The sequence below is a fragment of the Cibotium barometz genome, chromosome 1 (genome assembly GCF_041138505.1).
Source record: "Cibotium barometz isolate CiBa-2024 chromosome 1, ASM4113850v1, whole genome shotgun sequence".
Lineage (NCBI taxonomy): Eukaryota > Viridiplantae > Streptophyta > Polypodiopsida > Cyatheales > Cibotiaceae > Cibotium > Cibotium barometz.
In genome coordinates this window covers 1992223-2064311 of record NC_141046.1, presented here as the reverse complement: position 1 = coordinate 2064311, position 72089 = coordinate 1992223, and the positions used below count along the sequence as shown (strand labels likewise).

General features: G+C 37.1%; 2 protein-coding genes across 2 annotated transcripts; both read left to right on the top strand.

Moving 5' to 3' along the window:
- Nucleotides 1-30018: 30018 nt before the first annotated feature.
- Nucleotides 30019-41690, top strand: LOC147641513 (uncharacterized). Its single transcript, XM_086807465.1, has 3 exons — nucleotides 30019-30082; nucleotides 36754-37040; nucleotides 41648-41690. The coding sequence occupies exons 2-3, from the start codon at nucleotides 36757-36759 to the stop codon at nucleotides 41688-41690; spliced, it is 327 nt and encodes a 108-aa protein (XP_086663591.1). The 5' UTR covers nucleotides 30019-30082; nucleotides 36754-36756.
- A 28381-nt stretch (nucleotides 41691-70071) lies between these two features.
- Nucleotides 70072-71913, top strand: LOC147641512 (3-dehydrosphinganine reductase TSC10A-like). Its single transcript, XM_086784703.1, has 4 exons — nucleotides 70072-70419; nucleotides 70526-70789; nucleotides 70875-71025; nucleotides 71317-71913. The coding sequence occupies exons 1-4, from the start codon at nucleotides 70141-70143 to the stop codon at nucleotides 71664-71666; spliced, it is 1044 nt and encodes a 347-aa protein (XP_086640829.1). The 5' UTR covers nucleotides 70072-70140; the 3' UTR covers nucleotides 71667-71913.
- Nucleotides 71914-72089: the final 176 nt, after the last annotated feature.

The following is a 72089-nucleotide window of genomic DNA, read 5'->3' as shown; positions in this document are numbered from 1 at the left end:
GGATTGTCGATTTTTTTCACGGGCGGCGCCCGTGGTGGGACCCACGTCGGTCGCCCGCCGTCATCCGGGGGGTCAAAAAATATTTTTTGACGGAAATGTCCGGCCTTGCCCCGTGACCATGGGGGCGTATTCCGTTCGTTGATTAGACGCATGGATAGTTACTATTTTTGGTCGGAAGTTCGCAGATTAAAGGCTTAAAAGCTTAATTAAACCCATTCCGGGTGCCCGTTTTTAGTTCAAAAAAAACTATTTTAAGCGTAAAATTACGCGTAGATTTCAAATTTGGATTCAAAATTACAAATTTCTAAGCAAAAATGGCTCATTTTCCAAAAATAAAAGTTTTTTGATCGTAAAAATGACAAACTAAGTTATATTTTTCAACTCTGAAGCAAGTACATTGTTATTTACAATGGGTATGTTACATTAAGTCAGCATTGATTTAGTCAGAATTGATTTAGTCAGCATTGATTTAGTCAGCATTGATTAAGTCAGAATTTTGATTAAGTCAGAATTCTAATTTAGTCAGCATTGATTTAGTCAGCATTGATTAAGTCAGCATTGATTTAGTCAGTATTGATTTAGTCAAAATTGATTTATAGTCAGAATTGATTTAGTCAGAATTGATTCACCACTGATTGGTTCTGAATTGATTCAGAATTGATTCAGCACTGGTTCAGAATCGATTCAGCACTGATTGGTTCAGAATTAATTCAGCACTGATTGGTTCAGAATTGATTCAGCTGATTGGTTCAGAATTGATTCAGCACTGATTGGTTCAAAATTGATTCAGCTGATTGGTTCAAAATTGATTCAGCACTGGCTCAGAATTGATTCAGCATTGATTGGTTCAGAATTGATTCAGCACTGATTGGTTCAAAATTGAATCTGATTGGTTCAGAATTGATTCAGCACTGATTCAGAATTGATTCAGCACTGATTGGTTCAAAATTGATTCAGCACTTGGTTCAGAATTGATTCAGCACTGATTGGTTCAGAATTGATTCAGTACTGATTGGATCAGAATTGATTCTGATTGGTTCAGAATTGATTCAACACTGGTTTAGAATTGATTCAGCACTGGTTCAGAATTGATTCAGCACTTGGTTCAGAATTGATTCAGTACTGATTGGTTTAGAATTGATTCTGATTGGTTCAGAATTGATTTAGCACTGGTTCAGAATTGATTCAGCACTAGTTCAGAATTAATTCAGCACTTGGTTCAGAATTGATTCAACACTGATTGGTTCAGAATTGATTGAGCACTGATTGGTTCAGAATTGATTCAGCACTGATTGGTTCAGAATTGATTGAGCACTGATTGGTTCAGAATTGATTCAGTACTGGTTCAGAATTGATTATGCACTGATCGGTTCAGAATTGATTCAGCACTGATTGGTTCAGAATTGATTCAACACTTGATTTAGCACTGATTGGTTCAGAATTGATTCAACACTGATTGGTTTAGAATTGATTCAACACTTGATTCAGCACTGACTGGTTCAAAATTGATTCAGCACTGGTTCAGAAATGATTCAACACTGATTAGTTAGTTCAGAATTGATTCAGCACTGATTGGTTCAGAATTGATTCAGCACTGATTGGTTTAGAATTGATTGGTTCAGAATTGATTCAGCACTGATTGGTTCAGAATTGATTCAGCACTGATTGGTTCAAAATTGATTCAGCACTGATTGGTTCAGAATTGATTCCGCACTGATTGGTTGGTTCAAGAGTTAGAATTGATTAAATCAAAATTCATATTTAGTCAGAATTGATTTAGTCAGCATTGATTAAGTCATAATTGATTAAGTTAGAATTGATTAAGTCAGAAATGATTAAGTTAAAATTATGATTTAATCAGAATTGATTAAGTCAAAAATTGATTAAGTCAAAATTCTGATTGATTTAGTCAGCATTGATTAAGTCAGAATTCTAATTTAGTTCGAATTAATTTAGTCAGAATTCTGATTGATTTAGTCAGCATTGATTAAGTCAGAATTCTAATTTAGTCAGAATTAATTTAGTCAACATTGATTAAATCAAAATTGATTTAGTCGAAATTGATTAGAATTGATTTAGTCGGAATGATTAAGTTAGAATTGATTTAGTCGGAATTGATTAAGTTAAAATTCTGATTAAGTCAAAATTTTGATTTAGTCAGAAAGTCAGAATTCTGATTTAGTCAGAATTGATTTAGTCAGAATTCAGAATTCTGATTTAGTCAGAATTGTCAGAATTCTAATTTAGTCAGAATTAATTAAGTCAAAATTCTGATTTAGTCAGAATTGATTGTCAGAATTGATTTAGTCAGAATTGATTAAGTCATAATTGTCAGAATTGATTTAGTTAGCATTGAGTTAGTTAGAATTGATTTAGTCAGCATTGATTTAGTTAGAATTGCTGTAGTCAGTATTGAGTCAGAATTTTGATTTAGTCAGAATTTTGATTTAGTCAGAATTGATTTATAGTCAAAATTAATTTAGTCAGCATTGATTAAGTCAGCATTGATTTAGTCAGAATTGATTTAGTCAGCATTGATTTAGTTAGCATTGATTAAGTCAGAATTCTGATTAAGTCAAAATTTTGATTTAGTCAGCATTGATTTAGTCAGCATTGATTAAGTTAGAATTGATTTAGTCAGAATTGATTTAGTCAAAATTGATTTAGTCAGCATTGATTAAGTCAGAATTGATTAAGTCAGCATTGATTAAGTCAGAATTGATTAAGTCAACATTAAGTCAGAATTGATTTAGTCAGCATTGACTTAGTCAGAATTGATTAAGTCAGCATTGATTAAGTCAGCATTGATTAAGTCAGCATTGATTAAGTCTGAATTTTGATCTAGTCAGAATTGATTAAGTCAGAATTGATTAAGTCAAAATTTTGATTTAGTCAGAATTGATTTAGTCAGCATTGATTAAGTCAGCATTGATTAAGTCATAATTGATTAAATCAGAATTGATTAAGTCAGAATTATGATTTAGTCAAAATTTTGATTTAGTTAGAATTCTGATTTAGTCAGAATTGATTAAGTCAGAATTCTGATTTAGTCAAAATTGATTTAGTCAGCATTGATTAAGTCATAATTGATTAAGTCAGAATTATGATTTAGTCAGAATTCTGATTTTGTCAGAATTGATTAAGTCAGAAATTGATTAAGTCAGAATTCTGATTGATTTAGTCAGCATTGATTAAGTCAGAATTCTAATTTAGTCAGAATTGATTTAGTCAGCATTGATTTAGTCAGAATTGATTTAGTCAGCATTGAGTCAGATTTTCGATTTAGTCAGAATTTTGATTTAGTCAGCATTGATTTAGTCAGAATTGATTTATAGTCAGAATTGATTTAGTCAGCATTGATTAAGTCAACATTGATTTAGTTAGAATTGATTTAGTCAGCATTGATTAAGTCAGAATTCTGACCAGAATTCAGTAAGAATTCTGATTTAGTCAGCATTGATTTGGCCAGCATTGATTTAGTCAGCATTGATTTAGTCAGAAGTGATTTATAGTCAGAATTGATTTAGTCAGAATTGATTTAGTCAGCATTGATTAAGTCAGCATTGATTTAGTCAGAATTGATTTAGTCAGCATTGATTTAGTCAGCATTGATTAAGTCAAAATTCTGATTAAGTGAGAATTCTCATTTAGTCAGCATTGATTTAGTCAGCATTGATTAAGTCAGAATTGATTTAGTCAGAATTGATTTAGTTAGCATTGATTAAGTAGCATTGATTAAGTCAAAATTGATTAAGTCAGAATTGATTAAGTCACCATTGATTAAGTTAGAATTGATTAAGTCAGCATTGTTTAAGTCAAAATTGATTAAGTCAGCATTAAGTCAGAATTGATTTAGTCAGCATTGATTTAGTCTGAATTGATTAAGTCAGCATTGATTAAGTCAGCATTGATTAAGTCAGCATTGATTAAGTCAGAATTTTGATTTAGTCAGCATTGATTAAGTCCTAATTTTGATTTAGTCAGAATTGATTAAGTCAGAATTGATTAAGTCACAATTGATTAAGTAAGAATTGATTAAGTTAGAATTGATTAAGTCAAAATTTTGATTTAGTCAGAATTAATTTAGTCAGCATTGATTAAGTCATAATTGATTAAGTCAAAATTAATTAAGTCAAAAATAATTAAGTCAAAATTATGATTTAGTCAGAATTGATTAAGTCAAAAATTGATTAAGTCAAAATTTTGATTGATTTAGTCAGCATTGATTAAGTCAGAATTCTAATTTAGTCCGAATTAATTTAGTCAGAATTTTGATTGATTTAGTCAGCATTGATTAAGTCAGAATTCTAATTTAGTCAGAATTAATTTAGTCAGCATTGATTAAATCGAAATTGATTTAGTCGAAATTGATTAGAATTGATTTAGTCGGAATTGATTAAGTCAGAATTGATTTAGTTAGAATTGATTAAGTTAGAATTCTGATTAAGTCAAAATTCTGATTTAGTCAGAAAGTCAGAATTTTGATTTAGTCAGAATTGATTTAGTCAGAATTGTCAAAATTCTGATTTAGTCAGAATTAATTAAGTCAGAATTCTGATTTAGTTAAAATTGATTAAGTCATAATTGTCAGAATTCTGATTTAGTCAGCATTAAGTCAGAATTTTGATTTAGTCAGCAATGATTAAGTCAAAATTCTGATTTAGTCAACATTGTCAGAATTCTGATTAAGTCAGCAGTTAGAATTCTGATTTACTCAGAATTCATTCAATTCAGATTGGATCAGAATTGATTCAGTTGGGTCAGAACTGGGTTAGAATTGATTCAGCACTTTAGAATTGATTGGGTCAGAATTGATTCAGCACTGATTCAGCATTGATTTGGTCAGGTCAGAATTGATTCAGCACTGATTCAGCATTGATTGGGTCAGAATTCATTCAACATTGAATGGGTCAAAATTGATTCAGTACTGGGTCAGAATTGATTCAGCACTGATTGGGTCAGAATTGATTCAGCTGATTGGATCAGAATTGATCTGATTGGATCAGAATTGATTCAGTACTGAATTGATTCAGCACTGATTGGGTAAGAATTGATTCAGCACATCAAAATTGATGAGATCATAATTGATTCAGCACGGATCAGAATTAATTGGATCAGAATTGATTCAGCACGGATTAGAATTGATTGGATCAGAATTGATTTAGCACTGATTGGATGAGAATTGATTCAGCACTGATTGGGTTAGAATTGATTCAGCACTGATTGGGTCAGAATTGATTCAGCACTGATTGGGTCAAAATTAATTCAGCACTGATTGGGTCAGAATTGATTTAGCACTGATTGGGTCAGAATTGATTCAACACTGATTCGGTCAGAATTGAATCAGCACTAATTGGGTCAGAATTGATTCAGCACTGAGGTCAGAATTGATTCAGCACGTCAGAATTGATTGGGTCAGAATTGACTGGATCAGAATTGATTGGATCAGAATTCTGATTGGATCAGATTCTCAGAATTGATTGGATCAAAATTGATTCAGCACTGATTGGGTCAGAATTGATTCAGCACTGATTGGGTCAGCATTGATTCAGCAATGATTGGGTCAGAATTGATTCAGCACTGATTGGGTCAGAATTGATTCAGCACTGACCCAATCAATTCTGATTGGATCAAAATTGATTCAGCACTGAGACTGGGTCAGAATTGATTCAGCACTGGGTCAGAATTAATTCAGCACTGATTCAACACTGATTGGGTCAGCACTGATTCAGCACTTATTCAGCACTGATTGGGTCAGAATTGATTCAGCACTGATTGGGTTAGAATTGATTCAGCAATGATTGGTTGGGTTAAAATTGCACTGATTGGGTCAGAAATAATTCAGCACTGATTGGTTGGGTCAGAATTTTGATTGGATCAGAATTGATTCAGCATTGATTGGTTGGGTCAGAATTGCACTGATTGGATCAGAATTGATTGGATCAGAATTCTGATTGGATCAGAATTGATTGGATCAGAATTGATTCAGCACTACATAATTCTGATTGGATCAGAATTGATTCAGCACTGATTGGATCAGAATTGATTCAGCACTGATTGATTTACTGATTGGATCAGAATTGATCAGAACTGGGTCAGAATTGATTCAGCACGTTAGAATTGATAGGGTCAGAATTGATTCAGCACCACACTGATTGGATCAGAATTGAATCAGCACTGATTGGATCGGAATTGATTCAGCACTGATTAGATCGGAATTGATTCAGCACTGATTGGATCAGAATTGATTCAATTGTGATTGGATCAGAATTGATTCAGCACTGATTGGATCAGAATTCTGATTAGATCAGAATTGAATCAGCACTGATTGGGTCAGAATTGATTCAGCACTGATTGGGTCAGAATTGAGTCAGCACTGATTGATTGGGTCAGAATTGATTCAGCACTGATTGGGTCAGAGTTGATTCAGCACTGATTGATTGGGTTAGAATTGATTCAGCACGTCAGAATTGATTGGGTCAGAATTGATTTAGCACTGATTGGGTCAGAATTGATTCAGCACTGATTGGGTCAGAATTGATCTGATTGGGTCTGAATTGATTCAGCACTGATTGGATCAGAATTGATTCAGCACTGATTGGATCAGAATTGATTCAGCACTGATTGGATCAGAATTGATCTGATTGGGTTAGAATTGATTCAGCACTGATTCGGTCAGAATTGATCTGATTGGGTCAGAATTGATTCAGCACTCATTGGGTCAGAACTGATCTGATTGGGTCTGAATTGATTCAGCACTGATTGGATCAGAATTGATTCAGCACTGATTGGATCAGAATTGATTCAGTACTGAATTGATTCAGCACTGATTGGGTAAGAATTGATTCAACACATCAGAATTGATGAGATCATAATTGATTTAGCACGGATCAGAATTGATTGGATCAGAATTGATTCAGCACGGATCAGAATTGATTCAGCACTGATTGGATCAGAATTGATTCAGCGATTGGATGAGAATTGATTCAGCACTGATTGGGTTAGAATTGATTCAACACTGATTGGGTCAGAATTGATTCAGCACTTATTGGGTCAGAATTGATTCAGCACTGATTGGGTCAGAATTAATTCAACACTGATTGGGTCAGAATTGATTCAACACTGATTGGGTCAGAATTGATTCAGCACTGATTGGGTCAGAATTGATTCAGCACTGAGATCAGAATTGATTCAGCACGTCAGAATTGATTGGGTCAGAATTGATTGGATCAAAATTGATTGGATCAGAATTCTGATTGGATTAGAATTGATTGGATCAGATTCTCAGAATTGATTGGATCAAAATTGATTCAGCACTGATTGGGTCAAAATTGATTGAGCACTGATTGGGTCAGAATTGATTCAACACTGATTGGGTTAGAATTGATTCAGCACTGATTGGGTCAGAATTGATTCAGTACTGATTGGATCAGAATTGATTCAGCACTGACCCAATCAATTTTGATTGGATCAGAATTGATTCAGTACTGAGATTGGGTCAGAATTGATTCAACACTGATTGGGTTAGAATTGATTCAGCACTGATTGGGTTAGAATTGATCCAGCACTGATTGGGTTAGAATTGATTCAGCACTGATTGGGTCAGAATTGATTCAGCCCTGAATGGTTGGGTCAAAATTGCACTGATTGGGTCAGAAATTATTCAGCACTGATTGGTTGGATCAGAATTCTGATTGGATCAGAATTGATTCAGCACTGATTGGTTGGGTCAGAATTGCACTGATTGGATCAGTATTGATTGGATCAGAATTCTGATTGGATCAGAATTGATTTAGTCAGAATTGATTGGATCAGAATTGATTCAGCACTACATAATTCTGATTGGATCAGAATTGATTCAGCATTGATTGGATCAGTGTTGATTCAGCACTGATTGATTTACTGATTGGATCAGAATTGATCAGAACTGGGTCAGAATTGATTCAGCACGTTAGAATTAATAGGGTCAGAATTGATTCAGCAGCACTGATTGGATCAAAATTGAATCAGCACTGATTGGATCGAAATTGATTTAGCACTGATTGGATCGAAATTGATTCAGCACTCATTGGATCGGAATTGATTCAGCACTGATTGGATCAAAATTGATTCAATTCTGATTGGATGAGAATTGATTCAGCACTGATTGGATCAAAATTCTGATTAGATCAGAACTGATTGGGTCAGAATTGATTCAGCACTAATTGGGTCAGAATTGATTCAGCACTGATTGGGTCAGAATTGATTCAACACTGATTGATTGGGTTAGAATTGATTCAGCACGTGAGAATTGATTGGGTCAGAATTGATTTAGTACTGATTGGATCAGAATTGATTCAGCACTGATTGGATCAGAATAAATTCAGCACTGATTGGGTCACAAATGATTCAGCACTGATTAGGTCAGAATTGATTCAACACTGATTGGGTTAGAACTGATCTGATTGAGTCTAAATTGATTCAGCACTGATTGGATCAGAATTGATTCAGCACTGATTGGATCAAAATTGATCTGATTGGGTTAGAATTGATTCAGCACTGATTGGGTAACAAATGATTCAGCACTGATTGGGTCAGAACTGATCTGATTGGGTCTGAATTGATTCAGCACTGATTGGATCAGAATTGATTCAGCACTGATTGGATCAGAATTGATCTGATTGGGTTAGAATTGATTCAGCACTGATTCGGTCAGACTTGATTTGATTGGGTCAAAATTGATTCAGCACTGATTGGGTCAAAATTGATCTAATTGGGTCAGAATTGATTCAGCACTGATTGGGTTAGAATTGATTCAGCACTGTTTAGGTTAGAATTGATTCAGCACTAATTGGGTCAGAATTGATCTGATTGGGTCAGAATTGATTCAGCACTGATTGGGTCAGAATTGATCTGATTGGGTCAGAATTGATTCAGCACTGATTGGGTTAGAATTGATCTGATTGGGTCAGAATTGATTCAGCACTGATTGGGTCAGAATTGATTCAGCACTGATTGGGTCACAATTGATTCAGTACTGATTGGGTTAGAATTGATTCAGCAATGATTGGTTGGGTCCAAATTGCACTGATTAGGTCAGAAATTATTCAGCACTGATTGGTTGGGTCAGAAATCTGATTGGGTCTGAATTGATTCAGCACTGATTGGACCAGAATTGATTCAGCACTGATTGGATTAGAATTGACCTGATTGGGTTATAATTAATTCAGCACTAATTCGGTCAGAATTGATCTGATTGGGTCAGAATTGATTCAGCACTGATTCGGTCAGAATTGATCTGATTGGGTCAGAATTGATTTGATTGGGTCAGAATTGATCTAATTGGGTCAGAATTAATTCAGCACTGATTGGGTTAGAATTGATTCAGCACTGATTAGGTTAGAATTGATTCAGCACTGATTGGGTGTGAGAATTGATCTGATTGGGTCAGAATTGATTCAGCACTGATTGGGTCAGAATTGATCTGATTGGGTCAGAATTGATTCATTACTGATTGGGTCAGAATTGATCTGATTGGGTTAGAATTGATTCAGCACTGTGTGGGTCAGAATTGATCAGCACTGATTGGGTCAGAATTGATTCAGTACTGATTGGGTCAAAATTGATTCAGCACTGATTGGGTCAGAATTGATTCAGCACTGATTGGGTCAGAATTGATTCAATACTGATTGGGTCAAAATTGATTCAGCATTGATTGGGTCACAATTGATTTAGCACTGATTTGGTCAGAACTGATTCAGCACTGATTGGATTAGAATTGATTCAGCACTGATTGGATCAGAATTGATTCATCACTGATTGGATCATTTTTGATTCAGCACTGATTGGGTTAGAACTAATTCAGCACTGATTGGATCAGAATTGATTCACTGATTAGATCAGAATTGATTCAGCACTGATTGGATCAGAATTGATTCAGCACTGATTGGATCAGAATTGATTCAGCACTGATTAGATCAGAATTGATTCAGCACTGATTAGATCAGAATTGATTCAGCACTGATTGGATCAGAATTGATTCAGCATTGATTGGGTCAGAATTGATCTGATTGGGTCAGAATTGATTCAACACTTATTGGATCAGAATTGATTCAGCACTGATTCGGTCAGAATTGATCTGATTGGGTCAGAATTGATTCAGCACTGATTGGGTCAGAATTGATTCAGCACTGAGTGGGTCAAAATTGCACTGATTTGGTCAGAATTCATTTAGCATTGTTTGGGTTAGAATTCATTCAGCACTGATTGGGTCAGAAAGCACTGATTGGGTCAGAATTGATTCAGCACTGATTGGGTCAGAATTGATTCAGCGCTGATTGGGTTAGAATTGATTCAGCACTGAGATTGGGTCAATTGATTCAGCACTGATTGGGTCAGAATTGATTCAGCACTGATTGGGTCAGAATTGATTCAGCACTGATTGGGTCAAAATTGATTTAGCACTGATTGGGTCAGAATTGATTCAGCACTGTTTGGGTCAGAATTGATTCAACACTGATTGGGTCAATTGATTCAGCACTGATTGGGTCAGAATTGATTCAGCACTGATTGGGTCAAAATTGATTCAGCACTGATTGGGTCAGAATTGATTCAGCACTGATTGGGTCAGAATTCATTCAGCACTGATTGGGTCAGAATTGATTCAGCATTGGGTCAAAATTGATTCAGCACTGATTGGGTCAGAATTGATTCAGCACTAATTGGGTCAGAATTCATTCAGCACTGATTGGGTCAGAATTGATTCAACACTGATTGGGTCAGAATTGATTCAGCACTAATTGGGTCAGAATTAATTTAGCACTAATTGGGTCAGAATTGATTCAGCACTGATTGGGTCAAAATTGATTCAGCACTGATTGGGTCAGAATTGATTTCCATCTGACCTTAGGCACTTTACATATTTCCCTATTTGCTTTTCAACCAAAACTCTGAAATTCTAAAAGTGATTGAACACTTATTCACAATTGATTCAGTCAGAATTGATTCAACACTTATTCAGAATTGATTCAGTCAGAATTGATTCAACACTTATTCAGTCAGAATTGATTCAACACTTATTCAATACTTATTCAGTTAGAATTGATTCAACACTTATTCAATACTTATTCAGTTAGAATTGATTCAACACTTATTCAGTCAGAATTGATTCAACACTTATTCAATACTTATTCAGTTAGAATTGATTCAACACTTATTCAATACTTATTCAGTTAGAATTGATTCAACACTTATTCAGTCAGAATTGATTCAACACTTATTCAATACTTATTCAGTTAGAATTGATTCAACACTTATTCAATACTTATTCAGTTAGAATTGATTCAACACTTATTCAATCAGAATTGATTCAACACTTATTCAGTCAAAATTGATTCAATACTTATTCAGTCAGAATTGATTCAACACTTATTCAGTCAGAATGTCAGAATTAATTCAACACATTCAGTTAGAATTGATTCAATCAGAATTGATTCAGTCAGAATTGATTCAGCACTCAATCAGAATTGATTCAGTCAGAATTGATTCAGTCAGAATTGATTCAATCAAAATTGATTCAGCACTCAATCAGAATTGATTCAGTCAGAATTGATTCAGTACTCAATCAGAATTGATTCAGCACTCAATCAGAATTGATTCAGCACTCAAGCAGAATTGATCGGAATTGATTCAGCACTGATTCAATCAGCAGCAGCATTGATATAGCATTGATTCAATCAGCAGCAGAATTGATTCAGCACTGATTCAATCAGCATTGATTCAATCAGCATTGATTCAATCAGAATTGATTCAGCACTGATTCAATTTAAATTGATTCAATCAGAATTGATTCAGCACTGATTCAATCAGAATTGACTCGCAGCACTGATTCAATCAGAATTGATTCAGCACTGATTCGATTTGATTCAATTTAAATTGATTCAATCAGAATTGATTCAGCACTAATTTAATTTAAATTGATTCAGCAGTGATTCAATCAGAATTGATTCAGCAGCACTGATTCTCAAAATTGATTCAGCAGCACTGATTCAATTAGAATTGATTCAGCATCACTGATTTAATCAGAATTGCATCAATTCTGATTCAATCAGAATTGATTCAGCAGCATTGATTCTTAGAATTGATTCAGCAGCACTGATTGGGTCAGAATTGATTCAGCAGTGATTGGGTTAGAATTGATTCAGCACTGATTGGGTCAGAATTGATTCAGCACTGACCCAATCAATTCTGATTGGATCAGAATTGATTCAGCACTGAGATTGGGTCAGAATTGATTCAGCACTGGGTCAGAATTGATTCAGCACTGATTGGGTCAGCACTGATTCAGCACTTATTCAGCACTGATTGGGTCAGAATTGATTCAGCACTGATTGGGTTAGAATTGATTCAGCACTGATTGGGTTAGAATTGATTCAGCACTGATTGGGTTAGAATTGATTCAGCACTGATTGGGGTAGAATTGATTCAGCACTAATTGGTTGGGTCAAAATTGCACTGATTGGGTCAGAAATTATTCAGCACTGATTGGTTGGGTCAGAATTCTGATTGGATCAGAATTGATTTAGCACTGATTGGTTGGGTCAGAATTGCACTGATTGGATCAGAATTGATTCGATCAGAATTGATTGGATCAAAATTCTGATTGGATCAGAATTGATTAGATCAGAATTGATTGGATCAGAATTGATTCAGCACTACATAATTCTGATTGGATCAGAATTGATTCAGCACTGATTGGATAAGAGTTGATTCAACACTGATGGATTTACTGATTGGATCAGAATTGATCAGAACTGGGTCAGAATTGATTCAGCACGTTAGAATTGATAGGGTCAGAATTGATTCAGTAGCACTGATTGGATCAAAATTAAATCAGCACTGATTGGATCGGAATTGATTCAGCACTGATTGGATCGGAATTGATTCAGCACTGATTGGATCGGAATTGATTCAGCACCGATTGGATCAAAATTTTGATTAGATCAGAATTGAATCAGCACTGATTGGGTCAGAATTGATTCAGCACTGATTGGGTCAAAATTGGTTCAGCACTGATTGGGTCAGAATTGATTCAACACTGATTGATTGGGTTAGAATTGATTCAGCACGTCAGAATTGATTGGGTCAGAATTGATTTAGTACTGATTGGGTCAGAATTGATTCAGCATTGATTGGGTCGGAATAAATTCAGCACTGATTGGGTCACAAATGATTCAGCACTGATTGGGTCAGCATTGATTCAACACTGATTGGGTCAGAAGTGATCTGATTGGGTCTAAATTGATTCAGCACTGATTGGATCAGAATTGATTCAGCACTGATTGGATCAGAATTGATCTGATTAAGTTAGAATTGATTCAGCACTGATTGGGTCACAAATGATTCAGCACTGATTGGGTCAGAATTGATTCAGCACTGATTGGGTCAGAACTGATCTGATTGGGTCTGAATTGATTCAGCACTGATTGGATCAGAATTGATTCTGCACTGATTGGATCAGAATTGATCTGATTGGGTTAGAATTGATTCAGCACTGATTTGGTCAGAATTGATCTGATTGGGTCAGAATTGATTCAGCACTGATTGGGTCAGAATTGATCTAATTGGGTCAGAATTGATTCAGCACTGATTGGGTCAGAATTGATCTAATTGGGTCAGAATTAATTCAGCACTGATTGGGTTAGAATTGATTCAGCACTGATTAGGTTAGAATTGATTTAGCACTGATTGGGTCAGAATTGATCTGATTGGGTCAGAATTGATTCAGCACTGATTGGGTCAGAATTGATCTGATTGGGTCAGAGTTGATTCAGCACTGATTGGGTCAGAACTGATCTGATTGGGTCAGAATTGATTCAGCACTGATTGGGTCAGCATTGATCTGATTGGGTCAGAATTGATTCAGCACTGATTGGGTCAGAATTGATTCAGCACTGATTGGGTCAGAATTGATTCAGTTTTGATTGGGTTAGAATTGATTCAGCAATGATTGGTTGGGTCCAAATTGCACTGGTTAGGTCAGAAATTATTCAGCACTGATTGGTTGGGTCAGAATTCTGATTGGATCAGAATTGATCCAGCACTGATTGGTTGGGTCAGAATTGCGCTGATTGGATCAGAATTGATCCAGCACTGATTGGTTGGGTCAGAATTGCGCTGATTGGATCAGAATTGATTGGATCAGAATTCTGATTGGATCAGAATTGATTCAGCACTACACAATTCTGATTGGATCAGAATTGATTCAGCACTGATTGGATCAGAATTGATTCAGCACTGATTGATTTACTGATTGGATCAGAATTGATCAGAACTGGGTCAAAATTGATTCAGCACGTTAGAATTGATAGGGTCAGAATTGATTCAGCAGCACTGATTGGATCAGAATTGAATCAGCACTGATTGGATCGGAATTGATTCAGCACTGATTGGATTGGAATTGATTCAGCACTGATTGGATCAAAATTGATTCAATTGTGATTGGATCAGAATTGATTCAGCACTGATTGGATCAAAATTCTGATTAGATCAGAATTGAATCAGCACTGATTGGGTCAGAATTGATTCAGCACTGATTGGATCGGAATTGATTCAGCACTGATTGGGTTAGAATTGATTCAGCACTGATTGATTGGGTTAGAATTGATTCAGCACGTCAGAATTGATTGGGTCAGAATTGATTTAGCACTGATTGGGCCTGAATTGATTCAGCACTGATGATTGGGTCAGAATTGATTCAGCACTGATTGGGTCATAAATGATTCAGCACTGATTGGGTCAGCATTGATTTAGCACTGATTGGGTCAGAACTGATCTGATTGGGTCTGAATTGATTCAGCACTGATTGGATCAGAATTGATTCAGCACTGATTGGATCAGAATTGATCTGATTGGGTTAGAATTGATTCAGCACTGATTCGGTCAGAATTGATTTGATTGGGTCAGAATTGATTCAGCACTGATTGGGTCAGAATTGATCTAATTGGGACAGAATTGATTCAACACTGATTGGATCAGAATTGATTCAGCACTGATTGGATCAGAATTGATCTGATTGGGTTAGAATTGATTCAGCACTGATTCGGTGAGAATTGATCTGATTGGGTCAGAATTGATTCAGCACTGATTGGGTCAGAATTGATCTAATTGGGTCAGAATTGATTCAGCACTGATTGGGTTAGAACTGATTCAGCACTGATTAGGTTAGAATTGATTCAGCACTGATTGGGTCAGAATTGATCTCATTGGGTCAGAATTGATTCAGCACTGATTGGGTCAGAATTGATCTGATTGGGTCAGAATTGATTCAGCACTGATTGGGTCAGAATTGATTCAGTACTGATTAGGTCAGAATTGATTCAGCACTGATTGGGTCAGAATTGATTCAGCATTGATTAGGTCAGAATTAATTAAGTACTGATTGGGTCAAAATTGATTCAGCACTGATTAGGTCAGAATTGATTCAGCACTGATTGGGTCAGAACTGATTGAGCACTGATTGGATCAGAATTGATTCAGCACTGATTGGATCAGAATTGATTCAGCACTGATTGGGTCAGAACTGATTCAGCACTGATTGGATCAGAATTGATTCAGCAGTGATTGGGTTAGAACTGATTCAGCACTGATTGGATCAGAATTGATTCAACACAGATTGGGTCATAACAGATTCAGCACTGATTGGATCAGAATTGATTCAGCACTGATTAGATCAGAATTGATTCAGCACTGATTGGATCAGAATTGATTCAGCACTGATTGGATCAAAATTGACTCAGCACTGATTGGATCAGAATTGATTCAGCATTGATTGGATCAGAATTGATTCAGCATTGATTGGGTCAGAATTGATCTGGTTGGGTCAGAATTGATTCAACACTGATTGGTTCAGGATTGATTCACCACTGATTGGTTCAGAATTGATTCAGCACTGATTGGTTCAGAATTGATTGAGCACTGATTGGTTCAGAATTGATTCAGCACTGGTTCAGAATTGATTCAGCACTGATTGGTTCAGAATTGATTCAGCACTGATTGGTTGAGAATTGATTCAACACTTGATTCAGCACTGATTGGTTCAGAATTAATTCAACACAGATTGGTTCAAAAATTATTCAACCCTTGATTCAGCACTGATTGGTTCAGAATTGATTGAGCACTGGTTCAGAAATGATTCAGCACTGATTGGTTAGTTCAGAATTGATTCAGCACTGATTGGTTCAGAATTGATTCAGCACTGATTGGTTTAGAATTGATTAGTTCAGAATTGATTCAGCACTGATTGGGTCAGAATTGATTTCCGTCTGACCTTAGGCACTTTACATATTTCCCTATTTGCTTTTCAACCAAAACTCTGAAATTCTAAAAGTGATTCAACACTTATTCACAATTGATTCAGTCAGAATTGATTCAACACTTATTCAGAAAAAGATTCAGTCAGAATTGATTCAACACTTATTCAGTCAGAATTGATTCAACACTTATTCAATACTTATTCAGTTAGAATTGATTCAACACTTATTCAATCAGAATTGATTCAACACTTATTCAGTCAAAATTGATTCAATATTTATTCAGTCAGAATTGATTCAACACTTATTCAGTCAGAATGTCAGAATTAATTCAACACATTCAGTCAGAATTGATTCAATCAGAATTGATTCAGTCAGAATTGATTCAGCACTCAATCAGAATTGATTCAGTCAGAATTGATTCAATCAAAATTGATTCAGCACTCAATCAGAATTGATTCAGCACTCAAGCAGAATTGATCGGAATTTATTCAGCACTGATTCAATCAGCAGGCAGCATTGATATAGCATTGATTCAATCAGCAGCAGAATTGATTCAGTACTGATTCAATCAGCATTGATTCAATCAGAATTGATTCAGCACTAATTCAATTTAAATTGATTCAGCACTGATTCAATCAGCATTGATTCAATCAGCATTGATTCAATCAGAATTGATTCAGCACTGATTCAATTTAAATTGATTCAATCAGAATTGATTCAGCACTGATTCAATCAGAATTGATTCAGCAACACTGATTCAATCAGAATTGACTCAGCAGCACTGATTCAATCAGAATTGATTCAGCACTGATCCGATTTGATTCAATTTAAATTGATTCAATCAGAATTGATTCAGTACTAATTTAATTTAAATTGATTCAGCAGTGATTCAATCAGAATTGATTCAGCAGCACTGATTCTCAGAATTGATTCAGCAGCACTGATTCAATCAGAATTGATTCAGCATCACTGATTTAATCAGAATTGCATCAATTTTGATTCAATCAGAATTGATTCAGCAGCATTGATTCTTAGAATTGATTCAGCAGCACTGATTGGGTCAGAATTGATTCAGCAGTGATTGGGTCAGAATTGATTCAGCACTGATTGGGTCAGAATTGATTCAGCACTGACCCAATCAATTCTGATTGGATCAGAATTGATTCAGCACTGAGATTGGGTCAGAATTGATTCAGCACTGGGTCAGAATTGATTCAGCACTGATTGGGTCAGAATTGATTCAGCACTGATTGGGTTAGAATTGATTCAGCACTGATTGGGTTAGAATTGATTCAGCACTGATTGGGTTAGAATTGATTCAGCACTGATTGGGGTAGAATTGATTCAGCACTAATTGGTTGGGTCAAAATTGCACTGATTGGGTCAGAAATTATTCAGCACTGATTGGTTGGGTCAGAATTCTGATTGGATCAGAATTGATTTAGCATTGATTGGTTGGGTCAGAATTGCTCTGATTGGATCAGAATTGATTCGATCAGAATTGATTGGATCAAAATTCTGATTGGATCAGAATTGATTAGATAAAAATTGATTGGATCGGAATTGATTCAGCACTACATAATTCTGATTGGATCAGAATTGATTCAGCACTGATTGGATAAGAGTTGATTCAACACTGATGGATTTACTGATTGGATCAGAATTGATCAGAACTGGGTCAGAATTGATTCAGCACGTTAGAATTGATAGGGTCAGAATTGATTCAGTAGCACTGATTGGATCAAAATTGAATCAGCACTGATTGGATCGGAATTGATTCAGCACTGATTGGATCGGAATTGATTCAGCACTGATTGGATCGGAATTGATTCAGCACTGATTGGATCAAAATTTTGATTAGATCAGAATTGAATCAGCACTGATTGGGTCAGAATTGATTCAGCACTGATTGGGTCAAAATTGGTTCAGCACTGATTGGGTCAGAATTGATTCAACACTGATTGATTGGGTTAGAATTGATTCAGCACGTCAGAATTGATTGGGTCAGAATTGATTTAGTACTGATTGGGTCAGAATTGATTCAGCATTGATTGGGTCGGAATAAATTCAGCACTGATTGGGTCACAAATGATTCAGCACTGATTGGGTCAGCATTGATTCAACACTGATTGGGTCAGAAGTGATCTGATTGGGTCTAAATTGATTCAGCACTGATTGGATCAGAATTGATTCAGCACTGATTGGATCAGAATTGATCTGATTAAGTTAGAATTGATTCAGCACTGATTGGGTCACAAATGATTCAGCACTGATTGGGTCAGAATTGATTCAGCACTGATTGGGTCAGAACTGATCTGATTGGGTCTGAATTGATTCAGCACTGATTGGATCAGAATTGATTCTGCACTGATTGGATCAGAATTGATCTGATTGGGTTAGAATTGATTCAGCACTGATTTGGTCAGAATTGATCTGATTGGGTCAGAATTGATTCAGCACTGATTGGGTCAGAATTGATCTAATTGGGTCAGAATTGATTCAGTACTGATTGGGTCAGAATTGATCTAATTGGGTCAGAATTAATTCAGCACTGATTGGGTTAGAATTGATTCAGCACTGATTAGGTTAGAATTGATTTAGCACTGATTGGGTCAGAATTGATCTGATTGGGTCAGAATTGATTCAGCACTGATTGGGTCAGAATTGATCTGATTGGGTCAGAGTTGATTCAGCACTGATTGGGTCAGAACTGATCTGATTGGGTCAGAATTGATTCAGCACTGATTGGGTCAGCATTGATGTGATTGGGTCAGAATTGATTCAGCACTGATTGGGTCAGAATTGATTCAGTACTGATTGGGTTAGAATTGATTCAGCAATGATTGGTTGGGTCCAAATTGCACTGGTTAGGTCAGAAATTATTCAGCACTGATTGGTTGGGTCAGAATTCTGATTGGATCAGAATTGATCCAGCACTGATTGGTTGGGTCAGAATTGCGCTGATTGGATCAGAATTGATCCAGCACTGATGGGTTGGGTCAGAATTGCGCTGATTGGATCAGAATTGATTGGATCAGAATTCTGATTGGATCAGAATTTATTGGATCAGAATTGATTCAGCACTACACAATTCTGATTGGATCAGAATTGATTCAGCACTGATTGGATCAGAATTGATTCAGCACTGATTGATTTACTGATTGGATCAAAATTGATCAGAACTGGGTCAAAATTGATTCAGCACGTTAGAATTGATAGGGTCAGAATTGATTCAGCAGCACTGATTGGATCAGAATTGAATCAGCACTGATTGGATCGGAATTGATTCAGCACTGATTGGATTGGAATTGATTCAGCACTGATTGGATCAAAATTGATTCAATTGTGATTGGATCAGAATTGATTCAGCACTGATTGGATCAGAATTCTGATTAGATCAGAATTGAATCAGCACTGATTGGGTCAGAATTGATTCAGCACTGATTGGGTCAGAATTGATTCAGCACTGATTGGATCGGAATTGATTCAGCACTGATTGGGTCAGAATTGATTCAGCACTGATTGATTGGGTTAGAATTGATTCAGCACGTCAGAATTGATTGGGTCAGAATTGATTTAGCACTGATTGGGTCTGAATTGATTCAGCACTGATGATTGGGTCAGAATTGATTCAGCACTGATTGGGTCATAAATGATTCAGCACTGATTGGGTCAGCATTGATTCAGCACTGATTGGGTCAGAACTGATCTGATTGGGTCTGAATTGATTCAGCACTAATTGGATCAGAATTGATTCAGCACTGATTGGATCAGAATTGATCTGATTGGGTTAGAATTGATTCAGCACTGATTCGGTCAGAATTGATCTGATTGGGTCAGAATTGATTCAGCACTGATTGGGTCAGAATTGATCTAATTGGGACAGAATTGATTCAACACTGATTGGATCAGAATTGATTCAGCACTGATTGGATCAGAATTGATCTGATTGAAGTAGAATTGATTCAGCACTGATTCGGTGAGAATTGATCTGATTGGGTCATAATTGATTCAGCACTGATTGGGTCAGAATTGATCTAATTGGGTCAGAATTGATTCAGCACTGATTGGGTTAGAACTGATTCAGCACTGATTTTGTTAGAATTGATTCAGCACTGATTGGGTCAGAATTGATCTGATTGGGTCAGAATTGATTCAGCACTGATTGGGTCAGAATTGATCTGATTGGGTCAGAATTGATTCAGCACTGATTGGGTCAGAATTGATTCAGTACTGATTAGGTCAGAATTGATTCAGCACTGATTGGGTCAGAATTGATTCAGCACTGATTAGGTCAGAATTAATTAAGTACTGATTGGGTCAAAATTGATTAAGCACTGATTGGGTCAGAATTGATTCAGCACTGATTGGGTCAGAACTGATTGAGCACTGATTGGATCAGAATTGATTCAGCACTGATTGGATCAGAATTGATTCAGCACTGATTGGGTCAGAACTGATTCAGCACTGATTGGGTCAGAACTGATTCAGCACTGATTGGGTTAGAACTGATTCAGCACTGATTGGATCAGAATTGATTCAACACAGATTGGGTCATAACAGATTCAGCACTGATTGGATCAGAATTGATTCAGCAGTGATTAGATCAGAATTGATTCAGCACTGATTGGATCAGAATTGATTCAGCACTGATTGGATCAGAATTGACTCAGCACTGATTGGATCAGAATTGATTCAGCATTGATTGGATCAGAATTGATTCAGCATTGATTGGGTCAGAATTGATTCAACACTGATTGGTTCAGGATTGATTCACCACTGATTGGTTCAGAATTGATTCAGCACTGATTGGTTCAGAATTGATTGAGCACTGATTGGTTCAGAATTGATTCAGCACTGGTTCAGAATTGATTCAGCACTGATTGGTTGAGAATTGATTCAACACTTGATTCAGCACTGATTGGTTCAGAATTAATTCAACACAGACTGGTTGAGAAATTATTCAACCCTTGATTCAGCACTGATTGGTTCAGAATTGATTGAGCACTGGTTCAGAAATGATTCAGCACTGATTGGTTAGTTCAGAATTGATTCAGCACTGATTGGTTCAGAATTGATTCAGCACTGATTGGTTTAGAATTGATTAGTTCAGAATTGATTCAGCACTGATTGGGTCAGAATTGATTTCCATCTGACCTTAGGCACTTTACATATTTTCCTATTTGCTTTTCAACCAAAACTCTGAAATTCTAAAAGTGATTCAACACTTATTCACAATTGATTCAGTCAGAATTGATTCAACACTTATTCAGAAAAAGATTCAGTCAGAATTGATTCAACACTTATTCAGTCAGAATTGATTCAACACTTATTCAATACTTATTCAGTTAGAATTGATTCAACACTTATTCAATCAGAATTGATTCAACACTTATTCAGTCAAAATTGATTCAATACTTATTCAGTCAGAATTGATTCAACACTTATTCAGTCAGAATGTCAGAATTAATTCAACACATTCAGTCAGAATTGATTCAATCAGAATTGATTCAGTCAGAATTGATTCAATCAGAATTGATTCAGCACTCAATCAGAATTGATTCAGTCAGAATTGATTCAATCAAAATTGATTCAGCACTCAATCAGAATTGATTCAGTCAGAATTGATTCAATCAGAATTGATTCAGCACTCAATCAGAATTGATTCAGCACTCAATCAGAATTGATTCAGCACTCAAGCAGAATTGATCGGAATTTATTCAGCACTGATTCAATCAGCAGGCAGCATTGATATAGCATTGATTCAATCAGCAGCAGAATTGATTCAGCACTGATTCAATCAGCATTGATTCAATCAGAATTGATTCAGCACTAATTCAATTTAAATTGATTCAGCACTGATTCAATCAGCATTGATTCAATCAGCATTGATTCAATCAGAATTGATTCAGCACTGATTCAATTTAAATTGATTCAATCAGAATTGATTCAGCACTGATTCAATCAGAATTGATTCAGCAGCACTGATTCAATCAGAATTGACTCAGCAGCACTGATTCAATCAGAATTGATTCAGCACTGATTCGATTTGATTCAATTTAAATTGATTCGATCAGAATTGATTCAGTACTAATTTAATTTAAATTGATTCAGCAGTGATTCAATCAGAATTGATTCAGCAGCACTGATTCTCAGAATTGATTCAGCAGCACTGATTCAATCAGAATTGATTCAGCATCACTGATTTAATCAGAATTGCATCAATTTTGATTCAATCAGAATTGATTCAGCAGCATTGATTCTTAGAATTGATTCAGCAGCACTGATTGGGTCAGAATTGATTCAGCAGTGATTGGGTCAGAATTGATTCAGCACTGATTGGGTCAGAATTGATTCAGCACTGACCCAATCAATTCTGATTGGATCAGAATTGATTCAGCACTGAGATTGGGTCAGAATTGATTCAGCACTGGGTCAGAATTGATTCAGCACTGATTCAGCACTTATTCAGCACTGATTGGGTCAGAATTGATTCAGCACTGATTGGGTTAGAATTGATTCAGCACTGATTGGGTTAGAATTGATTCAGCACTGATTGGGTTAGAATTGATTCAGCACTGATTGGGGTAGAATTGATTCAGCACTAATTGGTTGGGTCAAAATTGCACTGATTGGGTCAGAAATTATTCAGCACTGATTGGTTGGGTCAGAATTCTGATTGGATCAAAATTGATTTAGCACTGATTGGTTGGGTCAGAATTGCATTGATTGGATCAGAATTGATTCGATCAGAATTGATTGGATCGAAATTCTGATTGGATCAGAATTGATTAGATCAGAATTGATTGGATCAGAATTGATTCAGCACTACATAATTCTGATTGGATCAGAATTGATTCAGCACTGATTGGATAAGAGTTGATTCAGCACTGATGGATTTACTGATTGGATCAGAATTGATCAGAACTGGGTCAGAATTGATTCAGCACGTTAGAATTGATAGGGTCAGAATTGATTCAGCAGCACTGATTGGATCAAAATTGAATCAGCACTGATTGGATCGGAATTGATTCAGCACTGATTGGATCGGAATTGATTCAGCACTGATTGGATCGGAATTGATTCAGCACTGATTGGATCGGAATTGATTCAGCACTGATTGGATCGGAATTGATTCAGCACTGATTGGATCAAAATTCTGATTAGATCAGAATTGAATCAGCACTGATTGGGTCAAAATTGATTTAGCACTGATTGGGTCAGAATTGATTCAACACTGATTGATTGGGTTAGAATTGATTCAGCACGTCAGAATTGATTGGGTCAGAATTGATTTAGTACTGATTGGGTCAGAATTGATTCAGCACTGATTGGGTCGGAATAAATTCACAACTGATTGGGTCATAAATGATTCAGCACTGATTGGGTCAGCATTAATTCAACACTGATTGGGTCAAAACTGATCTGATTGGGTCTAAATTGATTCAGCACTGATTGGATCAGAATTGATTCAGCACTGATAGGATCAGAATTGATCTGATTAGGTTAGAATTGATTCAGCACTGATTGGGTCACAAATGATTCAGCACTTATTGGGTCAGAATTGATTCAGCACTGATGGGGTCAGAACTGATCTGATTGGGTCTGAATTGATTCAGCACTGATTGGATCAGAATTGATTCAGCACTGATTGGATCAGAATTGATCTGATTGGGTTAGAATTGATTCAGCACTGATTTGGTGAGAATTGATATTGGGTCAGAATTGATTCAGCACTGATTGGGTCAGAATTGATCTAATTGGGTCAGAATTGATTCAGCACTGATTGGGTCAGAATTGATCTAATTGGGTCAGAATTGATTCAGCACTGATTGGGTTAGAATTGATTCAGCACTGATTAGGTTAGAATTGATTTAGCACTGATTGGGTCAGAATTGATCTGATTGGGTCAGAATTGATTCAGCACTGATTGGGTCAGAATTGATCTGATTGGGTCAGAGTTGATTCAGCACTGATTGGGTCAGAATTGATTCAGCACTGATTGGGTCAGCATTGATCTGATTGGGTCAGAATTGATTCAGCACTGATTGGGTCAGAATTGATTCAGCACTGATTGGGTCAGAATTGATTCAGCACTGATTTGGTCAGAATTGATTCAGTACTGATTGGGTTAGAATTGATTCAGCAATGATTGGTTGGATCCAAATTGCACTGATTAGGTCAGAAATTATTCAGCACTGATTGGTTGGGTCAGAATTTTGATTGGATCAGAATTGATTCAGCACTGATTGGTTGGGTCAAAATTACGCTGATTGGATCAGAATTGATTGGATCAAAATTCTGATTGGATCAGAATTGATTGGATCAAAATTCTGATTGGATCAGAATTGATTGGATCAGAATTGATTCAGCACTACACAATTCTGATTGGATCAGAATTGATTCAGCACTGATTGGATCAGAATTGATTCAGCACTGATTGATTTATTGATTGGATCAGAATTGATCAGAACTGGGTCAAAATTGATTCAGCACGTTAGAATTAATAGGGTCAGAATTGATTCAGCAGCACTGATTGGATCAGAATTGAATCAGCACTGATTGGATCGGAATTGATTCAGCACTGATTGGATTGGAATTGATTCAGCACTGATTGGATCAAAATTGATTCAATTGTGATTGGATCAGAATTGATTCAGCACTGATTGGATCAGAATTCTGATTAGGTCAGAATTGAATCAGCACTGATTGGGTCAGAATTGATTTAGCACTGATTGGATCGGAATTGATTCAGCACTGATTGGGTCAGAATTGATTCAGCACTGATTGATTGGGTTAGGATTGATTCAGCACGTTAGAATTGATTGGGTCAGAATTGATTTAGCACTGATTGGGTCTGAATTGATTCAGCACTGATGATTGGGTCAGAATTGATTCAGCACTGATTGGGTCATAAATGATTCAGCACTGATTGGGTCAGCATTGATTGGGCACTGATTGGGTCAGCATTGATTGGGTCAGCATTGATTGGGTCAAAACTGATCTGATTGGGTCTGAATTGATTCAGCACTGATTGGATCAGAATTGATTCAGCACTGATTGGATCAGAATTGATCTGATTGGGTTAGAATTGATTCAGCACTGATTCGGTCAGAATTGATCTGATTGGGTCAGAATTGATTCAGCACTGATTGGGTCAGAATTGATCTAATTGGGACAGAATTGATTCAACACTGATTGGATCAGAATTGATTCAGCACTGATTGGATCAGAATTGATCTGATTGGGTTAGAATTGATTCAGCACTGATTCGGTGAGAATTGATCTGATTGGGTCAGAATTGATTCAGCACTGATTGGGTCAGAATTGATCTAATTGGGTCAGAATTGATTCAGCACTGATTGGGTTAGAACTGATTCAGCACTGATTGGGTTAGAATTGATTCAGCACTGATTGGGTCAGAATTGATCTGATTGGGTCAGAATTGATTCAGCACTGATTGGGTCAGAATTGATCTGATTGGGTCAAAATTGATTCAGCACTGATTGGGTCAGAATTGATTCAGTACTGATTAGGTCAGAATTGATTCAGCACTGATTGGGTCAGAATTGATTCAGCACTGATTAGGTCAGAATTAATTAAGTACTGATTGGGTTAAAATTGATTAAGCACTGATTGGGTCAGAATCGATTCAGCACTGATTGGGTCAGAACTGATTGAGCACTGATTGGATCAGAATTGATTCAGCACTGATTGGATCAGAATTGATTCAGCACTGATTGGGTCAGAACTGATTCAGCACTGATTGGATCAGAATTGATTCAGCACTGATTGGGTTAGAACTGATTCAGCACTGATTGGATCAGAATTGATTCAACACAGATTGGGTCATAACGGATTCAGCACTGATTGGATCAGAATTGATTCAGCACTGATTAGATCAGAATTGATTCAGCACTGATTGGATTAGAATTGATTCAGCACTAATTGGATCAGAATTGACTCAGCACTGATTGGATCAGAATTGATTCAGCATTGATTGGATCAGAATTGATTCAGCATTGATTGGGTCAGAATTGATCTGGTTGGGTCAGAATTGATTCAACACTGATTGGTTCAGAATTGATTCACCACTGATTGGTTCAGAATTGATTCAGCACTGATTGGTTCAGAATTGATTGAGCGCAGATTGGTTAAGAATTGATTCAGCACTGGTTCAGAATTGATTCAGCACTGATTGGTTCAGAATTGATTCAGCACTGATTGGTTGAGAATTGATTCAACACTTGATTCAGCACTGATTGGTTGAGAATTAATTCAACACTGATTGGTTTAGAAATTATTCAACCCTTGATTCAGCACTGATTAGTTCAGAATTGATTCAGCACTGGTTCAGAAATGATTCAGCACTGATTGGTTAGTTGAGAATTGATTCAGCATTGATTGGTTCAGAATTGATTCAGCACTGATTGGTTCAAAATTGATTCAGCACTGATTGGTTCAGAATTGATTCCACACTGATTGGTTGGTTCAGAATTGATTCAGCACTGATTGGTTTAGAATTCATTCAGCACTTATTGGATCAGAATTGATTCATCACTGATTGGGTTAGAATTGATTCAGCAACTGATTGGGTCAGAATTGATTCAGCTTTGATTGGGTCAGAATTGATTCAACACTGATTGGGTCAGAATTGATTAAGTCAGCACTGATTGGGTCAGATTTGATTTAGCACTGATTGGGTTAAAATTGATTCAGCACTGATTGGGTCAGAATCGATTAAGTTAGTACTGATTAAGTCAGCATTTTGATTAAGTCAGCACTGATTAAGTCAGCATTCTTATTTAGCATTGATTTAGTCAGAATTGATTTACTCAGCATTGATTTAGTCAGAATTGATTTAGTCAGCATTGATTTAGTCAGAATTGATTTACTCAGCATTGATTTAGTCAGAATTGATTTACTCAGCATTGATTTAGTCAAAATTGATTTAGTCAGCATTGATTTAGTCAGCATTGATTTAGTCAGCGTTGATTTAGTCAGCGTTGATTTAGTCAGCGTTGATTTAGTCAGAATTGATTTAGTCAGCATTGAGTCAGAGTTTTGATTTAGTCAGAATTGATTTATAGTCAGAATTGATTTAGTTAGCATGGATTAAGTCAGCATTGATTTAGTCAAATTTGATTTAGTCAGCATTGATTAAGTCAGCATTGATTTAGTCAAATTTGATTTAGTCAGCATTGATTAAGTCAGAATTCTGATTAAGTTAGAATTCTGATTTAGTCAGCATTGATTAAGTCAGCATTGATTTAGTCAGCATTGATTTAGTCAGAATTGATTTATAGTCAGAATTAATTTATTCAGCATTGATTAAGTCAGCATTGATTTAGTCAGAATTGATTTAGTCAGCATTGATTTAGTCAGCATTGATTAAGTCAAAATTTTGATTAAGTCAAAATTTTGATTTAGTCAGCATTGATTTAGTCAGCATTGATTAAGTCAGAATTGATTTAGTCAGAATTGATTTAGTCAGAATCGATTTAGTCAGCATTGATTAAGTCAGCATTGATTAAGTCAGAATTGATTAAGTCAGCTGATTAAGTCAGAATTGATTAAGTCAGCATTGATTAAGTCAGAATTGATGAAGCCAACATTAAGTCAGAATTGATTTAGTCAGCATTGATTAAGTCAGCATTGATTAAGTCAAAATTCTGATTTAGTCAGCATTGATTAAGTCCGAATTTTGATTTAGTCAGAATTGATTAAGTTAGAATTGATTAAGTCAGAATTTTGATTTAGTCAGAATTGATTTAGTCAGCATTGATTAAGTCAGCATTGATTAAGTCATAATTGATTAAGTCAGAATTGATTAAGTCAGAATTATGATTTAGTTAGAATTTTGATTTAGTCAGAATTCTGATTTAGTCAGAATTCTGATTTAGTCAGAATTCTGATTTAGTCAGAATTGATTAAGTCAGAATTCTGATTTAGTCAGAATTGATTTAGTCAGCATTGATTAAGTCATAATTGATTAAGTCAGAATTGATTAAGTCAGAATTGATTAAGTCAGAATTATGATTTAGTGAGAATTGATTAAGTCAAAAATTGATTAAGTCAGAATTCTGATTGATTTAGTCAGCATTGATTAAGTCAGAATTCTAATTTAGTCAGAATTGATTTAGTCAGCATTGATTTAGTCAGCATTGATTTAGTCAGAATTCTAATTTAGTGAGAATTGATTAAGTCAAAAATTGATTAAGTCAGAATTCTGATTGATTTAGTCAGCATTGATTAAGTCAGAATTCTGATTGATTTAGTCAGCATTGATTAAGTCAGAATTCTAATTTAGTCAGAATTGATTTAGTCAGCATTGATTTAGTCAGCATTGATTTAGTCAGAATTGATTTAGTCAAGTATTGAGTCAGAATTTTGATTTAGTCAGCATTGATTTAGTCAGAATTGATTTATAGTCAGAATTGATTTAGTCAGCATTGATTAAGTCAACATTGATTTAGTCAGAATTGATTTAGTCAGCATTGATTAAGTCAGAATTCTGACCAAAATTCAGTAAGAATTCTGATTTAGTCAGCATTGATTTGGTCAGAATTGATTTAGTCAGCATTGATTTAGTCAGAATTGATTTATAGTCAGAATTGATTTAGTCAGCATTGATTAAGTCAGCATTGATTTAGTCAGAATTGATTTAGTCAGCATTGATTAAGTCAGAATTCGGATTAAGTGAGAATTCTGATTTAGTCAGCATTGATTAAGTCAAAATTGATTTAGTCAGAATTGATTTAGTTAGCATTGATTAAGTCAGCATTGATTAAGTCAGAATTGATTAAGTCAGCTGATTAAGTCAGAATTGATTAAGTCAGTATTGATTAAGTCAGAATTGATTAAGTCAGCATTAAGTCAGAATTGATTTAGTCAGCATTGATTTAGTCAAAATTGATTAAGTCAGCATTGATTAAGTCAAAATTCTGATTTAGTCAGCATTGATTAAGTCCGAATTTTGATTTAGTTAGAATTGATTAAGTTAGATTTGATTAAGTCAGAATTAATTAAGTCACAATTGATTAAGTCAGAATTGATTAAGTTAGAATTGATTAAGTCAAAATTCTGATTTAGTCAGAATTGATTTAGTCAGCATTGATTAAGTCACTACAAGAGCTTGAGGGCATACCGACGCTAAAATACCGACGCAAATGTCGAACGTCGGTATGTCCGTCGTAATGTTGGAGGAGACAAGCATGGCGGGGTTTTTTTAAATTTTCGTGTCCCGTCGCGTATACCGACGCCTATATCGATGCACATTCCGACGTTTATACCGGCGCACATTCCGTAGTATATACCGACGTATATTCCGACGTATATTCCGTAGCATATACCGGCGCTCGTAAGTTTTTCACAGCCAAGAGCCTATTTTCTGGTTTTTTCGCAGAGGAAGCGCAAGAACAAGCCAAGAAGGTCTCTTTCTCTCCCTCTTCTCTTTCTCTCTCTCTCCTCTTTTTTCCTCTCTCCTCTTTTCTCCTTCTTTCTTCTTTTCTCCTCTTCTCCTTCTCCTAATATGTTCTTGCAATTGCTTTTACTTTTTAATTTAAGAATTAGAACGTTTAGGGTTTTGTGTTTTTTTGGCTCTCTATGCATGTTGAGAGCTCTCTATGTATGCATAGATCTCCTAATGCATGCATAGAGATTTTAGGGTTTTGTATTAGTTCTTTTTCTTGTGTTTAATTTACTAATTAGTTTGTTTAATATTTTGTTTTGCAGCTCTTTCACCTCACCAATCTTTCACCAATCCTCTCCTTCAGCTTTGCAAAAAAGAGGTAGATCCTCTTTCGATTTTTCTTGTTTATGCTATTTTCTATGAATTATTGCATTCCTGTTTTGTGGTTTAGGGTTAGTTTTGGGTTCTTGTAAGCTTACACATAGGATTAATTTAATATCTATGCATAAAACCTATAATAAGCTTGCAATCTCTATGCATAGCCTTCTTGCAAGCGTTATGCATAAGCTCTATTCATAGAGCTTGTGAGCTTGTGAAATCTCTATGCATAGGCTTTATGCATAGAGTTTGCAAGCTTATAAAATCTCTATGCATAGGTTTCTTACAAGCTTATAAAATCTCTATGCATAGGTTTCTTGAAAGCTTGCATGGACATTGTACGTAGAGCTTGCGTAGCCTTCTTGTTGAAAGCTTTTTGAATGTTTTTACTCTCTTATACATATAACATATAAGTCTTATGCTCTGTTTTTCTATGCATAAGGTATTCTCTTTATTCATAGAGTTTATATATGTTATCAAGGTAAGATCTATTATCCATGTAAAACAAGATCATGTTTATTACACCATTGGGTGATGGGATTAAGGGTTAGCATAGTGCATAAGGCATATAGCATAGAGCTTATGCATAGAGCTTATGCATAAGTCTTGCATAGAGCGTATGCATAAGACTTATGCATAGAGCGTATGCATAAGACTTATGCATATGGCTTTTGCATAGAGCTTATGCATATGGCTTATGCATAGAGCGTACGCATAAGACTTATGCATATGGCTTATGCATAAGACTTATGCATATGGCTTATGCATAGAGCTTATGCATAAGGCTTATGCATAGAGCGGTGCATATGGCTTATGCATAGAGCGTGTGCATAAGGCTTATGCATAGAGCGTAATTGCATAGAGCGTGTGCATAAGGCTTATGTGAAAGGGATTGTTGGAATGCAATTGCAAATGCTTTGATTGTGGTTAACAAATGCTTATGCAAATGCCATGGTGAGGGCATTGTGAATTGTTGGTTTGTGTTGGAGCTTTTGGATGATGGATTGAGGCATGAGTCCATGCTTTATTGATGAGTTCTAAATTGTAAAAGGGCATGAGTCATGCTCAATACTTGTAAGCCAACAAACTTGTTCTATCATTTGATATTATCCACATCATTTTGTACCTACACTCACCATTGCTACCACTTCAAGTTTCTATAGAATCTAGCAATGTGTGAGGGTACCTTGGCATTGGTTGGAGAGGCCAAGGGGAGAATGGCTTGAACTCTTTGTGCCGTGATTGCTTGGTAAAGTGGTACAAAGGGGGATTAGGTACACCGGTGTGAAGAAATGGCCTCAACCTTCACCTTGGAGGAAAACTCGATGAAGGGGTGAGAAGAGCTTGGCCGGGAGATCGGCAAGCTTCAACGCACGTCCTCAACAATTCTCACCATCGACTTTGTGGATGCATTTGGGCAATGGGGCCCCTTTTCCGTCATATTGTGTGGATATTGCAAATGCTTTGATGGACAAAGAGTGCATATGATCTTTCATGACATTGTGGGATACAAAGAGTATTGCATTGTGATTTGAGAAGTTGCATTTTCATTTGAGATTTGGTTCCAATTACAAAGGAGACTCTGGCGGAATTTACAAAACCCTAATTCAGTCCTAGGGTTTTTGGGATTAGGTCCGAGTGATTACACGACTCTATTCTACTCCTTGAGAGTTTTCAAATGAGCCATAGAACCCCTTAATCGGATATCACAATCTCGGTCAAAGTAGTCATGTTGACTTTTTGGTCAAAATAAAACAGAATATACTTCCACTTTGACTGAATCAAAATGCTTTTAGGGGTAGGTTCTATCTTCCGTTAGCTTTCTATAGAGCCGTCAAAATCCTAATTCCGACATATATTTTGCGTTTTAGAGCCAAATTACTACTTTCAGCTGTCCTGCACAAACCCTAAAACAGAGAGTACTTGCCCACACCTAATTCTTACTGTGTTCATTTGGGAGGATAGTAGACACCATTACCTACCCATAGAACCTTCTTTTGTCCAATTCCAACATCATTTGGGCATTCTACCAACATCTTGCATTTCTTCACTATGCCGAAGGGAAGACCACGCAGCAAGGGTGGGGATGTTGTGCAAGAAATGATCATTGGTGATGAGGACATGGAAGGTAATATGGATGCAAGGCATCTTGAATGAGGGTTTAGGGTTTATGCATAGAGCTTATGGCTTATGCATAAGACTTGTGCATAGAGCGTGTGCATATGGCTTATGCATAAGACTTATGCATAGAGTGTGTGCATAAGACTTATGCATATGGCTTATGCATAAGACTTATGCATAAGGCTTATGCATAGAGCTTATGCATAAGTCTTGCAGCCTTATTATGCAAGCTTATACTTATACTATGCATTTAGATTATTGCATAAGGCCTTTATAAACAGCTATTTATGAATAGAGATAGCTTCTCTCTCCATCCTTGTTCAAATTCTATTTAATTTTGTATGGAGAGGAGATAAGCTGATTTGTGTTTAATGAGCTGCATATACATGTTATCCTGCTAGATGGAGCCTCTCAATCTTGAAGAGAGAATAGCGTGTCCATGCATGCGATGTAAGTACCAAATCTTTCGAAAACGAAGGATTTGCAACAAGCATGTTCATGACGCTGGCATATTTCCAATGGAGCGCTTGCAAAATTTACGGTTTCAATCGTACAACCAAGCAAGTGTGCAGCCGCATCTTGATAACATTGCGCCTGTGAATACTCGTCCCCAACAAAGGATGAGGATATCGCAGGAGGGAGTGACAGATGGAGCTCAATTAATAGCACCCGAGGGAATGGAAGAAGGTGAGGAAATGGAAGAAGGTCCAATGGAAGAAATGTTGGATGCCTTCATCGAGCAACAAGAAGCTCTCTTCGAGGAGCATGAACATGAAGATCATCAACCACGACATTCTCAACGGTCAAATTATGAACCAGAGGAAGAGGCCATGCGTAAACTTGCACGCCTTCCATTATACAATGGTGCCAACATATCTGTATTGCGTGCATCTCTTACGATGCTAAATTTGCAGTCAATTTTTGGATGGTCTAATACAAGTGTCACTGAACTATTCAAGTAAGGTCTTTTTTTGGAGATTACACCTACTGTTGAAATGATAAATTATCAACTTGTATTTGAGAAAATCTTAATAGTAACGATCAGATATTGCCATACTTGCAGGCTTTTGAAAGATCAGATATTGCCCCCTGGCAACGAGATGCCTCCATCTCGTGCAGATGCGAAGAAGTTATTGAAATCCATAGGCATGGATTACAATAATATTCATACCAAGCAAGTGATTTTGTCATATGCCAAAGAGAATTAGCATGTGAATGAATCCATGGTGATGGCTGGAGGAAAGAGTATGTCGTCCTAACCGTTAGGTCAGAAAGAATAACAGGACGAGAATTTGAGCCCACCGGGTGTAACTGCCAATCCTGTAATCTGTCCCTGCTAGATGAAGGAGGGATGGGAAGAAAAGGCTGTAGCAAGTCAGCAATTTTCCTCCAAATGAACCTGTGATGCATGGCTAGTGGATAGGAAGCCATAGCCTGAGGGAAGGAAAGCATGCTTGTCGCAATGATTGTTGCCTCTTCCGCCATGAATATGAGCATTTGCAAGAATGTCCCCATTGTGGCTCTAACAGATATAGAGAAGATGTTCAGGGGGAAGCTGTCCCGGTAAAGGTTCTCAGGCACTTTCCAATCATCCCAAGGATAAAAAGCATGTTCAGATGCAAATCAATAGCAAGCTTGATGACATGGCATGCCACAACTCGATCCACAGATGAAGTGATGCGTGTGCCTGCTGACTCACCCGCATGGAGACACATTGAAGAGAAATGGCCGGCTTTTAAGGAAGAACCTAGAAACCTCCGTCTTGGCCTAGAAATGGATGGTGTAAACCCTTTTGGTTTAAGGAGCTCTTCATGGAGCACATGGCCTGTTTGCCTTGTGAATTATAATCTTCCGCCATGGTTAGCAATAAAGAAAGGTCATCTGTTGCTCTCATTAATAGTTCCAGGAAAGTACAAGGTGAAGAACATGGATGTATATTTGGCACCACTTATTGATGAGTTACGCACCTTGTGGAACGGAATTGAAGTGAAGGACATGTCAAATCAGCAGAGTGGCCAAAGACTTACAACTGTGCAAGGTATTCTCATGTGGACAATGCATGATTGGCCTGGCTATGGAGAATGCTCAGGTTTGTCTATATCGGGTTACAATGCATGTCCTGTATGTGGTCCTCGACTTGATTCAAGATACTCAAAAGCATTACGAAAGAATGTCTACAAAGGACATGTTAGGTATCTTCCAGAAAATCATGAATTGCGGGATGGTAATCTAGGAAGACCTCCTCCAAGTGCATTGAAGGCATGCGATTGGAAGATCAAATGGGAGGAATGTGGCAACTTGGCATGTCCTGGGATGAAGAGGCTCTCTATCTTTCACCAACTCCCCTATTGGGGTGATCTCCTTATAAACCATTTGCTTGACCCGATGCATATTTTCGAGAATGTAGCTGACATTCTGTGGAAGACCATGACAGGAAAAAAGGATACTAAAGGCCAAAGGGATGACTTGGAAGAGATTGGTTGCATGCAAGAGTTGTGGGCTCGCACTAGACCCAATGGAAAGGTGCTACTTCCAAGAGCCCCATGGGTTTTTAGCAAGATGGAGGAACAACAAGTCAAGAGGACAATTTCAGAGTTTCGGACTCCTACAGGTTGTATGCATTGCTTGAAAAGTGCATTTACAAAGGATGATGATCTTAGTGGTCTCAAGAGTCATGATTGGCACAAGTTTCTACAATTTGTGCTACCCATAGCAATAAAAGATTGCCTCACTGAAGACATTAGAGCTACTATCTATAAGATTGGCACATTGGTGCGCTGGATTTCTTCAAAAGAGATAAAGAGAGACACTTTGGAGACAGCGCGTTTAAACTCCATAGAGGCAGTCTGCATGGTAGAGAAGTTTTTCCCTACAAGTTTATTAACAATCCAGATGCATCTGCTAGTTCATGTTGTAGATGAGGTTGCAGTGTTGCTGGAACAGTCCATTCAAGATGGATGTTCTTTTTGGAGAGGTTTATGAAGACATTAAAGGGATTTGTTCGCCAAATGGCTCGCCCAGAGGGTAGTATGTCAGAAGGGTGGCTGATACAAGAGTCCCTTGTTTACATCACTGAATATTTAAGTTCCTCAGATCCAGAGATACCTCGACTATGGTCTCAAGAGTCCAACAGGCGAGTCATTGGTGAGGAACCTCAAGGCCAAGGCATTAAGAGAAAGATGGATAACACTTTGAGGGAAAAAATCAACAAATTTTGCATCTTGAACTCTCATGTAATGGAGAAGTGGATTGAGACATATGAAGCTCTCAAGCGACAGCGAGTACAAGATCGTTTAAGTTTCAGAAGGAATCGCACTACAAGAAATCTCCCATATCCAGAAGGTATGCAAGCTCTTCCGGACTTTCCCACAGGTAGATGGCTAGAAGCTACAATTTTAGAAGCCAAACGTGCTGGTTTACCTATAACAGAGGAGGAGGAGGAGCTTACAAAAGGATGCGATTGGCATGTAAGTGTTTAAGTTCTACATGTCTCTCTTTTTTTTCTCTACATGTCTCTGTGTTTGATTCTCCATCAACAAACTTTTTGTGCTATTTGTAGTATCACAAATATGGGGCGTTTTGGTCACATGGACGTCATTTTCGAGTAGAACGAATAGACCAAAGAAGAGCAACCTTTGATTGTGGTGTGATAGCACAGTTTGTTCAAGAAAGTCGTGCAAGTGCAAGTGATGATAACACAATTACTGGAATGCTTGATTACTTTGGAACCATTTGAGATATATTAAAGGTTGGCTTCAGAAGTTTTGAGTTGTTTATCTTTGATGTGAAGTGGTTCAAGGTAATCATGAATGGGCCACATGCAACTATACGTAGAGACAAGAGTGGCCTCATCCAAGTGGACTCCACAAAGGTATGGACCGATTAGCAAGATACTTTTGTGCGCCCAGAGCATTGTGAGCAGGTTGTCTTTAAAGCGGATCCAAAAGATCCACGCTGGCTGTTTGTGGTTCAAGTCGCCCCCCGCAGCAATAAGCAAATTTTTGAAGAATTTGAGCTACAACAAGGTGATGTGGATGCACAGGGTAATGGAGAGCAGCAAGAACAAGCCGATATCAACAATGAAGAGGAGCAAGCAAATGAAGAGGAGCAACTAGAGCAAGATCCAAATGAAGAGGTGCAAACCAAGGAAGCTGAAAAACAAGTTGAGGAAGAAGACATAGATGATGAAGACATTCTTCATCAAGGGACTTTTAATGATGAGGATGCTGAAATGTACATAGACATAGATCTCTTTGGGGCTACTGATCTTAATGAGGATGATAGAATAGATAATGATTTTTAAAATGATGTATCTTAATGATTATGCAAATAGTTATGACATATTTGTAATGGTTTTATGACATTGAAGGTCCATTCATTGTTTACCATTGTTAATGTTTACCATCATAATCACTACTGTAGGAGCAAGTTGATATAGTTTTACCAATGTTGTTTATCATTGTTAATGTTTATCTTATGGTTCTTTCATTCATTGTTTACCGTGTAATTTTCATTTCGTACAAGTTTGTCATATGGTTTTTTGTCCAACAGGCCATGGGTGACTCACCGCCCTACGACTACAGTCCAGATTTCTCATTTAATCCTACACCGCAGGGCATGAGTCCCCAGCAGTTATATGGTTTTCTTTCGTCCATGACTCCAGAGCAGAGAGCCATGGCTCAGAGTTATTGGGGTTCTGGAGCAGGGACATCTGCCTCACCATCTGGCTTCCCGATGCCAGTTCCCACACCCGTGGGTACGACAGCAGCTCCCACACCTCATACCACACAGCCTTCCACTCCTCTTACAGCTCGATCTACCACCTCTTCACATAGACGGCGCTCACGTAGTAGGTCTTTAGGGGGAGGTTGTTGTGGTGGTAGTGCCACAGATGCTGTGACACCACCACCACGTGAGCGTCGTCCTTCGCTCTCATCTGTTGATAGCACACCCATAGGGTCACCTTCCACTCCCTGGGGTGCACATGACCATGACAACAGCAAGATTTACACAATTAGGGATGGGGCACCAATAATGGATAGTGCAGGGAAGGCAATGAAGACATGCATTCGACAATTGTGCACTATACAGTTTCATGACTCTGTCATGACTAAATGGGATCAGCAAGACAAGGGGAAGAAAAATTATATAAACACAAAGATAATGCAAGAGTTCCAGCCATCTGACTCTATGAATGTCGTCTCTAATGAGTGGATACAGTATACAGCTCGCATTTTGATGGGGCATCGTAGGTCAGAGGCGAGGGACGCATTTAGAGAGGGGAAGGAGAAACCTGTTTGGCTAGATGACAGGGAGTGGGCAGCCATTGCTCAGGAGCTCACCGAGACACCAGACAGGTTTCAACAACAAAGAGAGGCGGCAAGGGCAAGACTCCAAACAGTAGGGGCTTCTCATCTCGGGAGTGGTGGTTACGAAACCATGCGCCATGAATTCGTAAGTGTTTGTAGCAATTTTATTTATTTAAATGTATGTATGTGGGCTAAATGTTGATTTCTAAAAGTTATAATTGTTAATTGTGTGTGCAGGAGTTGGCCATGAATCGCCCACCAAGTAGGCGAGAGGAGAAGTACGCTCACAAACATGGCCTTGTGGACTTGTTTGAGATGCTTGAAGAAGAAGGAGAGACCGTCAATTGGGACGCATTACCATGATGTAAGATGACCTTCAAACTAATGAAATATGATCAAAACATTCTTGAGTATTAATGTTTAATTTAATTTCTTGTTTGTCGATCAGAAAAATATGCAAATGAGCACGGTTGTTTTTGTGCTCTATTGTAGACAGAATGGTGCTGTCTGTTTGCTGTTGTTGATCCTGCTCATTGTTGCAGGCAGCTAGGCAACAGCCAGGCAGCACTATTCTGTCCAAAAAAAAATTTCTGCTACAGCGTCGGTATATGCCCCGGTACCGACGTCGGTATATACAGTGGTATTTCTGTCGGTATTAAAGTCGGTATACACCCCGGTATATAACACGGTATATGCACTGGTATAGACGCCGGTTTATGCGTCGGTATTACCCCCGGTGAGCGTCGGTATATGCACCGGTATAGGCGCCGGTATTGTTACCCGACACTTATACCAACGCTGTGATTTCGGCGCTTATATCGGCGCTTATACCAATGGCGAAGCTTTTTTAGACCCCGTTAAATAGCGCCGGTACAAGCCCCGGTATATTAGGCTAACATGTAGTAGTGAGTCAGCATTGATTAAGTTAGAATTGATTAAGTCAAAAACGATTAAGTCAGAATTATGATTTAGTCAGAATTGATTAAGTCAAAAATTGATTAAGTCAAAATTTTGATTGATTTAGTCAGCATTGATTAAGTCAGAATTCTAATTTAGTCCGAATTAATTTAGTCAGAATTCTGATTGATTTAGTCAGCATTGATTAAGTCAGAATTCTAATTTAGTCAGAATTAATTTAGTCAGCATTGATTAAATCAAAATTGATTTAGTCGGAATTGATTAGAATTGATTTAGTCGGAATTGATTAAGTTAGAATTGATTTAGTCAGAATTGATTAAGTTAGAATTCTGATTAAGTCAGAATTTTGATTTAGTCAGAAAGTCAAAATTCTGATTTAGTCAGAATTGATTTAGTCAGAATTCAGAATTCTGATTTAGTCAGAATTGTCAGAATTCTGATTTAGTCAGAATTAATTAAGTCAGAATTTTGAGATTTAGTCAGAATTGATTTAGTTAGAATTGATTAAGTCATAATTGTCAAAATTCTGACATTAAGTCAGAATTTTGATTTAGTCAGCAATGATTAAGTCAAAATTCTGATTTAGTTAGCATTGTCAGAATTCTGATTAAGTCAGCAGTCAGAATTCTGATTTACTCAAAATTCATTCAATTCAGATTGGATCAGAATTGATTCAGTTGGGTCAGAACTGCGTTAGAATTGATTCAGCACTTTAGAATTGATTCAGCACTTTAGAATTGATTGGGTCCTGATTGGGTCAGAATTGATTCAGCATTGATTGGGTCAGGTCAGAATTGATTCAGCACTGATTCAGCATTGATTCAGCACTGATTCAGCATTGATTGGGTCAGAATTGATTGGGTCAGAATTGATTGGGTCAGAATTGATTCAACATTGATTGGGTCAGAATTGATTCAGCACTGGATCAGAATTGATTCAGCACTGATTGGGTCAGAATTGATTCAGCTGATTGGATCAGAATTGATTCAGTACTGAATTGATTTAGCACTGATTGGGTAAGAATTGATTCAACACGTCAGAATTGATGAGATCATAATTGATTCAGCATGGATCAGAATTGATTAGATCAGAATTGATTTGGATTAGAATTGATTGGATCAGAATTGATTAAGCACGGATCAGAATTGATTGGATCAGAATTGATTCAGCACTGATTGGATCAATTCTGATTGGATCAATTTTGATTGGATCAGAATTGATTCAGCGATTGGATGAGAATTGATTCAGCACTGATTGGGTTAGAATTGATTCAGCACTGATTGGGTTAGAATTGATTCAGCACTAATTGGGTCAGAATTGATTCAGCACTGATTGGGTCAGAATTGATTCAGCACTGATTCGGTCAGAATTGATTCAACACTGACTGGGTCAGAATTGATTCAACACTGATTGGGTCAGAATTGATTCAGTATTGAGGTCAGAATTGATTCAGCACGTCAGAATTGATTGGGTCAGAATTGATTGGATCAGAATTGAATGGATCAGAATTCTGATTGGATCAGAAATTATTGGATCAGATTCTCAGAATTGATTGGATCAAAAATGATTCAGCACTGATTGGGTCAGAATTGATTCAGCACTGATTGGGTCAGAATTGATTCAACACTGATTGGGTCAGAATTGATTCAGCACTGATTGGGTCAGAATTGATTCAGCACTGATTGGGTCAGAATTGATTCAGCACTGATTGGGTCAAAATTGATTCAGCACTGACCCAATCAATTCTGATTGGATCAAAATTGATTCAGCACTGAGATTGGGTCAGAATTGATTCAGCACTGAGGCAGAATTGATTCAGCACTGATTCAACACTGATTGGGTCAGCACTGATTGGGTCAGAATTGATTCAGCACTGATTGGGTTAGAATTGATTCAGCAATGATTGGTTGGGTTGATTGGGTCAGAAATTATTCAGCATTGATTGGTTGGGTCAGAATTTTGATTGGATTAGAATTGATTCAGCACTGATTGGTTGGGTCAGAATTGCACTGATTGGATCAAAATTGATTGGATCAGAATACTGATTGGATCAGAATTAATTGGATCAAAATTGATTTAGCACTACACGATTCTGATTGGATATTGATTTGATTCAGCACTGATTGGATCAGAATTGATTCAGCACTGATTGATTTACTGATTGGATCAGAATTGATTAGAACTGGGTCAGAATTGATTCAGCACGTTAGAATTGATAGGGTCAGAATTGATTCAGCAGAAGCACTGATTGGATCAGAATTGAATCAGGACTGATTGGATCGGAATTGATTCAGCACTGATTGGATTGGAATTGATTCAGCACTGATTGGATCAGAATTGATTCAATTCTGATTGGATCAGAATTGATTCAATTCTGATTCGATCAGAATTGATTCAGCACTGATTGGATCAGAATTCTGGTTAGATCAAAATTGAATCAGCACTGATTGGGTCAGAATTGATTCAGCACTGATTGGGTCAAAATTGATTCAGCACTGATTGGGTCAGAATTGATTCAGCACTGATTGGGTCAGAATTGATTCACCACTGATTGATTGGGTTAGAATTGATTCAGCACGTCAGAATTGATTGGGTCAGAATTGATTCAGCACTGATTGGGTCAGAATTGATTCAGCACTGATTGGATCACAAATGATTCAGCACTGATTGGGTCAAAATTGATTCAGCACTGATTGGGTCAGAACTAATCTGATTGGGTCTGAATTGTTTCAGCACTGATTGGATCAGAATTGATTCAGCAGTGATTGGATCAGAATTGATCTGATTGGGTTAGAATTGATTCAGCACTGATTCGATCAGAATTGATTCAGCACTGATTCGGTCAGAATTAATCTGATTGGGTCAGAATTGATTCAACACTGATTGGGTCAGAATTGCACTGATTGGGTCAGAATTGATTCAGCACTTATTGGGTCAGAATTGATTCAGCACTGATTGGGTCACAAATGATTCAGCACTGATTGGGTCAGAGTTGATTCAGCACTGATTGGGTCAAAACTGATCTGATTGGGTCTGAATTGATTCAGCACTGATTGGATCAGAATTGATTCAGCAGTGATTGGATCAGAATTGACCTGATTAGGTTAGAACTAATTCAGCACTGATTCGGTCAAAATTGATCTGATTGGGTCAGAATTGATTCAGCACTGATTCGGTCAGAATTGCTGAATTGATTCAGCACTGATTGGTTGGGTCAGAATTGCACTGATTGAATCAGAATTGATTGGATCAGAATTCTGATTGGATCAGAATTGATTGGATCAAAATTGATTCAGCACTACATAATTCTGATTGGATATTGATTTGATTCAGCACTGATTGGATCAGAATTGATTCAGCATTGATTGATTTACTGATTGGATCAGAATTGATTAGAACTGGGTAGGAATTGATTCAGCACGTTAGAATTGATAGGGTCAGAATTGATTCAGCAGAGCAGCACTGATTGGATCAGAATTGAATCAGCATTGATTGGATCGGATTTGATTCAGCACTGATTGGATTGGAATTGATTCAGCACTGATTGGATCGAATTGATTCAACTCTGATTGGATCAGAATTGCTTCACAATGATTGGATCAGAATTCTGGTTAGATCAGAATTGAATCAGCACTGATTGGGTCAGAATTGATTCAGCACTGATTGGGTCAGAATTGATTCAGCACTGATTGGGTCAGAATTGATTCAGCACTGATTGGGTCAGAATTGATTTAACACTGACTGGGTCAGAATTGATTCAACACTGATTGGGTTAGAATTGATTCAGTATTGAGGTCAGAATTGATTCAGCACGTCAGAATTGATTGGGTCAGAATTGATTGGATCAGAATTGATTGGATCAGAATTCTGATTGGATCAGAAATTATTGGATCAGATTCTCAGAATTGATTGGATCAAAAATGATTCAGCACTGATTGGGTCAGAATTGATTCAGCACTGATTGGGTCAGAATTGATTCAACACTGATTGGGTCAGAATTGATTCAGCACTGATTGGGTCAGAATTGATTCAGCACTGATTGGGTCAGAATTGATTCAGCACTGACCCAATCAATTCTGATTGGATCGAAATTGATTCAGCACTGAGATTGGGTCAGAATTGATTCAGCACTGATTCAATACTGATTGGGTCAGCACTGATTCAGCACTTATTCAGCACTGATTGGGTCAGAATTGATTCAGCACTGATTGGGTTAGAATTGATTCAGCAATGATTGGTTGGGTTGATTGGGTCAGAAATTATTCAGCATTGATTGGTTGAGTCAAAATTTTGATTGGATCAGAATTGATTCAGCACTGATTGGTTGGGTCAGAATTGCAGTGATTGAATCAGAATTGATTGGATCAGAATTCTGATTGGATCAGAATTGATTGGATCAAAATTGATTCAGCACTACACAATTCTGATTGGATATTGATTTGATTCAGCACTGATTGGATCAGAATTGATTTAGCACTGATTGATTTATTGATTGGATCAGAATTGATTAGAACTGGGTCAGAATTGATTCAGCACGTTAGAATTGATAGGGTCAGAATTGATTCAGCAGCAGCACTGATTGGATCAGAATTGAATCACCATTGATTGGATCGGAATTGATTCGGCACTGATTGGATTGGAATTGATTCAGCACTGATTGGATCGAATTGATTCAACTCTGATTGGATCAGAATTGATTTAGCACTGATTGGATCAGAATTTTGGTTAGATCAAAATTGATTCAGTACTGATTGGGTCAGAATTGATTCAGCACTGATTGGGTCAGAATTGATTCAGCACTGATTGGGTCAGAATTGATTCACCACTGATTGATTGGGTTAGAATTGATTCAGCACGTCAGAATTGATTGGGTCAGAATTGATTCAGCACTGATTGGGTCAGAATTGATTCAGCACTGATTGGGTCAGAATTGATTCACTACTGATTGATTGGGTTAGAATTGATTCAGCACGTAAGAATTGATTGGGTCAGAATTGATTCAGCACTGATTGGGTCAGAATTGATTCAGCACTGATTGGGTCACAAATGATTCAGCACTGATTGGGTCAGAATTGATTCAGCACTGATTGGGTCAGAACTAATCTGATTGGGTCTGAATTGATTCAGCACTGATTGGATCAGAATTGATTCAGCACTGATTGGATCAGAATTGATCTGATTGGGTTAGAATTGATTCAGCACTGATTCGATCAGAATTGATTCAGCACTGATTCGGTCAGAATTAATCTGATTGGGTCAGAATTGATTCAACACTGATTGGGTCAGAATTGCACTGATTGGGTCAGAATTGATTGAGCACTTATTGGGTCAGCACTGATTAGGTCACAAATGATTCAGCACTGATTGGGTCAGAATTGATTCAGCACTGATTGGGTCAGAACTCATCTGATTGGGTCTAAATTGATTCAGCACTGATTGGATCAGAATTGATTCAGCAGTGATTGGATCAGAATTGACCTGATTGGGTTAGAATTAATTCAGCACTGATTCGGTCAGAATTGATCTGATTGGGTCAGAATTGATTCAGCACTGATTCGATCAGAATTGATCTGATTGGGTCAGAATTGATTCAGCACTGATTGGGTCAGAATTGATCTGATTGGGTCAGAATTAATTCAGCACTGATTGGGTTAGAATTGATTCAGCACTGATTGGGTTAGAATTGATTCAGCACTGATTGGGTCAGAATTGATCTGATTGGGTCAGAATTGATTCAGCACTGATTGGGTCAGAATTGATCTGATTGGGTCAGAATTAATTCAGCACTGATTGGGTCAGAATTGATTCAGCACTAATTGGGTCAGAATTGATTCAGTACTGATTGGGTCAAAATTGATTTAGCACTGATTGGGTCAGAATTGATTCAGCACTGATTGGGTCAGAATTGATTCAGTACTGATTGGGTCAAAATTGATTCAGCACTGATTGGGTCAGAATTGATTCAGCACTGATTTGGTCAGAACTGATTCAGCACTAATTGGGTCAGAATTGATTCAGCACTGATTGGATCAGAATTGATTCATCACTGATTGGGTCAGAATTGATTCATCATTGATTGGATCAGAATTGATTCAGCACTGATTGGGTCAGAATTGATTCAGCACTGATTGGATCAGAATTAATTCACTGATTGGATCAGAATTGATTCAGCACTGATTGGATCAGAATTGATTCAGCACTGATTGGATCAGAATTGATTCAGCACTGATTAGATCAGAATTGATTCAGCATTGATTGGATCAGAATTGATTCAGCATTGATTGGGTCAGAATTGATTCAACAGTTATTGGATCAGAATTGATTCAGCACTGATTGGGTCAGAATTGATTCAGCACTAATTGGGTCAGAATTGATTCAGCACTGATTGGGTCAGAATTGATTCAGCATTGATTGGATCAGAACTGATTCAGCACTGAGTGGGTCAAAAGTGCACTGATTGGGTCAGAATTCATTCAGCATTGTTTGGGTCAGAATTCATTCAGCACTGATTGGGTCAGATAGCACTAATTGGGTCAGATAGCACTGATTGGGTCAGAATTGATTCAGCACTGATTGGGTCAGAATTGATTCAGCGCTGATTGGGTTAGAATTGATTTAGCACTCATTGGGTCAATTGATTCAGCACTGATTGGGTTAGAATTTATTCAGCACTGATTGGGTCAGAATTGATTCAGCACTGATTGGGTCAGAATTGATTCAGCACTGATTAGGTCAAAATTGATTTAGCACTGATTGGGTTAGAATTGATTCAGCACTGATTGGGTCAGAATTGATTCAGCACTGATTGGGTCAATTGATTAGGCACTGATTGGGTCAGAATTGATTCAGCCATGATTGGGTCAGAATTGATTCAGCACTGATTGGGTCAGAATTGATTCAGCACTGATTGGGTCAGAATTGATTCAGCACTGATTGGGTCAGAATTGATTCAGCACTGTCAGAATTGATTCAGCACTGATTGGGTCAGAATTGATTCAGCATTGGGTCAAAATTGATTTAGCACTGATTGGGTCAGAATTGATTCAGCAGTTATTGGGTCAGAATTCATTCAGCACTGATTGGGTCAGAATTGATTCAACACTGATTGGGTCCGAATTGATTCAGCACTAATTGGGACAGAATTAATTTAGCACTAATTGGGTCAGAATTGATTCAGCACTGATTGGGTCAGAATTGATTCAGCACTGATTGGGTCAGAATTGATTTCCATCTGACCTTAGGCACTTTACATATTTTCCTATTTGCTTTTCAACCAAAACTCTGAAATTCTAAAAGTGATTCAACACTTATTCAGAATTGATTCAGTCAGAATTGATTCAACACTTATTCAGAATTGATTCAGTCATAATTGATTCAACACTTATTCGGTCAGAATTGATTCAACACTTATTCAATACTTATTCAGTTAGAATTGATTCAATACTTATTCAATCAGAATTGATTCAACACTTATTCAGAATTGATTCAGTCAGAATTGATTCAACACTTATTCAGTCAGAATTGATTCAACACTTATTCAGTCAGAATTGATTCAACACTTATTCAATACTTATTCAGTTAGAATTGATTCAACACTTATTCAATCAGAATTGATTAAACACTTATTCAGTCAAAATTGATTCAATACTTATTCAGTCAGAATTGATTCAACACTTATTCAGTCAGAATGTCAGAATTAATTCAACACATTCAGTCAGAATTGATTCAATCAGAATTGATTCAGTCAGAATTGATTCAGCCAGAATTGATTCAATCAGAATTGATTCAGCACTCAATCAGAATTGATTTAGTCAGAATTGATTCAGTCAGAATTGATTCAATCAAAATTGATTCAGCACTCAATCAGAATTGATTCAGTCAGAATTGATTCAATCAGAATTGATTCAGTACTCAATCAGAATTGATTCAGCACTCAATCAGAATTGATTCAACACTCAAGCAGAATTGATCAGAATTGATTCAGCACTGATTCAATCAGCAGCAGCATTGATATAGCATTGATTCAATCAGCAGCAGAATTGATTCAGCACTGATTCAATCAGCACTGATTCAATCAGAATTGATTCAGCACTGATTCAATTTAAATTGATTCAATCAGAATTGATTCAGCACTGATTCAATGAGAATTGATTCAGCAGCACTGATTCAATCAGAATTGACTCAGCAGCACTGATTCAATCAGAATTGATTCAGCACTGATTCGATTTGATTCAATTTAAATTGATTCAATCAGAATTGATTCAGCACTGATTTAATTTAAATTGATTCAGCAGTGATTCAATCAAAATTGATTCAGCAGCATTGATTCTCAGAATTGATTCAGCAGCACTAATTCAATCAGAATTGATTCAGCATCACTGATTTAATCAGAATTGATTCATCAATTCTGATTCAATCAGAATTGATTCAGCAGTATTGATTCTTAGAATTGATTCAGCAGCACTGATTGGGTCAGAATTGATTCAGCACTGATTAGGTCAGAATTGATTCAGCACTGATTGTGTCAGAATTGATTCAGCACTGATTGGGTCAGAATTGATTCAGCACTGACCCAATCAATTCTGATTGGATCAGAATTGATTCAACACCGAGATTGGGTCAGAATTGATTCAGCACTGGGTTAGAATTGATTCAGTACTGATTGGGTCAGCACTGATTCAGCACTTATTCAGCACTGATTGGGTCAGAATTGATTCAGCACTGATTGGGTTAGAATTGATTCAGCACTGATTGGGTTAGAATTGATTCAGCACTGATTGGGTTAGAATTGATTCAGCACTGATTGGGTCAGAATTGATTCAGCACTGATTGGTTTGGTCAAAATTACACTGATTGGGTCAGAAATTATCCAGCACTGATTGGTTGGGTCAGAATTCTGATTGGATCAGAATTGATTTAGCATTGATTGGTTGGGTCAGAATTGCACTGATTGGATCAGAATTGATTGGATCAGAATTGATTCAGCACTACATAATTCTGATTGGATCAGAATTGATTCAGCACTGATTAGATCAGAGTTGCACTGATTGATTTACTGATTGGATCAAAATTGATCAGAACTGGGTCAGTATTGATTCAGCACGTTAGAATTGATAGGGTCAGAATTGATTCAGCAGCACTGATTGGATAAAAAATGAATCAGCACTGATTGGATTGGAATTGATTCAGCACTGATTGGATAGGAATTGATTCAGCACTGATTGGATTGGAATTGATTCAGCACTGATTGGATCAGAATTGATTCAATTCTGATTGGATCAGAATTGACTCAGCACTGATTGGATCAAAATTCTGATTAGATCAGCATTGATTTAGTCAGCATTGATTAAGTCAGAATTGATTTAGTCAGAATTGATTGGTTCAAAATTGATTCTGATTGGTTCAGAATTAATTCAGCACTGGTTCAGAATTGATTCAGCTTGGTTCAGAATTGATTCAACACTGATTGGTTCAGAATTGATTCAGCACTTATTGGTTCAGAATTGATTCAGCACTTCATTCAGCACTGATTGGTTCATAATTAGTTTAAAATTTATTCAGCACTGGTTCAGAATTGATTCAGCACTGATTGTTTAGAATTGATTCAGCACTGATTGGTTTAGAATTGATTCAGCACTTGATTCAGCACTGATTGGTTCAGAATTGATTCAGCACTGACTGGTTCAGAATCGATTTAGCACTCATTGGTTGGTTCAGAATTGATTCAGCACTGATTGGTTCAGAATTGATTCAGCACTGATTGGTTCAGAATTGATTCAGCATTGATTGGTTCAGAATTGATTCAGCACTGATTGGTTCAGAATTGATTCAGCACTAATTGGTTTAGAATTGATTGGTTCAAAATTGATTCAGCACTGATTGGTTGGTTCAGAATTGATTCAGCACTGATTGGTTTAGAATTGATTCAGCACTGAGATTGGTTTATAATTGATTCAGCACTGATTGGTTCAGAATTGATTCAGTACTGATTGGTTCAGAATTGATTCAGCATTGATTGGTTCAGAATTGATTCAGCACTGATTCAGTCCTGATTCATTCAGAATTGATTCAGCACTGATTGGTTCAGAATTGATTCAGCACTGATTGGTTCAGAATTGATTCAAAATTGATTCAGCACACTGATTGGTTTAGAATTGATTCAGCATTAATTGGTTCAGAATTGATTGGTTCAGAATAGATTCAGCACTGGTTGGTTCAGAATTGATTCAGCACTGATTGGTTCAGAATTGATTCAGCACTGATTGGTTCAGAATTGATTCAGCACTATTGGTTCAGAATTGATTCAGCATTGATTGGTTCAGAATTGATTCAGCACTGATTGGTTCAGAATTGATTCAGCACTGATTGGTTCAGAATTGATTCTGATTGGTTCAGAATTGATTCAGCACTAGTTCAGAATTGATTCAGCTTGGTTTAGAATTGATTCAGCACTGATTGGTTCAGAATTGATTCAGCACTGATTGGTGTAGAGTTGATTCAGCACTTGATTCAGCACTAATTGGTTCAGAATTGATTCAGGACTGATTGGTTCAGAATTGATTCAGCACTGGTTCAAAATTGATTCAGCACTGATTGGTTAGTTCAGAATTGATTCAGCACTGATTGGTTCAGAATTGATTCAGCACTAATTGGTTCAGAATTGATTGGTTTAGAATTGATTCAGCACTGATTGGTTTAGAATTGATTCAGCACTGATTGGTTTAGAATTGATTCAGCTGCACTGATTGGTTCAAAATTGATTCAGAATTGATTCAGCACTGATTGGTTCAGAATTGATTCAGCACTGATTGGTTCAGAATTGATTTAGCACTGATTGGTTCAGAATTGATTGTTTCAAAATTGATTCAGCACTGATTGGTTGGTTCAGAATTGATTCAGCACTGATTGGTTGGTTCAGAATTGAGTCAGCACTGATTGGTTCAGACTTCATTCAGCACTGATTGGGTCAGAATTGATTCAGCACTGATTGGGTCAAAATTGACTCAGCACTGATTGGGTGAGAATTGATTCAGCACTGATTGGGTCAGAATTGATTCAGCACTAATTGGGTCAAATTTGATTAAGCACTGATTGGGTCAAAATTGATTAAGTCAGCACTGATTGGGTCAGAATTGATTCAGCACTGATTGGGTCAGAATTGATTCAGCACTGATTAGGTCAGAATTGATTAAGTCAGCACTAATTAAGTCAACATTGTGATTAAGTTAGCACTCTGATTCAGCATTGATTTAGTCAGAATTGATTTAGTCAACATTGATTTAGTCAGAATTGAGTTAGTTAGCATTGATTTAGTCAGCATTGATTTAGTTAGAATTGCTTTAGTCAGCATTGAGTCAGAATTTTGATTTAGTCAAAATTTTGATTTAGTCAGCATTGATTTAATCAGAATTGATTTATAGTCAGAATTGATTTAGTCAGCATTGATTAAGTCAGCATTGATTTAGTCAAAATTGATTTAGTCAGCATTGATTTAGTCAGCATTAATTGAGTCAGAATTTTGATTAAGTCAGAATTCTAATTTAGTCAGTATTGATTTAAGTCAGAATTCTAATTTAGTCAGCATTGATTAAGTCAGCATTGATTTAGTCAGTATTGATTTAGTCAGTATTGATTTAGTCAGAATTGATTTATAGTCAGAATTGATTTAGTGAAAATTGATTCACCACTGATTGGTTCTGAATTGATTCAGAATTGATTCAGCACTGGTTCAGAATTGATTCAGCACTAATTGGGTCAGAATTAATTTAGCACTAATTGGGTCAGAATTGATTCAGCACTGATTGGGTCAAAATTGATTCAGCACTGATTGGGTCAGAATTGATTTCCATCTGACCTTAGGCACTTTACATATTTCCCTATTTGCTTTTCAACCAAAACTCTGAAATTCTGAAAGTGATTCAACACTTATTCAGAATTGATTCAGTCAGAATTGATTCAACACTTATTCAGAATTGATTCAGTCAGAATTGATTCAACACTTATTCAGTCAGAATTGATTCAACACTTATTCAATACTTATTCAGTTAGAATTGATTCAACACTTATTCAATCAGAATTGATTCAACACTTATTCAGTCAAAATTGATTCAATACTTATTCAGTCAGAATTGATTCAACACTTATTAAGTCAGAATGTCAGAATTAATTCAACACATTCAGTCAGAATTGATTCAATCAGAATTGATTCAGTCAGAATTGATTCAGCCAGAATTGATTCAGCACTCAATCAGAATTGATTCAGTTAGAATTGATTCAGTCAGAATTGATTCAATCAAAATTGATTCAGCACTCAATCAGAATTGATTCAGTCAGAATTGATTCAATTAGAATTGATTCAGTACTCAATCAGAATTGATTCAGCACTCAATCAGAATTGATTCAGCACTCAAGCAGAATTGATCAGAATTGATTCAGCACTGATTCAATCAGCACAGCAGCATTGATATAGCATTGATTCAATCAGCAGTAGAATTGATTCAGCACTGATTCAATCAGCATTGATTCAATCAGCATTGATTCAATCAGAATTGATTCAGCACTTATTCAATTTAAATTGATTCAATCAGAATTGATTCAGCATTGATTCAATCAGAATTGATTCAGCAGCACTGATTCAATCAGAATTGACTCAGCAGCACTGATTCAATCAGAATTGATTCAGCACTGATTCGATTTGATTCAATTTAAATTGATTCAATCAGAATTGATTCAGCACTGATTTAATTTAAATTGATTCAGCAGTGATTCAATCAGAATTGATTCAGCAGCACTGATTCTCAGAATTAATTCAGCAGCACTAATTCAATCAGAATTGATTCAGCATCACTCATTTAATCAGAATTGATTCATCAATTCTGATTCAATCAGAATTGATTTAGCAGCATTGATTCTTAGAATTGATTCAGCAGCACTGATTGGGTCAGAATTGATTCAGCACTGATTGGGTCAGAGTTGATTCAGCACTGATTGGGTCAGAATTGATTCAGCACTGACCCAATCAATTCTGATTGGATCAGAATTGATTCAGCACTGAGATTGGGTCAGAATTGATTCAACACTGGGTCAGAATTGATTCAGCACTGATTGGGTCAGCACTGATTCAGCACTTATTCAGCACTGATTGGGTCAGAATTGATTTAGCACTGATTGGGTTAGAATTGATTCAGCACTGATTGGGTTAGAATTGATTCAGCACTGATTGGGTCAGAATTGATTCAGCACTGATTGGGTCAGAATTGATTCAGCACTGATTGGTTGGGTCAAAATTGCACTGATTGGGTCAAAAATTATTCAGCACTGATTGGTTGGGTCAGAATTCTGATTGGATCAGAATTGATTCAGCACTGATTGGTTGGGTCAGAATTGCACTGATTAGATCAGAATTGATTGGATCAGAATTCTGATTGAATCAGAATTGATTAGATCAGAATTGATTGAATCAGAATTGATTCAGCACTACATAATTCTGATTGGATCAGAATTGATTCAGCACTGATTGGATCAGAGTTGATTCAGCACTGATTGATTTACTGATTGGATCAGAATTGATCAGAACTGGGTCAGAATTGATTCAGCACGTTAGAATTGATAGGGTCAGAATTGATTCAGCAGCACTGATTGGATCAAAATTGAATCAGCACTGATTGGATCGGAATTGATTCAGCACTGATTGGATCGGAATTGATTCAGCACTGCTTGGATCGGAATTGATTCAGCACTGATTGGATCGGAATTGATTCAATTCTGATCAGTTAAAAATTATTCAGCACTGATTGGATCAAATTTCTAATTAGATCAGAATTGAATCAGCATTGATTGGGTCAGAATTGATTCAGCACTGATTGGGTCGGAATTGATTCAACACTGATTGATTGGGTTAGAATTGATTCAGCACGTCAGAATTGATTGGGTCAGAATTGATTTAGTGCTGATTGGGTCAGAATTGATTCAGCACTGATTGGGTCAGAATAAATTCAGCACTGATTGGGTCACAAATGATTCAGCACTGATTGGGTCAGCATTGATTCAACACTGATTGGATCAGAACTGATCTGATTGGGTCTAAATTGATTCAGCACTGATTAAATCAGAATTGATTCAGCACTGATTGGATCAGAATTGATCTGATTGGGTTAGAATTGATTCAGCACTGATTGGGTCATAAATGATTCAGCACTGATGGGTCAGAATTGATTCAGCACTGATTGGGTCAAAACTGATCTGATTGGGTCTGAATTGATTCAGCACTGATTGGATCAGAATTGATCTGATTGGGTTAGAATTGATTCAGCACTGATTTGGTCAGAATTGATCTGATTGGGTCAGAATTGATTCAGCACTGATTGGGTCAGAATTGATCTAATTGGGTCAGAATTGATTCAGCACTGATTGGGTTAGAATTGATTCAGCACTGATTAGGTTAGAATTGATTCAGCACTGATTGGGTCAGAATTGATCTGATTCGATCAGAATTGAATCACCACTGATTGGGTCAGAATTGATTCAACACTGATTGGGTCAGAATTGATTCAGCACTGATTGGGTCAGAATTGATTCAGCACTGATTGGGTCAGAATTGATTCAGTACTGATTGGGTTAGAATTGATTCAGCAATGATTGGTTGGGTCCAAATTGCACTGACTAGGTCAAAAATTATTCAGCACTGATTGGTTGGGTCAAAATTCTGATTGGATCAGAATTGATTCAGCACTGATTGGTTGGGTCAGAATTGCACTGATTGGATCAGAATTGATTGGATCAGAATTTTGATTGGATCAGAATTGATTGGTCAGAATTGCACTGATTGGATCAGAATTGATTGGATCAAAATTTTGATTGGATCAGAATTGATTGGATCAGAATTGATTCAGCACTACACAATTCTGATTGGATCAGAATTGATTCAGCACTGATTGGATCAGAATTGATTCAGCACTGATTGATTTACTGATTGGATTAGAATTGATCAGAACTGGGTCAGAATTGATTCAGCACGTTAGAATTGATAGGGTCAGAATTGATTCAGCAGCACTGATTGGATCAGAATTGAATCAGCACTGATTGGATCGGAATTGATTCCGCACTGATTGGATTGGAATTGATTCAGCACTGATTGGATCAAAATTGATTCAATTCTGATTGGATCAGAATTGATTCAGCACTGATTGGATCAAAATTCTGATTAGATCAGAATTGATTCAGCACTGATTGGGTCAGAATTGATTCAGCACTGATTGGGTCAGAATTGATTCAGCACTAATTGATTGGGTTAGAATTGATTCAGCACGTCAGAATTGATTGGGTCAGAATTGATTTAGCACTGATTGGGTCAGAATTGATTCAGCACTAATTGGGTCAGATTTGATTCAGCACTGATTGGGTCACAAATGATTCAGCACTGATTGGGTCAGCATTGATTCAGCACTGATTGGGTCAGAACTGATCTGATTGGGTCTGAATTGATTCAGCACTGATTGGATCAGAATTGATTCAGCACTGATTGGATCAGAATTGATATGATTGGGTTAGAATTGATTCAGCACTGATTCGGTCAGAATTGATCTGATTGGGTCAGAATTGATTCAGCACTGATTGGGTCAGAATTGATCTAATTAGGTCAGAATTGATTCAACACTGATTGGATCAGAATTGATTCAGCACTGATTGGATCAGAATTGATCTGATTGGGTTAGAATTGATTCAGCACTGATTCGGTGAGAATTGATCTGATTGGGTCAGAATTGATTCAGCACTGATTGGGTCAGAATTGATCTAATTGGGTCAGAATTGATTCAGCACTGATTGGGTTAGAACTGAGTTCAGCACTGAGTGGGTTAGAATTGATTCAGCACTGATTGGGTCAGAATTGATCTGATTGGGTCAGAATTGATCTGATTGGGTCACAATTGATCTGATTGGGTCACAATTGATTCAGCACAGATTGGGTCAAAATTGATCTAATTGGGTCAGAATTGATTCAGCACTGATTGGGTCAGAATTGATTCAGCACTGATTGGGTCAGAATTGATTCAGTACTGATTGGGTCAGAATTGATTCAGCACTGATTCGATCAGAATTGATTCAGCACTGATTAGGTCAGAATTAATTCAGTACTGATTGGGTCAAAATTGATTCAGCACTGATTGGGTCAGAATTGATGCAGCACTGATTGGGTCAGAACTTATTGAGCACTGATTGGATCAGAATTGATTCAGCACTGATTGGATCAGAATTGATTCAGCACTGATTGGGTCAGAACTGATTCAGCACTAATTGGATCAGAATTGAATAAGCATTGATTGGGTTAGAACTGATTCAGCACTGATTGGATTAGAATTGATTCAACACAGATTGGGTCATAACTTATTCAGCACTGATTGGATCAGAATTGATTCGGCACTGATTAGATCAGAATTGATTCAGCACTGATTGGATCAGAATTGATTCAGCACTGATTGGATCAGAATTGATTCAGCACTGATTGGATCAGAATTGATTCAGCATTGATTAGGTCAGAATTGATCTGGTTGGGTCAGAATTGATTCAACACTGATTGGTTCAGAATTGATTCACCACTGATTGGTTCAGAATTGTCTCAGCACTGATTGGTTCAGAATTGATTGAGCACTGATTGGTTCGGAATTGATTCAGCACTGGTTCAAAATTGATTCAGCACTGATTGGTTCAGAATTGATTCAGCACTGATTGGTTGAGAATTGATTCAACACTTGATTCAGCACTGATTGGTTCAGAATTGATTCAACACTGATTGGTTCAGAAATTATTTAACCCTTGATTCAGCACTGATTGGTTCAGAATTGATTCAGCACTGGTTTAGAAATGATTCAGCACTGATTGGTTAGTTCAGAATTGATTCAGCACTGATTGGTTCAGAATTGATTCAGCACTGATTGGTTTAGAATTGATTAGTTCAGAATTGATTCAGCACTGATTGGTTCAGAATTGATTCAGCACTGATTGGTTCAAAATTGATTCAGCACTGATTGGTTCAGAATACATTCCGCACTGATTGGTTGGTTCAAAATTGATTGAGCACTGATTGGTTCAAAATTCATTCAGCACTTATTGGATCAGAATTGATTCATCACTGATTGGGTTAGAATTGATTCAGCAACTGATTGGGTCAGAATTGATTCAGCTTTGATTGGGTCAGAATTGATTCAGCACTGATTGGGTCAGAATTGATTAAGTCAGCATTGATTGGGTCAGATTTGATTCAGCACTGCTTGGGTCAAAATGGATTCAGCACTGTTTGGGTCAGAATTGATTAAGTCAGTACTGATTAAGTCAGCATTTTGATTAAGTCAGTACTGATTAAGTCAGCATTGTGATTTAGCATTGATTTAGTCAGAATTGATTTACTCAGCATTGATTTAGTCAGAATTAATTTAGTCAGCATTGATTTAGTCAGCATTGATTTAGTCAGAATTGATTTACTCAGCATTGATTTAGTCAGAATTGATTTACTCAGCATTGATTTAGTCAGAATTGATTTAGTCAGCATTGATTTAGTCAGCGTTGATTTAGTCAGCATTGATTTAGTCAGCATTGATTTAGTCAGCGTTGATTTAGTCAGAATTGATTTAGTCAGCATTGAGTCAGAATTTTGATTTAGTCAGAATTGATTTATAGTCAGAATTGATTTAGTCAGCATGGATTAAGTCAGCATTGATTTAGTCAAATTTGATTTAGTCAGCATTGATTAAGTCAGCATTGATTTAGTCAAATTTGATTTAGTCAGCATTGATTAAGTCAGAATTCTGATTAAGTTAGAATTCTGATTTAGTTAGCATTGATTAAGTCAGCATTGATTTAGTCAGCATTGATTTATAGTCAGAATTAATTTAGTCAGCATTGATTAAGTCAGCATTGATTTAGTCAGAATTGATTTAGTCAGCATTGATTTAGTCAGCATTGATTAAGTCAGAATTCTGATTAAGTCAAAATTCTGATTTAGTCAGCATTGATTTAGTCAGCATTGATTAAGTCAGAATTGATTTAGTCAGAATTGATTTAGTCAGAATTGATTTAGTCAGCATTGATTAAGTCAGCATTGATTAAGTTAGAATTGATTAAGTCAGCTGATTAAGTCAGAATTGATTAAGTCAGCATTGATTAAGTCACAATTGATTAATTCAACATTAAGTCAGAATTGATTTAGTCAGCATTGATTAAGTCAGCATTGATTAAGTCAAAATTCTGATTTAGTCAGCATTGATTAAGTCTGAATTTTGATTTAGTCAAAATTGATTAAGTCAGAATTGATTAAGTCAGAATTGATTAAGTCAGAATTGATTAAGTCAAAATTTTGATTTAGTCAGAATTGATTTAGTCAGCATTGATTAAGTCAGCATTGATTAAGTCATAATTGATTAAGTCAGAATTGATTAAGTCAGAATTTTTATTGTCAGAATTTTTATTTAGTCAGAATTCTGATTTAGTCAGAATTGATTAAGTCAAAATTGATTAAGTCAGAATTCTGATTTAGTCAGAATTGATTTAGTCACCATTGATTAAGTCATAATTGATTAAGTCAGAATTGATTAAGTCAGAATTGATTAAGTCAGAATTATAATTTAGTCAGAATTCTGATTTAGTCAGAATTGATTAAGTCAGCACTGATTCGATCAGAATTGATTCAGCACTGATTGGGTCAGAATTGCACTGATTGGGTCAGAATTGATTTAGCACTTATTGGGTCAGAATTGATTCAGCACTGATTGGGTCACAAATGATTTAGCACTGATTGGGTCACAAATGATTTAGCACTGATTGGGTCACAAATGATTTAGCACTGATTGGGTCAGAACTGATCTGATTGGGTCTGAATTGATTCAGCACTGATTGGATCAGAATTGATTCAGCACTCATTGGATCAGAATTGACCTGATTGGGTTAGAATTAATTTAGCACTGATTCGGTCAGAATTGATCTGATTGGGTCAGAATTGATTCAGCACTGATTCGGTCAGAATTGATCTGATTGGGTCAGAATTGATTCAGCACTGATTGGGTCAAAATTGATCTAATTGGGTCAGAATCGATTCAGCACTGATTGGGTTAGAATTGATTCAGCACTGATTGGGTTAGAATTGATTCAGCACTGATTGGGTCAGAATTGATCTAATTGGGTCAGAGTTGATTCAGCACTGATTGGGTCAGAATTGATCTGATTGGGTCAGAATTAATTCAGCACTGATTGGGTCAGAATTGATTCAGCACTGATTGGGTCAGAATTGATTCAGTACTGATTGGGTCAAAATTGATTTAGCACTGATTGGGTCAGAATTGATTCAGCACTGATTGGGTCAAAATTGATTCAGCACTGATTGGGTCAGAATTTATTCAGCACTGATTGGGTCAGAATTGATTCAGTACTGATTGGGTCAAAATTGATTCAGCACTGATTGGGTCAGAATTGATTCAGCACTGATTTGGTCAGAGCTGATTCAGCACTGATTGGATTAGAATTGATTCAGCACTGATTAGATCAGAATTGATTCATCACTGATTGGGTCAGAATTGATTCAGCACTGATTGGGTCAGAACTAATTCAGCACTGATTGGATTCAGCACTGATTGGATCAGAATTGATTCACTGATTGGATCAGAATTGATTCAGCACTGATTGGATCAGAATTGATTCAGCACTGAGAATTGATTCAGCACTGATTAGATCAGAATTGATTCAGCACTGATTAGATCAGAATTGATTCAGCATTGATTGGATCAGAATTGATTCAGCATTGATTGGGTCAGAATTGATCTGATTGGGTCAAAATTGATTCAACACTTATTGGATCAGAATTGATTTAGCACTGATTGGGTCAGACTTGATCTGATTGGGTCAGAATTGATTCAGCACTGATTGGATCAGAACTGATTCAGCACTGAGTGGGTCAAAATTGCACTGATTGGGTCAGAATTCATTCAGCATTGTTTGGGTCAGAATTCATTCAGCACTGGTTGGGTCAGAAAGCACTGATTGGGTCAAAATTGATTCAACACTGATTGGGTCAGAATTGATTCAGCGCTGATTGGGTTAGAATTGATTCAGCACTGATTGGGTCAATTGATTCAGCACTGATTGGGTCAGAATTTATTCAGCACTGATTGGGTCAGAATTTATTCAGCACTGATTGGGTCAGAATTGATTCAGCACTGATTGGGTCAAAATTGATTTAGCACAGATTGGGTCAGAATTGATTCAGCACTGATTGGGTCAGAATTGATTCAACACTGATTGGGTCAATTGATTCAGCACTGATTGGCTCAGAATTGATTCAGCACTGATTGGGTCAGAATTGATTCAGCACTGATTGGGTCAGAATTGATTCAGCACTGATTGGGTCAGAATTGATTCAACACTGATTGGGTCAGAATTGATTCAGCACTGTCAGAATTGATTCACCACTGATTGGGTCAGAATTGATTCAGCATTGGGTCAAAATTGATTCAGCACTGATTGGGTCAGAATTGATTCAGCACTAATTGGGTCAGAATTCATTCAGCACTGATTGGGTCAGAATTGATTCAACACTGATTGGGTCAGAATTGATTCAGCACTAATTGGGTCAGAATTAATTTAGCACTAATTGGGTCAGAATTGATTCAGCACTGATTGGGTCAAAATTGATTCAGCACTGATTGGGTCAGAATTGATTTCCATCTGACCTTAGGCACTTTACATATTTCCCTATTTGCTTTTCAACCAAAACTCTGAAATTCTAAAAGTGATTCAACACTTATTCAGAATTGATTCAGTCAGAATTGATTCAACACTTATTCAGAATTGATTCAGTCAGAATTGATTCAACACTTATTCAGTCAGAATTGATTCAACACTTATTCAATACTTATTCAGTTAGAATTGATTCAACACTTATTCAATCAGAATTGATTCAACACTTATTCAGTCAAAATTGATTCAATACTTATTCAGTCAGAATTGATTCAACACTTATTCAGTCAGAATGTCAGAATTAATTTAACACATTCAGTCAGAATTGATTCAATCAGAATTGATTCAGTCAGAATTGATTCAGTCAGAATTGATTCAATCAGAATTGATTCAGCACTCAATCAGAATTGATTCAGTCAGAATTAATTCAGTCAGAATTGATTTAATCAGAATTGATTCAGCACTCAATCAGAATTGATTCAGTCAGAATTGATTCAGTCAGAATTGATTCAATCAAAATTGATTCAGCACTCAATCAGAATTGATTCAGTCAAAATTGATTCAATCAGAATTGATTCAGTACTCAATCAGAATTGATTCAGCACTCAATCAGAATTGATTCAGCACTCAAGCAGAATTGATCAGAATTGATTCAGCACTGATTCAATCAGCAGCAGCATTGATATAGCATTGATTCAATGAGCAGCAGAATTGATTCAGCACTGATTCAATCAGCATTGATTCAATCAGCAGCAGAATTGATTCAGCACTGATTCAATCAGCATTGATTCAATCAGAATTGATTTAGCATTGATTCAATTGAAATTGATTCAATCAGAATTGATTCAGCACTGATTTAATGAGAATTGATTCAGGAGCACTGATTCAATCAGAATTGACTCAGCAGCACTGATTCGATCAGAATTGATTCAGCACTGATTCGATTTGATTCAATTTAAATTGATTCAATCAGAATTGATTCAGCACTGATTTAATTTAAATTGATTCAGCAGTGATTCAATCAGAATTGATTCAGTAGCACTGATTCTCAGAATTGATTCAGCAGTACTGATTCAATCAGAATTGATTCAGCATCACTGATTTAATCAAAATTGATTCATCAATTCTGATTCAATCAGAATTGATTCAGCAGCATTGATTCTTAGAATTGATTCAGCAGCACTGATTCGATTAGAATTGATTCAGCAATGAATCAGAATTGATTCAGCACTGATTCGATTTGATTCAATCAGAATGATTCAGCATTGATTCAATCAGAATTGATTCAGCACAGAATTGATTCAGAACTGATTCAATCAGAATTGATTCAGAATTGATTGAATCAGAATTGATTCAATCAGAATTGATTCAATGAATTGATTCAATCAGAATTGATTCAGCACTGATTCAATCAGAATTGATTCAACATTGATTCAATCAGAATTGAATCAGCACTGAATCAGCAGTGATTGAATCAATTCGAATTAGTGCTGAATCAATTCGAATTAGTGCTGAATCAATTTTGATTCAATCAGAAATGATTTAGCATTCTGATTCGATCAGCACTGATTCCATTTGATTCAATCAAAATTGATTCAACACTGATTCCATTTGATTCAATCAGAATTGATTCGGCACTGATTCCATTTGATTCAATCAGAATTGATTCAGCAGTGATTCCAATTAATTCAGTAAACTGATTCGATTTGATTCAATCAGAATTGATTCAGCACTGATTCGATTCGATTCAATTAGAATTGAATTGATTCAGCAACTAATTCATCAGAATTGATTCAATCAATTCTGATTCAATCAGAATTGAATTGATTGAATTAGAATTGATTCAGCACTGATTCATCAGAATTGATTCAATCAGAATTCTGAATTGATTGAATTGGAATTGATTCAACACTGATTCATCAAAATTGATTCAATCAGAATTCTGAATCAATCAATCAATTCTGATTCATCAGAATTGATTCAATCAGAATTGATTCAATCAGAATTTGATTCAGCACAATTCAATCAGAATTCTGAATCAGTACAATTCAATAAGAATTGATTTAATCAGAATTTATTCAGCACCAGAATTGATTCAGTTCTGATTCAATCAGAATTGATTCAGCACCAGAATTGATTCAATGAGAATTGCACTGATTCAATTAGAATTGATTCAGCACTGATCAGAATTGATTCAGCATCAAAATTGATTGAATCAGTGCTGAATCAATTCTGATTCAATCAGAATTGATTCAATTCTGATTTAGAATTCAATCAAAATTGATTCAATTCTGATTCAGAATTGATTCAGAATTGATTCAGCACTGATTCAATCAATGCTGATTCAGTACTGATTCAATTTTCTGATTCAATCAGAATTCTGAATCAATCAGAATCGATTCAGTATTGATTCAATTGATTCAATCAGAACTGATTCAATTGATTCAATCAAAACTGATTCAGAATTGATTCAATCAGAATTGATTCAGTACTGATTCAATCAGAATTCTGAATCAATTATGATTCAATCAGAATTGATTCAGTACTGATTCAATCAGAATTCTAAATCAATCAGAATTGATTCAGTATTGATTCAATCAGAATTGATTCAGTATTCAATCAGAATTCTGAATCAATCAGAATTGATTCACTGAATCAATCAGAATTGATTCAGTATTGATTCAATCAGAATTGATTCAATACTGATTCAATCAGAGTTGATTCACTACTAATTCAATCAGAATTGATTCAATCAGAATTGATTCAGTACTGATTCAATTAGAATTGATTCAATACTGATTCAATCAGAATTGATTCAGTACTGTCAGAATTGATTCAATCAAAATTGATTCAGTACTGATTCAATCAGAATTGATTTAGTACTGATTCAATTAGAATTGATTCAGTTCTTATTCAATCAGAATTGATTCAGTACTGATTCAATCAGAATTGATTCAGTACTGATTCAATCAAAATTGATTTAGCATTCAATCAGAATTGATTTAGTCAGAATTGATTCAGTCAATCAGAATTGATTCAGTCAGAATTTATTGAGCACTGTCTGAATCAATTCTGATTCAGACAGTGAGAATTTATTAAATCAGAATTGATTCAGCACTGTTTGAATCAATTCTGATTCAATCAGAATTGATTCAATTCTGATTCAGCACTGAATCAATTCTGATTGAATCAGAATTGATTCAGCACACTCAATCTGAATTGATTCAGCACTCAATCAGAATTGATTAAGCACTGTCTGAATCAATTCTGAATTGATTCAGCACTCAATTAGAATTGATTCAGCACTATCTCTGAATCAATTCTGATTAAATCAGAAACCATTAAGCACTGATTCAATCTGATTCAATCAGAACTGATTCAATCTGATTCAATCAGAATTGATTCAGCACTGATTCAATCAGAACTGATTCAGTTCTGATTCAATCAAAACTGACTCAATCAGAACTGACTCAATCTGATTCAATCAGAACTGACTCAATCAGAACTGATTCAATCAGAATTGATTCAGCACTGAATCAGAACTAATTCAATCAGAACTGACTCAATCTGATTCAATCAGAACTGATTCAATCTGATTCAAACTGATTCAAACTGATTCAAATTGATTCACACTGATTCAATCTGATTCAAACTGATTCAATCAGAACTGATTCAATTAGAACTCACTCAATCTGATTCAATCAGAACTGATTCAATCAGAATTGATTCAGCACTGAATCAGAACTGATTCAATTAGAACTCAATCTGATTAAATCAGAATCTGATTCAATCTGATTCAATCTGATTTAATCTGAACTGACTTAATCTGATTCAAATTGATTCAAATTGATTCACACTGATTCAATCTGATTCAAAGTGATTCAATCAGAACTGATTCAATTAGAACTCACTCAATCTGATTCAATCAGAACTGATTCAATCAGAATTGATTCAGCACTGAATCAGAACTGATTCAATTAGAACTCAATCTGATTAAATCAGAATCTGATTCAATCTGATTTAATCTGAACTGACTTAATCTGATTCAATCAGAACTGAATCAATCTGATTCAATCAGAACTGATTCAATCTGATTCAAGCTGATTCAAATTGATTCAGACTGATTCAATCTGATTCAAACTGATTCAATCTGATTCAATCTGATTCAATCAGAATTGATTCAATCAGAACTGATTCAATCTGATTCAATCAAAACTAATTCAATCAGAACTGATTCAATCTAATTCAATCTGATTCAATCAATCAGAACTGATTCAATCTAATTCAATCAGAATCAATCTGATTCAATCAATTAGAACTGATTCAATCTGATTCAATCAAAATTGATTCAGTACTGATTCAATTCTGATTCAGTATTGATTCAATCAGAATTGATTGTCAGAATTGATTCAGTTCTGATTCAATTTGATTCAATTTGATTCAGAATTGATTTAGTAGCATTGATTCAATCAGAATTGATGTAGCACTGATTCAATTTGAATCAGAATTGATTCAGCACTGATTCAATCAGAATTGATTCAGTCAGAATTGATTCAGCACGGATTCAATCAGAACTGATTCAGTCAGAATTGATTCAATCAGAATTGATTCAGCACTGATTCAATCAGAATTGATTCAGTCATAATTGATTCAGCACTGATTCAATCAGAATTGATTCAGTCAGAATTGATTCAATCAGAATTGATTCAGTACTGATTCAATCAGAATTGATTGAGTCAGAATTGATTCAATCAGAATTGATTCAGTCAGAATTGATTTAGCACTGATTGATTTAGTTAGAATTGATTCAGCACTAGCACTGATTCAATCTAGAATTGATTAAGTCACCATTGATTCAGTTATAAGAATTAGTCAGAATTGATTAAGTTCAGTCAGAATCAATTTCGATTCAGTCATAATTGATTAAGTCCAGTCAGAATTGATTAAGTTCAGTCAGAATCAATTAAGTTCAGTCAGAATCAATTCTGATTCAGTCATAATTGATTAAGCTCAGTTAGAATCAACTCTACACCCAACCAGATGCTTCTCGCAAGAGGTTGAAGCACTACAGTCTATAGTACCTCCTTTGAATCCTAGGACATTCGGGTTAACCATTTCCTACTATAGGAGGCATAGCCTTCACAACTCTATATACAAAAATTCTGGTTTCAAAATGCCTAGATGACTCAAAAGGTCATGTCTTCAGAGAAGTTTCAGGTTACAATGCTTGTTTGATCTATGGATAGAGTTATGCCATAGGAAGACGTCTTGGCGCAGAGAAAGGCTTCTCCTGTGGAAAAAGGAAGGAGCAAAAATTTACCCACCTAGTTAGGTAATAATCGAGGTGACAAGATTCGAACCTATGGCCCTCTATACCCAAAAAACAGATGCGCTACCAAATTGTGCTACACTTTATGGGCCATCCCCAGTAATGGTTGAGGGCCAACTACAGTAATCGATTATCGTTTGGAACCCATTCTCTCATCACTCAATCTCGAGAGGGAAAAGGGTCATTCACCTAAGTAGATAAAAAGTCTTATGTCCTTACAAGTCGCACGGCCGTTGCTTTGTCTTTCGATCGAGATTAGACTATAAGTTTTTCTCATCTCCAATTTAGGCACACGATTAAGTTAGTACTGATTTGGTTAGAATTGAATAAGTCAGCATTGAGAGAGAGAGAGAGAGAGAGAGAGAGAGAGTGAGAGAGAGTACGTGTATGTCTCTTAGAGAGAACCTACATGTAGGAGCGGGAGAGATGATGACGTGATTCTACCATTCAGAGAGAACCGGCATGGATGCAAGAGAGAGAGATGATGATAATGTGATTGTGGCAAGAGAGCCGAACTTGTTCAACATAGCAGCTTTTTCTATTTGGGAACTTGTTGGAATAAGACCTCATTGAAAAAAAAAAACAGGACACGCGAGGAGGGGCACGCGATGGCACTATGGCTGAATCTATGGTTGTAGGCACGATTGAAATGGCATTTTTTTTTCTTTCATCAAGAGCATGCATGAAGCTAAGGGCTGTTAGTGGTGGGGTGCAAAAAACATTGCCTTGATTGAAAGAGGCCGCATCGGCACGGCCTCTTTCAGGGCTTTTTTTTTGGGTTACTGAAGACGAAACAAATCATCCTTTGTTGCTAGCCGCATCTATGGTTGTGGTATCGTTCCAATATAAAAAAAAAGTAGTTGTCATAAAATTCACAAAAACAATAATACTAAAAATCTATTATTGTATCTGTAGTTAAGGTGTGGCTATGGCATGGATCCATGAAATTCACAAAAAAAATTGCCCTGAAGGAGGCCGCCAGCTATGGCTATGGCATGCATCCACGAAATTCACAAAAAAAATTGCCCTAAAGGAGGCCGCAACAATTTTTTTTGGTGAATTTTGTGGATCCATGCCATAGCCACACCTTAACCATAGATGCAATAATAGATTTTTAGTATTATTGTTTTTGTGAATTTTATGACAGCTACCTTTTTTTAAATTTGGAGCCTCCTTTAGGGATTTTTTTTTGTGTGTATGCCGCGGAAGTTCACTGTGTGAGGGTGCCTTCAGGGGGCAATTGGATTCACATGGGAAATTCTCTTCGTGAGGCATTGCCATGGCATATCCACCATTGCCAAGGGCATTGCCATGGCACATCCACCATACATGGGCCATGGCTCCACCAAAAAAATGATTTTCGTCTAGTCTCGAGACGGCAATTTGTTTTTGTGTATGCTGTGGGGAATTCATTATGTGAGGCTACCTTCATGGAAAATTTTCTTTGTGAGGCATTGCCATGGCATATCCACCATACATAGACATGGCTCCACAAAACAAAATGGCCAAGGGAGGCCGGGCCCTTGGTCATTTTGTTTTATGGCGCCATGTCCATGTATGGTGGATATGCAATGCTTGACAAAAGCCTATGCTTCCATCTAGCCTGGAGATTGCAAATGACATAGGGGATATAACATGATTCAGCATGTTGGCTGAAAAGCTGCATGTTCAAGAGGCTCCTATACCTCAGAATAACACAAATAAGGCCAAAATTGGGGACACTTCTGGAGCTCCATTATGCACAAAAAACACCCTTGTTGGAGTCAAGTTTTGTATACTAATGTGTAACCCTAGCCACAAAGGACCAATGTATCCTATCATAAGGCTTTTCTAGGTCCAACTGAAGCATGATGCATTTTTTATTAGTCCTTTTGGCTACATTGCTACCTATCATGGCAGTCAAAATATTTTTCATAGATGGATCTTCCCTTTATGAATCCATATTGTTTCCTAGAGACCACTTCCCAAAGAGCAGGAGAAATCCTTAATGCAATCAAGGATCTTGTGTACAATAGCTAACAAGGTGATAGGTGGTTGAACCTGCTACAAGCAGCTTGCTTGGGGATGAGTTTCACCACTCCCTCGAGATCCCTGTCTAGGAGCCTAGAACTGAAGGCTTCTTTGCAAATGTTCCAGACTAGATTTCTTTCAGAGGGCCATAAGGAAATAAAAAATTCCATTGAGAGACTATCCCAACCTGGAGATTTTTCTTTGCCTAGATTGACGAGGGCTAACCAAAATTCGTCCAGCTTAACATCTCTCTCCACCCATCTAGCTTTGTCAGTGTCAAGAGTTTGCTTAACCAAGTTTAATAGGTTATTTTCTGTAGCAAATCTTCTATTGGACCCATCATCTTTCAGGCTTAAAATGGAGCCCAAATAGTTTGCCCATTTCCTAACCACCTATTCCAGTCACCCACCTCCTGCCCATTTTCATCTCTGATAAGCCCTACCAATTCTCTACTTCCTTTATCCTCTGTTAACCTAAATAGGTATCTATCAGGCTTCTTTTCAGAAGTAAAGGTTCTCCTTCTAAAGGGCCCAAGGCTACAGTTTGCAAGGTTATCATCTTCCTCTTTAAGACTTAATTGGCATTTAGTATAGAGACTAATTTCTTCTTCAGTAAGCTTCCCCAACTGTCTTTTTTTTTGCAATACCTCTAACTGATCACTCTAGGTCTTCCTCCTTTAACTTCTCTCATGAGCTCTCAACTTCCCCACCCTTCTAATAACACCTTGCATCTCATTACCAAAGGCCCTCCATGCTCCATCAATATTCCCTCTCCTTCTCAATCTACTAATTGCCTCTTCAGTATATCTAATAAACATCTCATCTTTGAGTAAGGAGTTGTTAACCCTCAACTTCCTGGTGGGGAATTGACTCAGCTTTTCCTCCTCCCAATCTTTCACATGCCATTCCCATTCCAAAGGCATGCGATCAGAGTGGGAGGAGGAGTTATCAATTTCCAGTTTTAAGGAGTGAGGAACCTAGGTGGCTTGATGACTTAAGAAGAGCATGTCTAATCTGGATGAGGAACCAAAGTATTGTAAGCTGAAGTAAGTATGTCCAAGGTCCATTCCCCAATCTCCCGGGCTCCACCCATCAACAAGCTCCATCTTGCCCCTAAGCTCTTCCCACTTCTTTTTTTCCTGACCCATCAAAATAGTACTCCCTCCACTTCTATCAGAGTGCTTTTCTACCATGTTGCAATCCCCCAAGGTGCAGGGTCGCTGGATGTTAAGGCCAGAGAGCAAGTCCCACAACCTCCCCCTCTCCTTGTAGTTATGGGCTCCATAAATATTCACTACACATAGCCTCTCACTCCCAATTTAAACCTCCACCACTAGAGCCCTACCATTAGGATGATTAGCACAACTAAAGAGGGGTTTGGAGATTTCTTTAAGATGGTCATCACTCCACAGTAACCATACCAATCCCCCATAATAAACAACCCAGTCTTTGAAGTAATCCCTCCTAAATACTTTACCCTCAAACAGATTGTGTTCCTGGATAACAAGAATGGACAACCCCCAATCTTTAACCAGGCTCCAAAAGATAGCATTTTTTAAAACTTTGATGCCTTTCACATTCCAGATGCACCCCTTACCTCTTGTTTATTAATCATGCAATGGTGATTTTAGGGATCATCTCCACCTCCTCATCACTACGTCCCTCATCAGAAGCTGGCTTTTGGGATTTCCTTCCAAGCAGTCTCTACTACTAGTTAAATCTTTCCATAGAAGTGGTCTCACTGTCCACTCTTCCCAAATGACTAAAAGGGTTGGAATAAATCAGGGGACTCAGAGATTTTCTAGCTTCTTCCTTGGCCAATCCGAGGCTAGATTTATTTTTGGTTTTCTCCATGACCTTGGTCCACCCTCCTTCAGTCTACTTACTTCCCTGGGGGTCTGACAGACCTTTCCCCTTATCTTTTTTTTATGGTTATCAATAGTCTACATTATCTACTTTCATTTCTCCCTCTACATCCACAACCTTTCTACCCTCACTGGAGGTTCTCTCCTGAAGCCCATTCCCACATAATTTGGCTATATGATCAAAGCCTTCGCACTTAAAACAAGTACCAATAAAGGGGCCAAATTTTAATGCCAATACTAGTTTCCCGAGTTCTCCCAGATCAACCTCCATAGTATTAGGGGTCTTGATACCAGTGTTCCAAGAAACACAGACTCTGTTCGCATGCCAACCAAACTCTTCTTCTTTGGGGATGTATAAAGTGGGGCCAAGGATTTGGCTAAATACCCAAGTGCAGCAGCCCAAGCGAGGGAGGGAGACCAACCCACACCGGACAGGACTCTTAAGACTTTTATTTATATCAAACAAGGGGTCGAAAGGTACATCATGTACAAGCTTTGAACCCATAAACAACCTGTCCCCTAGAAAACATCACATTAAAGAAGCCCTTTCCAAGATAGAACATTTGAGATACCAGATTTTCATAAAAAATATCTTCTTGAAGCCATCTTCTTAACTCTAGCTTGGCAGGCAGTCTACCCGGGCAAAATAGAATATCATTGCATATTGAGAACAGGTTTACTTGCCTTTAAATTACCAACTTAGCGGGCAGATGACTGGTCGACAGAGATGCTAGGGCCCATTCTACACGCTACCCAATCAAGATACCTCGTCTTCATATCCGAACTTTCCTCCTCTGCTTCGCGAGAGCGCTTCATTGCATTGCTTTCTTGCAGGTCCCAATCGCCCCAACTATGGATCTCCTCGAGCACCAGTGCCTTGCCCTCCCCCCTGCACCCACTCCCCCATTGCTAAGGTGATGGGCTTTACATGCACAATGTACAACACCAATGTGTCCCACTACGCATGCATGAGTGAGTTTGATGGCCACTTTCCCACTCTCGCCATCAGATGACATGTAAGGGCCTGATCTATGTGTATATCTATACTTTTATATCTATGTATCTATACTACCTATATTAAGCACCTGAAGAAAGGGGGGGACACATGGCGAGATGGAGGGATGTGCAACCATGTGTAACCCAAGGAGTGAAAGTTTTGTTATTTTGTGCTGTGGCAATGGGAGGGTGTGGGCTTATATTTTGTAGGCAAGTTTGAGAGAGAGAGAGAGAGAGAGAGAGAGAGGTATTAACGTCGGTAGAATGCAACACGAGGGCTTATATGACCAACAGTGGGACTTGAACTCGGGTAGATCATGGCTTTTATAAGGGCCCTTGCACACACACAGAGAGAGAGAGAGAGAGAGAGAGAGAGAGAGAGGGGGGGGGGGTGTTAAAAAGAGTTGTGCAAGCTTTTTGTTTGTTGTGCTTCATTGTTTTGCAAGCTTTTTGTTTGTTGGGTGTGGGTGACTTTGATGTGCAAGCTCTACTTGCACGGTAGCTATGGCTAGCGTTAATACAAACGAGTACGTTGCCCGAATTCCCAAATCCCAGGGCCCGCAGCCTAATAACACGATTAGTCAGTACATGGTGAGCAGCTGCCTTCCATACACAATGTCCAGCTGCTTTATCTGAGGGTAAATACATATGTAACTGCTTTTTTGAGGGTCCAGCTTCCACGCGTGTTCATAACTCAGTAGCCTTTATAACTTCAAAGGATATCTCCAAAGCTCACCTCACCCTACTTCTAAGAAGAGCTGATCTGTTGTACAGCTGCAAGTGTTGTGCCCATGGAGCTCACCGTGGTGGGCGTTTGCCTAGCACTTGCGTTGGGCTTGGTAGTGAACATGATGGCTAGCACAAAGAAGCCCCTGTTCATGAAGTCTTTGAGAGGCAAGCATGCATTGATCACAGGTGGTTCGAGTGGAATTGGGCTCGCCATAGCCAAGAAGGCCATTCAAGAGGGGGCTTATGTGAGCCTCGTGTCGAGAAGCGCCAGTAATCTCGCAGCAGCAGTTGACAGACTGGTGGAAGAAACTCAGTGTGGGCGGGACAAGATAATGTGCCAGGTAAAATAGCTGATGAAGTAGGATAGAGGACGTAATTAGCTCATAATAAGGATAGGTGTATACAGAATTAGGATAGAATAGTAGATAAGAATGGATATGCTTGCAGGTGGCCGATGTGGGTGATTATGCTGCCATAGCTGGTGCGGTGAAGGAGGCTATAAGGTGGAGGCCAATTGATTTGCTAGTGTGCAATGCGGGGCTCACTCGAGGGGGCTATTTGGAGAATACAGAGATCAAGGATGTAGACACTGTCATCCGCACCAATCTGAACGGGACCATCTACACTCTGCACGAAGCCCTCCCTTCTCTCAAGGAACGCAGTGTGGATCACCCAGTCTGCATAGTCATCATATCCTCCATGGCTGGCCTTGTATACATCCTCTCCCTTCCCTTGCTTTTTCTGATAATCAATTTTGTTATCAGGTTAAATAGCCTTTCTGTTCCTGGTGCTGCAGTTCTTTATGTATGGCCATTCTGTCTACACGGCAACAAAGTATGCTTTGAGGGGCCTGGCAGAAGGATTGCGAGTTGAACTCATACCTTATAACAACATAAAAGTAACCTTGATGTGTCCGGGCTTCGTGAACACCCCCATTTTAGACGATGGTGAGGTTATACGCCCTAATTAAGTAATGATTAGGTTTGTAATTTTTTCAATTGGGAAATCTGAATTGGAAGTGCACTTCGAAACACGCTCACACACCACCACTTGACACGGGACACCCCACCATATATTGTCATGATTTACAAGGATGATGCAGCAACATAGTGTACTTATCAAAGTGATTAGGTTTATAACACAGTGAACTTATGTGCGTGATTAGGGATATATGTATATGAGGTTTTCTTTTACCATTCTGATAATGGCAATGCCAATCTTGTGATTATGACACGCAGTTTGCAACCAAGGGGAGATCACAGAGATAATGAAGAAGGTGAATTTGCTGAGCAAGAAGAGCTCGGAGTCGCCAGATTACACAGCGACCTGCACCCTGGATGCGGTGAAACATGGCAGCTATCTAGTGGTGACGCAGTCGATAGGAATTCATTTATTGGCATTAGGAAGGGGCTTAATACCGGCAGAGAATGCATGGAAATATGTGTTTGAGGTGGTGATGCTGGTGCCCTTTCGTCTCCTCTCTCTGCTTCTTGCCAGCAACATACGGCGTGATATACTGGAAGGGGTTCACAAGGCTCACACAGACCATGAGACAAAACATGGTGTTGGCTGCATCTCTTCTTCGTAACCGCTCTATGTATGCTTATTATTGTCGCCTACTTACGTCTTGACAACAACACTGTTCAATTCTGGCAGCTCTGTGTACGTAGTCCTACCCCACGTGACTCTACACTTACCCTTCATTTATCTATTTCGCAACCAGTGTTAGGAAAACAAAAAACATTTCACAACCAAGAGAGGTATTTACCTTTGTCCATTTTCCTTTAGACTTCTATGAAAACTAAAATTCCCTAATTTTAAGTAAAATTTCTGTCGATTTTTCCGAATTTGAGCCACGAAAACTACATTACAGGATGGTATCTTTCTAACACTCTTCACAGCATTTCTATTCTAGGCCCATTACATAGAATTCCAAAGGAGGTTCTCTTTTCAAATCTATGATGAAGGTCTTACTTGTTAAGTTGTTAATTAATAACGTGTCAATCATTTT

What these genes read in the sequence shown, in the direction of transcription:
- LOC147641513 (XM_086807465.1), top strand. Translation starts at nt 36,757, where the DNA reads ATGGGTGACTCACCGCCCTACGACTACAGTCCAGATTTCTCATTTAAT. An exon ending in ACCACCTCTTCACATAGACG is followed by an intron (nt 37,041 to 41,647) that starts GCGCTCACGTAG and finishes TGGTTGGGTCAG; the next exon opens with AATTGCACTGATTGAATCAG.
- LOC147641512 (XM_086784703.1), top strand. Translation starts at nt 70,141, where the DNA reads ATGGAGCTCACCGTGGTGGGCGTTTGCCTAGCACTTGCGTTGGGCTTG. An exon ending in GGGACAAGATAATGTGCCAG is followed by an intron (nt 70,420 to 70,525) that starts GTAAAATAGCTG and finishes ATATGCTTGCAG; the next exon opens with GTGGCCGATGTGGGTGATTA. An exon ending in TATCCTCCATGGCTGGCCTT is followed by an intron (nt 70,790 to 70,874) that starts GTATACATCCTC and finishes CTGGTGCTGCAG; the next exon opens with TTCTTTATGTATGGCCATTC.